The sequence below is a fragment of the Amborella trichopoda genome, chromosome 4, assembly GCF_054954075.1.
Source record: "Amborella trichopoda isolate Santa Cruz 75 chromosome 4, AtrichopodaSantaCruz75HAP2 v2.0, whole genome shotgun sequence".
Taxonomy (NCBI): domain Eukaryota; kingdom Viridiplantae; phylum Streptophyta; class Magnoliopsida; order Amborellales; family Amborellaceae; genus Amborella; species Amborella trichopoda.
Genome location: NC_142339.1, coordinates 46,127,106 through 46,199,194, shown reverse-complemented (window position 1 = coordinate 46,199,194; position 72,089 = coordinate 46,127,106). Strand labels below are relative to the sequence as shown.

Below are 72,089 nucleotides of genomic sequence, written 5' to 3'. Positions count from 1 at the left end.
TCTCTATCTCTCCCTCTCTCACAAACCCCCTCTCTATCCCTCTGAAACCCTCTATCTCTCTTAAACTCCCCCTCTCTCAATCAGAGATCCCCTCTCTCTGAAACCATCTTTGCTAATCAGAGAGCCCTTCTATATCTCTCTGAAACCCTCTCTCTCTCAAACCCCCCGCTCTCAATCAGAGACCCCCTCTCCCCCTAAAACCCCTCTCTGAAACCATCTTTGCTAATTGAAGAGCCCTTCGCTATCTCTCTGAAACCCTCTCTGCTAACCCCGCTCTCTCAATCAAAGATCCCTCTCTCCCTAAAACCTCTCTATCTCAAACCATTTTTGCTAATTGAAGAGGTCATGGTTGTGGTGTTTTGAAGAGTTGACGAAGGTGGGAGCCTCTGGTTTTTTGCCTTAAACTGGTCGTTTTGGGGAGAGAAAAATTTTTTCGGTTATTGAAGAACCAAAAATTTAAAATTTTCCATTATTTTGATGTTTTTAAAACCGAAATTGGCATGATTTGTGTTTTTGAAAAACCGAAAATAAGAAGTTTTATTTTTTTCAAAAAAATTTGTTATAAAGTCCTAAAACGGACATATCAGTAATTATGGAAAGTATTCCGTATGTTGGTACTAATGAAAACTAAAACGGATCTTTACGTAATTTTTCCTTTTTTTAATAGAAGGGTTCAAAGATTCAGATCATATGTATTGTCTTGGTAAATCATCACACAAACCTATCATACATGGGGAATAATGAAAGGAAATATTGCAAAATTTTTTATTTAAGGCATAGGTTTTATAAAAACACAGTAGAGCCTCACTTCGAATCTTATCTAGAAAGCGATTTTGGCATTGAAAATCTCCATGATGGATCCAACATCAAACTCCAATGCCGACTATTAAATTTGAAGCATAAAAAGTGGTACAGATCTTGTGGATCCATGAGCACTCTCTCTCTCTCTCTCTCTCTCTCTCTATATATATATATATATATATATATATATATATATCTTTTTGTTTATCTTTTACTTTGTTATTGATTGCACTTTTGTCATGTGCATTATATATCTCTCCTTATCTTGTCTCTTTTATATGTGGGTTCTTTACTTTGGCTAACATTTTGACATTAAATATACTATCATCACTTTTATTCACTTATATCATTTACTTTGTGCCCAAAAAATTATTAACGATTTGTTGCGCGCAAGCAATTATGAACGTTCTTGACCTTTTTATACAAGTCTATCTTCTACTAAGTTTAGGCAGAGAAGAAAAGGCATATAAAGAGAGTGGAATGGTGTGTGGGAGAGATAGAGAGATAGAAAGAGAGAGAGAGAGGCTTAGTGAGATAAGATTCAGACGTGACCAAGGAAGATGTATTGAAATTTGAGAGATGAGATTAATAAAGTAATATTCTTTTGTTGTGCAGTGTATCCCATATTGTAATATTATGGAACCAGATTAAGTCATTCAATATTTTGGAGGGGATAATACAAGTGTACAAGATGAAGAGATAGATGAACCATCTTGAATTCCTTTATGGTATTATGTCACTCTAGTAGGTGGTGATATGAAATTGGGAGTGGGGGGAGGAAATGGAAATGTAATTTTGACTGTCGAGATGTCCCTTTCACAAGATTGTACATACGTGTGCGTGCACATTTATTAGGCCTTTCACAAGGGAAGAAGACTAAAGGTATAATTCCTTGCCCAAAAATATCAAAAGACGAATGAGATGCGTTGAGGGTAGAAGAGTCTGAGGCTAAAGGTTTGTTTGGTTTCAGTCGAAAAGAAAGCATTAGGTCGCTTGATCAAACTGTATTCACTTCATTATCGCAGTGATCAAGTTGACACAAAATGCTTCGAGTTCAAATAAAAGGGTTAGGTGTAGTATAGCCCATATGTTTGATGCTCATGCGAGGGAGGATGTCGATGCTGCAATCGCTTGATGTTTTTATGGTCATGGGATCTCTTTTAATGTGGTAAAGGGTCCTCAGTTTCAAGAAATGATATATGCAATAAACAATGCTCCCGAGGGTTATGTGCCCCCTAAATATGAGAGATTGAGAACAAGTTTGCTAGATAAAGAGAGGAGCCGGATTGACAATGAGCTAGGTGCATTGAGGAATGAATTACCAACATATGGGGTTTCTATTATTTCTGATGGGTGGAGTAATGTGAAGAATCAATCCTTGATAAACATAATGGTTGTATCAGGGGGTAAGGCTATGTTTGTGATTGGCTATGATTGCTTCGAAATTGAGCATACTAGTCAGAATGTTGCGGATATACTCTTAAAGGCTATTGACCATATTGGACCTTATAATGTTGTTCAAGTCGTGACTGAGAGTGCATCGAATTGCAAGGGAGCTGGTTCAATAATTCGTAGACGTCATCCCGATATTTTTTGATCAGGCTGCTTAGCTCACACGTTGAGCCTTCCCATGAAGGATATTGTGGAAAAAAAGAAAAGGCACCGAAGATTTGCTTTTGTTAGGGATCATTGCAAAAAGGGAAAGAGGGTAGTGACATATATATGCAACCACACGAGGTGTTTGTACATATTTTGAACTATTTTGAAACTTGAGCTTCTAAAATCCAAGAAGACCAGATTCGGTTATCACTACATCATGTTAAGGCGCCATAAGGAAGTAAGGCTCGTCTTGACATCCCTAATCTTGAGCAACCATTGGGATGGACTCAGACATGGTTCGGGAGGCGAGGAGCATGGTGAAGTTCGCAGAATAGTGATGGATGATAATTTTTGGGCAACAAACAAAAAAATATTAGGGTTCACAAGGCCAATCTGGAAGATGATAAAGTTTACGGATAGTGATAAGGCTGTAATTGGAGATGCGTACGAGCGTATGGATACTATGTTGGGAGAAATATCGGCTTCTCTATATGATGATCTAGTGTTGCTTGAAAAGGTTAGGGACTTATTGGTAGCCATATGGAACAGAGCTAACCTTCCACTTCATTGTCTTTCTCTTATTCTTAGCCCTAAATATTATTCTCAAGAATGGTTGCCAGTACCGACACATGGTGGGGAGAAGCGGGTGAAGCCCCATCAGGATATTGAGGTATCTATGTCCTACCATTGTGCTCTTGATGCGATAGTTAGGGATCAGGCTGAGCGGAGGAAGGTACAACAACAAATAAGTGATTTTGTTAGCAGCAAGGGGAGTTTCTCACTACCAGCATCCATAGCTGATAGAGGTACAAGGTCATCAGTATCGTGGTGAGACTTGTATGGTGGTGGGGCCTCAGAGTTGTAATCAGTTGCAGTTAAGGTGTTGTCCCAAGTCATGCGCTGAGAGATGTTGGTGCACGTATAGTTACATTCACAGTGTTAAGCATAATCAACTGAATGCTGATCGATCTGAGTCATTGGTCTGTGTTCATTACATTGACAGGCTACTGAGCAGATTGAGGACTGATTACAAGACCAACTACAAGAACTGGGATGCTCATTCTGAAGATGACAACCTTGTTGATGACATAGATGCCTTAGCTGCGATGGATGAGAATATTAAAGTGGAAAATGATTTGGCTTCTCCCCCACCATGGACTAGACCGACCATTTTCCTGCCTATTGTAGAAGAGCATGATAGCCATTTAGATCTCCATCATGACCATGGTTTGCAACCCCATACTCCAGTGCAATCTTCGATTGCGACCCCACCCACTAGAGGTGAAGCTTCTCCTTTGATGACTGTTGAACAAAGATTGCAAACCATCAGGCGGGCTCCCAACCGATGAACCTATAGTTGTGTTTCTCTCTCTCTCTCTCTCTTTCTATGTAACATTTGAATGAATTCGTGCCTGAATAAGACTAAGTGACTGACACTTTTCTCTCTTACACTCTATGGCTTTTTTTATGGTTGTTTTTTCTTTAATGTAATGTCATTGTAAATTTCAAGGACATTTATTATTTACAGCCCGTGTAGTAAGTGGGAATGAAATGAGATTACTAAAAATTTTCCTACATGATTCTATTTTAATTCACGAAGGAGCAAAATGGTCATCAAGTAATAGCAAATATAACAAACATTGAACTATTCGCTTACTTGGCAATGGAAATTAGATTGCACGTTGGGTTGTTGAGTGTGCCCGTCCCATGATCCATCAGGGTCTACCCTATCATGCCACTGGCAATGGAAATTGGATTGTGCGTTGAGTTGTAAAGTGTGCCCGCACCCATGATCCATCAGGGTCTACCTAACATACCTACCTTGAAATTTATTATTGCCAATTTCATATATCCATGGGTGTGGTTCTATAAGGTTGCAACCTTAATAAATGCAATTAAGATACGCCACCAAATTTTATCATGTCATGCAGTTTTTGCGTAAAAGATTATTTGGATTTTCTGAAAATCAATTGTCATATCTAATTAAATACTTTTAAGCTCCAAAAATGGATCAAACCAAGTAGATCTATAAACATATGAAAATTCCTAAAATGGACAGTCTAGATAATATGTTGCAAGATGCACAATTTCTGGCACTCAAAATTTTAAACTTGTTTTCATACACTCATACATCTTGATGTTGATGATCAATTAAGGACTTTTTCAACATAAAAACAACTTTTTTCGATGGATCTTTGGGGTGCATCTTTAGTTCTACATTTTATCGTTGGAACTTTATATAACCTTTTCCTATATCTTTGGTTTCATAAAATACTATATAATTCTCAAATGAGTTCCCCAATTTGGATATATATATATATATATATATATATATATATATATATATATATATATATATATATATATATATATATATATATATATATATATATATATATATATATATGGAAAAGTCTTCCCAATGCCTATAGTCGATAGGGAACAGTGATCTCGCTCGACTACCATCGACCGTTCGTTTAATTTTGGGGAAACTCTCGGTTGTGATCTACTCGAAACCGAATCGCTCGGCAAAGCAAAAAGCTTCAAACAAATAAAAATTTCACCCCATACCCCTCTCCTCTAGCGTTCTCTGCTAACCTGCCCTATCTCAAATTTCAGGGGCTCACCTTCCTTTCCCCAAGCCACGCTATCCTTCTGTTTATCTAGACTCCAACATCTAAGCACTTTCCTGCTTTCTCTTTCGTCTACCCTGCACTCTCCATTGACCCCTCTTATCTCTCTCTACCGATGAAAAAAGAGAACTCTCTTTCTCTCTCTAAAATCTCCAGTCCTCTGTTCGTGTTGAGATGGTTCACTCGCTGGTGAAACTTTGAGCTCTTTCCTTAAAGACTGTGCAAACCCATCACGTTCAGGTTGAAGAATGAGGCCGGCTTGCATGCTCGATTTTGCGAACTCATCATCAACTTCACTCAGGCTGAAGAACGGGGTTGATTTTCTCTCTCTAACTGTCTTTTAAGCAGTGTTTAAGCTAGTCATAGAGAGCGATCCGTCATTTTTGATCGCACAATGCTTCGAATTAATTGGCTGTGTTTGTTGTGGGAATTTTTTTTTTCTTTCTTTCTTGTGCAATTATTAGGCCAATCATTGATAGTGATCCATTTGCAATTGGTTTCTTCAAATGTCATAGAAATTCATGTAGAGTTTGCATCTTTCTGTCTCAAATTTCTCGCATACTTCATTTGTCTTGAATCTCGATCGTTATGACTTTAAAACCCTGATATTGAGATGTTGATAGAATTGCCTATCCACTGGAAGGGATTTTGTAATCATTTTATAATCCATTATTTTCTTCTTGCTTTTGATTATGATGGTAAAAAGCATGATTGGTAATCTATGTTTGCTATCTAATTATGATGGTAAAAAGCATGATTGTTTATATGTATTTGCTATCTAAACAAAATTGCTTGGGAATTTTCGGAGTTTTTGTGATGCTCCCGCAATTGTTGACATATAACTAATGTGGTTACCCTTTAAATGATTGCCTTGTGTCAACTTGTAAGATTTTGACAAGAAAGTTATCATTATCTCTCTCTTCATTTTTTTTTTATGTGAGAATGTGTGTGCATCCTTGGTTTTGGGGAATGATTTTGTTGTGAGTAGTTTGTCAACGTTTCTTTAAAAGAAAGCTAGGATTGAACATATCTGTTAACTAGTTCGAAAATTGTTTTGTGAAGTCCAAACGCTTTCGAATAGTTCTTGCTATTGTTTCATCATTTAATTGAACATCTAAGTCACTTCTTTTGTGCCAATCCTTATGAAAGCTTCTAAAAAGTAACAACATGCCTCCAAAGTGGTTGGCATCCACATTTTCTAGCTCCTCTATGTTTGAAATTTTACTTTCAGAATTGTTTCATACTTATAAGTTGGAGTTACACCATGAAGAAAACAGATTTCTTTGATACTCTAGTGAAAGAATGCTTGTGTTAAGTACCTTTTTGTGTTCAAAATAACATATTCTCCATAGGGATCTCAAGTGCATTTTTCACATTATAGTGACTTCAATTTGTTGGTCATATATGGAAAAGTCTTTCCAATGCCTATAGGCAATTGGGAATAGTGCTCGCCCACAAAGTGATTTTTGAAATCCATTTTTTACTACTTATGCCCATTTAGATGTATTTAATTTTAGTATACTTTAGGCAATTGTTATAAATCAAATTTTCTTTACCTATATTTTTAATATTTTTTAAACCTCGTTTTGACCTTTTTAATGTTGTTTTCTATTTTATTTTACTTTTAGTACTTATCTTTAATTTTTTTTTTCTTTTTTTTCTAATTTATTTAGAGCTTTTCGGTCCTGTGGATGACTCGAATGTATCAAAGACTCGGTCAAATAACTCACCACAGCCAGAAGCAGCAAGTCCCATAACATTGGTCTCACGTGTGCACACACGTTCCATGACCGTTGAGTGGTAAGAGGATGGTTACGAAATAAGTTAGAAAAGAAACATTTGGTTTCTTAGAGTTTTCACATGGTTCCATAAAGAATACCATGCAGTGTGTAATGCACCCTTCATTTGGTCTTTTTAATCAGCTAAGAGTAGAACTAAGTATAACCATTGCCAAGGTCAAACACTAGTCCATCAAGCATAGGCCATACTCCTACCAGGTCTAGAATTAGTTGATAGTTTTGAATTAGTTGACAATTTTGAAGAACAATATAGTGCACACGTGTATTATTTTGTTTAGGGAAAATTACATCAATATTCATTTTAGCTTATGTTATTACCAAAATACTGAAACTTTCCGTTATTACTGATATGTCCGTTTTTTGGACTTCATAACAATTTTTTTAAAAAAAGACAAGACTACCCATTTTCGGTTTTTGAAAAACTGAAATCACGTCAATTTGAACTGTTTCTCTCTCTCTTATGGATCCTCTGCGTATTCTCTCTCTACCTATCTCTGTCTGTCTGAAGCCCCTCCTTTATCTCTTTGAAGCCTCTCTCTCTCAAACCCACCTTCTCTCTCTCAAACCTACCCTCTCTCAATCAACGACCGCTCTCTCTCTGAAACCTCTTTTTTTGAAACTATCTTTGCTAATCAGAGAGCTTTCTCTATCTCTCTGAAACCCTCTCTCTTTCAAACCCCCCTCTTTCTCTCTCTCTCTCTCTCTCTCTCTCTCTTCGAAACCATCTTTGCTAATCGGAGATCTTCTCTATCTCTCTCAAACCCTCCTCTCTTTCTCTGAAACTATCTTTGCTAATCGGAGAGCTTCTCTATCTCTCTCAATCAGACCCCTCTCTCCTAGAAACATCTCTCTCTGAAACCATCTTTTCTAATCGGAGAGCCTTTTCTAACTCTCTAAAACACTCTCTCTCAAACCACCTCTCTCAAACAGAGACCCCGTCTCTCCCTGAAACCTCTATCTGAAACCATCCTCGATTAGAGATCCCTGTCTCTGAAACCATCTTTCTTAATAAGAGAGGCACCATCATCAATCGGAGACCCCTCTTTCCCTGAAACTTCTCTCTCTAAAACCATCTTTCTTAATCGGAGAGGCCATGGTTGTGGGGTTTTGAAGAGCTGACTAACAAAGGTGGGCCTTCGGTTTTTGAAGAACCAATTTTTTTTTTTTCTCTTGTGGGTCATCTGCGTATTCTCTCTCTATCTCTCTCTCTCTCTCTCAAAAACCCCTTTTCTATCCCTCTGAAACCCTCTATCTCTCTCAAACTCTCCCTCTCTCAATCAGAGATCCCCTCTCTCTGAAACCATCTTTACTAATCAGCAAGCCCTTCTATATCTCTCTGAAACCCTCTCTCTCTCAAACCCCCCGCTCTCAATTAGAGACCCCCTCTCCCCCTAAAACCCCTCTCTGAAACCATCTTTGCTAATTGAAGAGCCCTTCGCTATCTCTCTGAAACCCTCTCTGTTAACCCCGCTCTCTCAATCAAAGACCCCTCTCTCCCTAAAACCTCTCTATCTCAAACCATCTTTCCTAATTGAAGAGGCCACGGTTGTGGGGTTTTGAAGAGTTGACGAAGGTGGGAGCCTCAGGTGTTTTGCCTGAAACTGGTTGTTTTTGGGAGAGAAAAAAATTTTCGGTTATTGAAAAACCAAAAATTTAAAATTTTCCATTATTTTGATGTTTTTAAAACCGAAATTGGCATGATTTGTGTTTTTGAAAAACCAAAAATAAGTAGTTTTATCTTTTTCAAAAAATTTTGTTATAAAGTCCAAAAACGGACATATCAGTAATTATGGAAAGTATTCGGTATTTTGGTAATAATGAAAACTAAAACGGATATTTACGTAATTTTCCCTTTTTTTAATTGAAGGGTTCAAAGATTCAGATCATATGTATTGTCTTGGTAAATCATCACACAAACCTATCATACATGGGGAATAATGAAAGGAAATATTGCCAAAATTTTTATTTAAGGCATAGGTTTTATGAAAACACAGTAGAGCCTCACTTCGAATCCTTATCTAGAAAGCGATTTTGGGATTGAAAATCTCCATGATGGATCCAATATCAAACTCCAATGCCAACTTTTAAATTTGAAGCATAAAAAGTGGTACAGATCTTGTGGATCCATGAGCACTTATTTTAGGGCAAAATGGATGATCTAGATAATGTGTTACAATATATACTATTTTTAGAGCTTGGAATCCGAATTTTTTCTCACAACAATAATTCAAGACTGAGATGATCGATTTGAAGGTTTTCTAATTCCAAAATTGCAACTTTCAATGGGGTTTGAGGTAAGGCGTTACGTATTTTGATAGGGCTGCAGCCCTATCAAACCATTTTCCTTTTTTTATTCCGAGAGAGAATCGGCCCAATGAACGTCATCTGGTTGGCGATTCCCATTCCACATCAAAAATTAGAGAATGTAAAGATTATAGATCCAAATTAACACAATTAAAAAAGAAGAAAAAAGAAAAGGTCTAAATGAAAACCACATGTAAGAAAAAAGAAAAGGTAAAAACTTGAATTTGTAACGGCCACATGTGCGAGTAAAAGTATTGCATATAATGGGATTATGCTTGTCCTTTATTAGAAATCGAAAATTGTAGCTGACATTAGATTTTTCATTCATGCAAAACATTAGTCTGTTTTTGAGCGAGGCTTTGAATTGTAAATTTTTTCTTTCAAGAAGTATAGGTATTACCAAATCTTCCTAATATTTTATAATATTTTAAGTATGAATTTCAAATGTCTCACCAAACCTTCCTTTTCAAGGGGATGTGGCTAAACTTCGTCGTTGATGGAATCAAGAGAGTCAAAATAATCAAATCTCATGTCCCATGGCTGATTTGTTTCTAAGCATGCAGTGTTACTGATATCATCCATCGCAGAAAGCTCCCTTGACAATGAGATTTTAACCCTGTCCTGCAATGGAACACGATCTACCTCATCTATATCAGGAGCACCATAATTTTTGCCATTCATATTCACTGCTTGCATAATGGCGCTCAAAGAGCCATCAGTCTCATTTTCCCCTTTCATCTTATCCACTGCTTGCACATTCGCCGCCTGACTCTTTGAAGGACTAGTTTGACTGTATTCAATATTCTCAGCCTTGATTTTGAAGGTCATACTTGGGAAAGAAGAGTTTGGCAGTTGATTACTTGCCATAACATCCATTTCTTTCTGTTTGGAAGAAGTACAGGGAGCTTCAGGTAGAGATGGCTAAGGTGCCTCTTTAAAACAAGATGCTCTAGCTATTTCATTGTCAATATCACTAAAGCTACCAGTGTTTGGAATGCAGGCATCAACAGTCCCTGAACATCCTGTAATTACATCTCTTGGAAGACTACAATTTGGACCTCCATGGCAATCATCAATAATTCCCACAGCAACTGTGCCACTCTGACTTCCTTTTGATAATCGAGAACCTAAATGCTGCTTTCTCTTAACAGGGCCTTTCTTACGAATTTTGGAAGTGCGAGCATAAGCAGATGATGCCTGCAAATAACACAACTTTCATCACTTGAAAATATACAGCAGATCAACTATTAGAAATTTTATCCAATTAATGTTGAACACAAAAACAGTTCATTCTTACAGAGTGCTCAAACTTATGAATACCTGAAGTGCAAGAACCGCATTCAATTGCCTAACGGGTTTTTTACTAGCATTCACGGAAGCACCATTATGGTTTAGAGATTCTTGGGCCAAGACATCTGATTTCATCTAAAAATAGCATTGGAGCTATAAAGTAAGAACATATATTCTTTTTTGTTGTATAAAGTAAGGAAATATATACATGCAAAGCAAGAAAATAATAGGTCGGCCACTTCAAGAACAAACCTCAGGAAAAATAGAGTTCATCTGCACTGATTTCTTCGTGGTCTGACTTCTATTGGCAACAAGATCAGACTCATGAAAAGCATCCTGCAAATTCCCATGAAATAAATAATGCCACAATCCATTCTGAAGCTAAAGAAAATGATGCACCTACAAGATTTTGTTGCTCAAGAAAAATGATAATATGTAGATCAGATATTGGTGGCACTAGCCTTGGAACTAGGATAGGGACACAGTCCAATAGCAATGGAGTTAGAGACACACGGATATTAAGCATAACAAAATAATAGGTAAGAACCTGCCTTAGGAAAATCAAAGTTCATCCGCAATGATTTCTTCGAACACAGAATGGGCTTTTATTGAAAATATATTCAGACTTATGTAAAATATCCTGCTATTTCCCGTGTTAACAATCATTTTCGTGTCCATTTCAAAGCTAAAAGGAAATTTGCATTTATCAAAGTGAAAAATAGGCACAAGACAAATTTTGGTTGCTCAAAAATAAAATGACAATATGTCATTATGGAGATCAGATGTTGGTTAGAGAAGCTGCACAACTAGGATAGGGCATCAATAAACTTGGAGTTGCAGCAGAAGTATGGGCATTCATAAAGGCAGCAGAAGAAAATGATATGTCAGCAACTTCAGAACAGACCTTAGGAAAAGTAGAGTTCTTCTGCATTTTTTTTCTTCCCAACACAAAACTGACTTTTATTAGCAAAGGACAATTAATTAAGCATTTAACTAAAGAAAAACAAATCAAGTATAGAGAGATAAGGACAATTTTGGTTGCTTAGGAAAAAATGACAATACACTACTATGGAGATCTGATGTTGGTTGCACAAGCAACAACTTGGAGGGGACAACCACTCCAACAGTTAGATATCAATATGAACACTGAAATTCTCATAGGAAATGTTACCATCATATCCCCTTCTCCTCAAATAGCAATTACATTTAGTGCATAAACACAATTCCTAAGTATCTAGAGTCGAAGAAAGCATACCATTCATCAAAAAAAAATTGCAATAGCTATCTCAAGAAACTCTTATAAGATTGCAACCTTATATAAACTTTTTCCTCATATAAATCATTATAATTAATTATTTTCATTATAATAATTATTAGTGTTATTAATTACTAAAAAAATGTGATTGATATAAATAATATTAATTATACTAACAACATAGCTGTAATATTCTAATGAATGTTATAACAATTGCGAAAATAAGAAGAATTCTAATTAAATATTATGAATATATTACAAGACTAAAATTTGTAATTATATAATGATGATGATGATGATGCATATATATTGATTATAACAATAACAATTATATTTGGAATCCTGAACCTATGATGATGATGACAACAATAACAATTGTATAAATTAACTAGTTTATTCTAAGATTACTAAATATAATTATAATTATAATCTCAATAATATTCTCTTCAGGTTATTTGATGTATCAAATTTTGTTTGTTATGTTTAAATAGCATGCAACATTTACTCATTTGGCTAAGAACATGTCTAATATGCTATAAAGAGAGACATAGTCATTTTCTCATTCACCATATTGTTTGCTATATTATTTACATAACCTTTTGACAGGACCCGCAAAACAGGTGCATCTTACTATTGTATATAGACACACACTTATGTGACAGATTTCCTGCAAAATTCAAGCTGTAACATGCAGATACAGTGCTTCTTAGATAAGAGATATATTTTTCCAACATGTTGCTTTCAAATTGCTATCCCCAAAGAGTAGGAACAAGCTCAGGATCCCACTTTCAGTGGGATCACGAACCCATGTAGGTGGTATTGCATCCCCTACAGCAGATGCACACCTGGAACATCGACAGCAGCTACGGAGCTGGGCGATTGTGGAAACTATGTAATTGGACATTGCAAAAACTGTAGATGCATTACATGGTCTTTCTTCATGCCGCTTTGCCATGAAGCCACTTAAATAGCTTGTTTTCAATGTGGGGCCCCAAACCATTGGGCACCTCATTAGAGATATTCCCATTTGACTGCAAGAAATTCACATATGCATTGTGTGGTGGACAATGCGCAACACATTCCTTACACCTAATGCCTACGAGAATTGCTAACAGAGAACATGAGAAATAAGTGAACAAAGGTGAGTCCTCAACAAAATTGGAGAACAACCATGCTCTTGTATGAGACAGTGTATAGAACCATGCAGAAAAGAACATATTGAACAATAACACACTTCAAGTTTCTCTATGTTAATCAAGAAACAAGAACAAATTTAGTGAGTTTGCAACATTTTATAGTACAAAAGATGGCCCAAGATCAGTGTTCTTGATTGTCTAAAAATAGAAATGGGATTATCGCAACTGAAACAGATCCCAGTTCCCAATTTCGACCATGCAACACATTCATAACTGGAAAGGCACCTCATCAAGGTATTCCATATGGAGGCCACGACAGTATTTCTTAACAAAGAAGAATTGAAACTTAATTTCTGAAAAGGCCTGAGGAGATCAAACAGGCAAGTAAATCAAATTCCACGAAGCATGACGTAGGTGTCAATGGGAATATTAATTTTGGCAGCAACAACACCACCTACGTGCAAGATACTGCCCTATTAGAGAATTTAAATCCACATGGTATTTTTGGAAACAATTGTTGTACCAAATTGCTCTTGATCAGGCTCTAATACATTTTCACAACAGAGAACACTCTGATATCATCGAAGCATATAGCAGAAACACATGATCCTACCCTCTTAGAATCATTAAGATGCAACTTGAAGCACAGATGCATGAGGAAATGGGTAAAACGTAAAAGAAAGAGAGCTCCCCCTTGCAACTTTTAGTTGATGTAGCATGCACATCAAGGAAGCATGCATCAATATGGTAGTTGAAAAAGAAACTTTCAATCTCAAGTGCTCCGTTTCTTTTTTGTTGTGGGTGTGTGCTGCCAATTGTGGATGTATTCTTGCTATGGAATTGAATAATGATGTCGCCAATGAGAAAATGGTGCTGCTAACTGGAAAATAGTGTCGTTAATGCGGAAATCAAAGTTCATGTAACTCTTGGGGCAGTGATGATCGGAATCAATCCACCTGAATAGATCTTCATTCTTGACTATTGTGCAACTCATCATCTTTCCAACTCCCTAAAGAAAACGCCTTTCACCATCCTAACTCCAAATAGATAAGCTCAGATCCTAATTGGAAAGTAGTGTGGATTTTTCAGAAATCAAAGTTCCTGTAACTCTTGGGGCTGTGATGTTCGGAAACAATCCACTAGAATAGATCTTCATTCTCGACTATTGTGCAACTCATCATCATTCCAACTCCCTAAAGAAAACGCTTTTTAGCATCCTAACTCCAAATTGATAAGCGCAGATCCTAATAGCCATGCAGGTAAAGTTTGTTTAGCTAGTTATTACCTTAAAAAGGTTATAGATGTTATGATTCCAAAGCCAAGAAATCACATACTATGCTCTTTCATATAAATATATTTTGCATACAAATGATTGCATTTTGTCATATAAATATGACAGCATGGTACGATAAGGAAATATAAGGATTTCTAAGAAGCCCATGGAATTCTTACAGTTTTAAGTACTCCTATGGGCATGGAACCAATAAGAACTCAAAAACATCATTGTGGCCATACATCTTTATCTGATGCACGTGTTTCCCACGAAATCAATAGACCAGAGATCAATTCAGCTTGCATGCACCATTAAAATACCACTAGCGTTCACCAATAACGAGTAACTTTGATTTTCAGTAAAAACAGCAAAGACGAGATAACATTCTTAAAGTACATTGAAGCCGATACCTTTCCATTAGACGGCTTCCCATCCAATTGATTTATCAATGAAAAATACTTCTCTTTGTAAAACGAAGCATCCCGCTTCAGCTCTTCGAGCTCAAGCAGGAAGGAATTCATAAACTGTTCCCGTTCCCAAACAGCACGTTCCCTTCTAGAAATATTTTCCTCTTCCGTCACGAGAAACCTGCATGCCCCGCAAAACAACTTCAATCTCCAAAAGTACAAAACCAGTTCAGAAAACCAAGAAATCAAAGAAAGCCTACCTTTCATGGGAAACGAGGGACTCATCTAACTGTTTAAATAGATAATGGAAACAATCACGATTTATCCTAAATTGTTTTACAGTTGAAGATTCTTCGAAAGCAGGTTGAAAGGTGGGAGACTTCCATTGATCGTTACGAGAAGCAGATGGTGCTGGAGGCATGGAAGCGGACTGAGGTGGAGCCAATAAAAAACTGTAACGTGAAGTGGATGGTGCTGGAGGCATGGAAGCGGACTGAGGTGAAGCAGATGAAAAACTGTAACGAGAAGCAGATGGTGCTGGAGGCATGGAAGTGGACTGAGGTGGAGCAGATGAAATATCGTAACGCACATTGGGGCGCTTTCTCCATCACGGTTCCTTTCTCAGGTCATCTTCCTCCATTTTTAGAAATACAAACCAGCCCTCACTCTCTCCCTCTGAACTCTGAACTCTCAATGCCCTAGTTCTCTCTCTCTCTCAATGCCCTAATTCTCTCTCTTATGCACTGTCTCTCTCTCAATGGAAATTGGCAAATCCCGCCATGCCTGCAAAATCTTCCATGTTAGGAAAGAAAGATTTTCTCTTCTTCCTTCTTGGGAAGATTAAGATTAAATAGGGAGTAAAAAGATTGTGAATATCCATTTATAGAATAGGCGTGGCTGTTAAAGCTGAGGAAGGTTTATTCCAGATGCAATGCATGTAAAGTGCAATGGACATTTGGACAAGAAGCCTGGATTCAAGGTCACTGGATGATATACAGATTGCCGCATTCGAATCAGGTTAACACAGTTTTAAGCAGATTTAAAAACAGGCGATCTATGCGACCGTTTGGATAGGAGGAAATTAGGAACCTTAGATATTTGAAATCGTATTTGAAATCCTAAAAAAATCTATGGACTTTCAATACCAAGGATTTTTGTCATGGATTCCTCAAATCTCTTGTTTAGATAAACAATACAAAATTAATGGATTCCTTGCCATCATTTCTTTGTCCATTGTTTGGTAATTAAACTTAATATAATTTCTCTCTCTATAATTTTTATATGCTTTATCTTCCTAAAACTCAAAATTTGGGACAGTGTATCTATAAAATTTTTGAGATAGTTTCTTTTTTTAAAATTTGACATGGTTTCTCTCTCTAAACTTTAATACACTTTCTATCTAAAATTTAAAATTTGAAATTATCTATCTAAAAATTTTGACATAATTTCTCTCTCTAAAATTTTTAGGTGCTTTACTCTCTATAAAATTTAATATAGTTTCTCTTTCTAATATTTTAAGATACTCTCTCTTTAAAACTTAAAACTTGAGATAGTTGCCCTCTATAAAATTTTGAAATAGTATCTCTTTAAAATTTGATAGTCTCTTTAAACTTTGATATACTTTCTCTCTCTAAAGTTTAAAATTTAAGATACTTTCTCTCTCTAAAAATTAAATTTTGAGATAGTTTCTTCCTAAAATTTTTTGAGATAGTTTCTCTCTCCAAAAATTTCATGTACTTTCTCTATCTAAAATTTGATATAGTTCATCTTTCTAAAATATTAAAATACTTTCTCTCTATAAAACATAAATTTTACAATAGTTTCCCTCTCCAAAAATTTTGAGTTAGTTTCTACTTCCAATTTTTTTTTGAAAGTTTCTCCCTCTAAAATTTGATATAATTTTTATCTTTAAAATTTTCATATATTTTCTCTCTCTAAAATTTCAAATTCGAGATAGTTTCTCTCTAAAACTCAAATTTCAAGATGGTTTCTCTTTCTAAAAAACGAGATACTTCTCTCTCCAAATTTTTTTTTGCAGTTTCTCTTTCTAGAATTTATAATAATCTCTCTAAATGTTTAAGGATACTTTTTTTCTCTACAATTTTAAGAATACTTTATCTATCAAAAACTTAAGATTTGATATTACCTCTCGCTAAAAGTTTTAAAATAGTTTCTCTCTAAAAAATTGAGATAGATTCTGTATCTAAAAATTTTCATGTTCTTTCGGTCTTCTCTCTTTAAAATTTTGAGATAGTTTATTTCTCTAAAAAAATTTGGTACTTTCTTTCTCTAAAATTTTAACCTACTTTCTCTCTCTAAAATTTTAACAGGCTTTCTCTCTCTAAAAGTTAAAATTTGAGATAGTTTCTCTCTCTAAAATTTTGAGATAATTCATCTCTCTAAAAAAATTTGGTACTTTCTCTAAAATTTTAATATATTTTCTCTCTTTAAAATTTTAATATGCCTTCTCTCTCTAAAATTTTAACACATTTTCTCTCTCTAAAAATTAAAATTTGATATAATTTCTCTCTCTAAAATTTTGCGATGGTTCATCTTTATAAAAAAAATTGCTACTTTCTCTAAAATTTTAACATACTTTCTCTCTCTAAAATTTTAACATACTTTTTCTCTCTAAAATTTTTTAAAGGTTTTATCTCTTTAAAAAATTTAGGTTCTTTCTCTCTCTCTAAAATTTTCATACCTACCAAATGCTCTTTATGTTTCGGGTCGAGGGAGCCAATGAGTGAAATCCATGGGCTTTGGAAATACAGAAAAAACGGTTTTGGTGTGGAAATGAATCATGAAAAAGTAGGTCTTATTTCCATGATTTTGATTTTCCTGATCCGAAGTATCCTAGTCATTAAGCAGTCCAAACAATGTATCAAGATGATCGATTAGAAAGCTTTCCAACTTCAAAACACCTTTGTCTAGTGAATTTTTTAAGTACACCTTACTTCTATAGTATAAAGTTGGAATCTTGTATCAATTTTTTCTTTTTTATTTTGGTTATAAATTGTTACGAGAGGGTGTATTTGGATTTAAAAAAAAAAAGTGCACTGCTATTACTATGTAAGTACATAAAAATCCTTTCTTTTTTCCCTAAAAACTTATTCGAGCTGGAAGATGGGTTTAAACAAATTATACGACTTGGATATGCATGAAACCTATGTATGTGCTTCGACTTAAAATTCTGTAAAAGAATTCTCAAAATTTCAAGACAACAAAATCCTATTTAAGTCGGTCATTTGCCTAAGCATCCTTCACTAACCTAAGAAAAAAAATTGTATAGTGTGCACCCTGAATTAGCTCGAAATCTATATAGGTTTTCAGGTGCTCAAATTCTTTCTTGTTTGTGTTTTGTTTACCTAGTTATCCAAGTGACAAATCGGGTTTAAAGAAAAAAAAATTCAGAATACACACTCTGGAATATGTCGGTGTTTAGATACTCATGACACAAGCTTTTCTATAGAAACTTAACCAAATGAGTAAATAGTTTTATAGTTAATTAAATTACCATAAATCTTTCTGTAAGAACAAATAATTTTCTCATTACTTACAATTTATCAAGTGGACTCAAAATGGCAGCCTATATTAAAGTTTAACAGGCAATGGTGCCTACAATGCATCAGCTAGAGAAATTTCATATAATCAAAAAACTATCATGGGCATATTACTATGGTTGCATGATATCGTATTCAACCATTTGTTGAATGAGGAAATTGTATAATCATTTTTGGCAAAAATTGCCGGACATGTATGAACTGGAGACTGCAGTTAATAGTAGTTGGTTACTTTTGCTAGTGTCTTGCCAGATAGTTGGGAAAATTGGTTTTTTCACTGTATAATTCAACATCAGAAGGAAGAGTGACTGTAGGCCAAGTGACCAATAACTTATTTAGTAAAGAAACAAGGCTAAAAATGTACATGTATATTTCCTGTATCTTAGATATCATAGGATAATTTGCTTTTATCATACAGTTGTATAATATATGATGATCTTTCCTTTATCGTACCAGTTGCATATATTATGATATTTTCTTTCTTTTTTTGTATATTGCATGGACTGTGTAATGCATCAACCTCTGCATACATATACAAGACCTTTTCCACAAGATGAAGGCAGAAAAATCCATCTTCTTCCACATGGTACTTTGATCTCTCAAATCTCTGTTGCTTCTATCGTTCTATCATTAAAACATTTTACCACTGCTGAGATCTCGTATTAAACTTGTAGCGGGCACCAGAAGTCCACCATTGTTGAACCTTTTCTTGCTAGACAGTGATATTTGGTAACTTGTCCTCATTGCCGAAACTCCTCCAAATCTAAAGTTTTGGTCATTCTATCATCGTTTAACTTGCTGGAACTCATTCATGCACTACTTTTCACCTTACTAACGGATAAATTAGAGTCTTTTCAATTGATTTCTATAAAACCAAACGATTGATATATGTTTATTGGGCTTCTTTTATGAAAAATGCAATTCGCAAGGGGTCCTTGAGCTATATCAATGCATTTATGCTCCATTTTGAGGCGAACAATTCACCCACTCGACCTAACCTCAAGCTTAAACAGTGTCACTCGGAGGTAGTTTATATGGGGTTCCAATGAATTATAATTAGTGAAAGGGCTGATCTGGGAAATGCCCTTCTTTACCGATAGCCAGCTAAGCCGGCTTGCAAGTTACTGAAACTAGAAATCTGATAAAAGCTCACACTTCGAAAAGCTTTGGGAGTAAGAGGGGAAGAGATTTATAAGAGATTTTAGAAAAAGAAAATTAAGTTAAGTTAAAACTAAACTACCATGCAAGTGAAATAATAGAGTTAAAAAAAAGAAATTAGGTAAGAGGTTATAGAAAAAGAAAATTAAGATAAGTTAAACTGAACTAAGAATACAAGTGAAATAATATAGAGTAAAAAAAAAGGAATTAGATACCTAATTGAAGATTAGGCCTGCAAACCCAACACCTAGAACCATGGCCTGATCAAAGTAGGGACTTCAAATGCCAACTTCTACCGATCTTTGAGGATTTGCCTACTATGTCTAAGTAGACTTAAGTTGAGTCTTGGTTGTTTAAGCTTGAGATAGTTAGGAACCTAGATTTGGGATAAGTGGTCTAGGGTTTGCCGATAGGTTATGGTATAATTTGATGTTTCTTAAGTTAGGATTGGGTCTAGGTGTGGTCTACTGGATCTTATGGTATTATAAGGTTTGCTAGAATAGGGATTAGGGTTAGGTTTATATATTTATATATATATATATATATATAAAAGAAAGCTTATGGACCATTAGTTTCAATTGTTTTTAGTTAAGGAAAAGTGTTTCATGTAGGCTGGACCGTATTTTTACATATGTGGGAAAGTGTAACCATCTTAATATTGGATGCAAGTCGGTGTTCCATCTAAAAACAATAGAAACTAAAGTTCCAAATGTTTTCTTACTAGAATTATTTTTTTAAATTTTTTAAATTTATTTATTTATTCACATTCATGATCAAAGATTACATGTACTTAAAAATTAAGTATTAAAATCTATCTCAAAGAAAAGATTTATTAAGAGACCCGCATTTCTACATCTATGGGGCATAGAAACTACGTCTTGCATCCATCTTAAAGGCGTAGAAATGCGGGAATTGATGCATGAAACAATTTTCCATTGGTTTTACACATAGTTAGCAAGCCAGGCAATATCAATATATCGACTCACCATAAAATAAAAAATAAATCAATTTATTTTAAAAAGTTAGATGCAAAAAGTCTGGTTAAAATACAGATCGGCAAAAAAAATTTATATAAAAATGTCGCGAATATATCGGGTTAGGCACAAAAACATGGAGTGAACAAAAAATGGATAAGTTTAAAAATTTTGAAAATTTAAATTTCTAAAAAATAAAAAATTTGCCAAGGCCATCAATAAACAATCTGTCCATAAAATTTTTACTAAACTAATATAATTAACTCAATTAATTTAGTTATCCCATGAATCTCATCCCATCATCCAAAATTAACTACAAAAATTAGTAGAATGATTCAAAATTAAACATACAACATGGTAGAGTTATTAGAATTAATAGAAACGAGTCATGTAATTATGCATCATCATCATCACCATGATCATCATCATCTGTAGAGGTGTCATCATTTCTCATCTCTTTAAAAACCTCTTCTAGCAATGAACCAAACTTTTCAAGATTAATTGCATTACAATCAATTTTTTTATTTTCACAAGATGTAGTCATCATCTTCAAGTTCATTTTTACGTAAACTAAGTTAACTAAGTTGTATAACATAGTTGGTGTCAATTTATTGATTATTTTGTTTTGTGTTGCCTCAAAAGCACTCCAATGTCATTCGCACGCTGAAGAGCTACATGGTTGGCTCAAAATCCAAATAGCAACCATTTGACCAGTGTAATGCTTTCTCCACAGACTTCCTACCAAACTCCTATATAATGAGAAATTTTTGAGCGCCATATTTAATATATAATTAAAATTGAAATGAAATTTTCATTAAAATAATAAAAAACTAATAATACAGAAAAATACAAAAAAACTAATAATACAAGAAGATACTTACGAAGATGAATTGTTAACAATAATCTTATTGCAACACCATGAAATACATTTAGATATGACATATGGTACTTCGACAACTCTGAGAAGAATATATTTGTGTACTCTTTCTGCATTATTGTATCTAAAGTCATGATAATGTCAGCCTTCACATCAGGATTATCAAGTTTAACAAACCCGCCACATATTAAATATGGATAAAGAAGTGCAATAACAACATAGATGAGGTGAATTATATTTTTCTTTTGCCTCTTTTTAAAATTCTTCAAACAATTCAAAATATCTAGATTCATGATTACTAATTCCTCTTTAGTACCTCCCTTGCCCTTTATATTGCTTTATTTAAATATCTTATGGTTGACCCATTACTATCAACCAAACCAAGCATGTTGATAAGAGGCTCTAATGTTGTGAATGTATCTATCACACCATTTTAAAATTTGGAGTTTTCAATTATTTTTGTGATTATTTTCTCATTTTTACTCTTGTTATAACTCAAAGCTCTACATTCAGATGATGGAATTAATCTAAAACCCTCTTCTACTTGCAATATGGATTGAACCATCAAAACGTTAGTAGCAAATCTAGTTTTACCATACATTTTCCAATTATCTTCCATTTGAGTGTTTTCTCATCAAATATAAAACAATGGTATGCCGATACTAAAATCCCTTTATCAACTTTCTATCCTTAATGACATCTTTTACCTAAGTGATGTCCTTATCAATGTTTTCTAAAAGCAAATCTTACCGATGGGTAGCATATTGTGTTTTATGAATATGAAAGAATTTTGATTCTATTAGATCACTAGCGTGAACATAACTTAATCTATTGTTAGTCACTAGTTGAGCAATATTTATTGGGCCTAACCCCTCAATGACTTTAAGAATCATCTTTTCAAGAAATAATTTAGTTCTTCTATGCTCAGATACCTCAAATGTATTTATAAAAACGTACCCCTTTTGTGTCAAGAAGAAACATTATTGAGGAATGACCGATTTTTTATATATAACCAGAGTTCTGACATCAAAGTGCACATTGATTGAACTCATGACTCCTTGGTTGAAGCTACATATGCATCAACTTTTGTCTTAAGTTCTTATATTAATTTAGTACGAAAAGATGAGTAACTTTACAATGTGTAGCCAACATCAAAATTGATACATGCATTTATCATATTAACAAATGATTGTATGTTGATAACATTAAATGTAATATTATTTACGATAAATGCACAATAAACTTATTTGTCAACAAAGTCTTTATCTTTCTTATTAAAAATGATGGTAAAGAACCTTGTTGCGGACATACAAACAAAGCTTGTAAATCATCAGGTACTTGAGGGCAATATTTTATATCATTCTCTTGATCTCTTGACAAATGATATTTGAATCGTGTTATCCCTGCAGACAAGCCTTCACCACAAAATTTGCAATACAATTTATGTCATATTTAATCACAATAGTCCCAAAAATGATCTTTTGACATAACCATTATTTTTTTTCCTTTTTTTTAATAACATAAAATATACTGATAAACAAAAAATATTCCAAGAATTATCAACTATCTTACATTATTAAAAATATTTAAAACATATTGTATATGGCCACTACATACACAATAATACAACTTTGCTCTCTCTCTCTCTCGCTCTCTCCATATATATATATATATATATATATATATATATATATATATATATATATATATATATATATATATATATGTATGTGTGTGTGTGTGTGTGTGTGTGTGTGTGTGTGTGTGTGTGTGTGTGTGTGTGTGTAAGGTTTGTATAGAGCCAAGGCTCTAAACAATCAAGTAAAGCATACCTTCAAATAGTGTCGAGAAATGTGGTTTTAATACTGACGTTTTTTGTTAAAGTCTTAAAATATATTTTGATCTTTAATTATACAATTTAATGCTTCAAAAATAGTGTAGATCGAGAAATCTTTGAAAATTTGAAAATCTTTAAAATTGACGGTCAAAAAATGCATTACAAGATGCATTATTTTCAAAACTTGAAATCCATTTTTTTCTTATATCCCTGCAACTTGATGTCAAGATGATCAATTTGAGAATATTTGGGCATCAAAACAACATCTTCTAGTGAAATTTTAGAGGTAGGCTCTAATTTAAATGTTTAGAGCCTCGACTCTATATAAACTTCTACCTATATATATTATTGAAGTTCAAATTTTTTCTCTCCTTTTCAATGTCACAATCATTATGGCTTAGATTATGAATGTCCAAAAATTTGGGTCCTAAATCCATCATTAAGATAGAATTTAGAGGGGGGATGCACATGCACACATGAGTTGTTGGAAATATAAGGGTGAAACGGGGAAAGAGATAAGAAATATAAAAATAAATGAAGATGCAATCTCTTTGATCCAAGACACGATATGTTGCTTTCTCAAGACAATATTTATCCCTTACTAATATGAAGTAATGTGCATTTAAGTTTCTCCTAGGCAAATTTGTCATTGAGGTACATAAGAGTAGGAGATTGAGGAAATTATCTTGCCAACACAAAGACACAAGTATTATAATATCTAGAGCTCTAAAGTTGCCTATTGGGTGTGCATAGCCATTAAAGGCCTTATGAGGGCTTGTAATTACACATTTGATATAATGGAACTTGAACTCAGTGGGAGTGTTACCATGTATGGACCATGCCAAGTAAATAATGTTTGCTGATACCGAACCGAGGATCTGTGTGTCCCTTGTGTGTGGTGGTGGCCCTCAGAAACGGGGGGAGAAAGCCTCATTTGCATACCATCACACAATGTGTACATATGATAGTCCTATCGAGAAAGTAAACCACCTTTCAGGATAAAGCATGTGTATGTGGAAGAGATTACCTCTATGAACTATAGATATATTGATTTTACACTATTTTAATTATTCAACTAGAAATTATAAATTTCTAAAAGTCATGAAATTAATTTTGAAATATATGTTGGTTGCATGGGGGCCCATTAGTATACGTGGGCACACCATGGCAACTTGGTGGGGCCCATGGATGCCCCCCTTGGGTGGCACGCGTCACCCCTTGGGCACTTTCTATTTTATCATTCAAGCTTGATAGCGTGAGGGTTAAGATTTGTATTTTTGAAATTTTTATTTTATAGAGTGTTTAAATCAAATAATGGAAAGTGCGAGGAGACTTTCACATGAAATTAGTAAGTGCGATATTGTTATTGATTAATTTCATATTTATTTTATTTGATGGGAAATTGGTTTAGAAAATGGGGGATAAAGGTTCTAGTGCCTTCCATAAAATCTTGATGGCTACTCTATGGAATGGATGACTCACATCCCTCATCCTATAAGTCACCCAAGATCAATGGTACACAATCAATCTCACTAAAGAGGCAAACCATAAAAAAACCCTGACCCAATTGAAGCCTTATATAAAAGGGTGTCCTCTACCCATTTTACTACACATCTCTCTCCCACATCTCTACTAGGAGGGCACACCCCACATAGAAGCTCTCTCTCTTCCCATAGGGGACTTGCCCCAAGTAGTTAAGCTCTCTCTCTCTCTCATATCATCAGAAGCCCCCCCCCCCCCCCCCCCCCCCCACACATTAGATGTTCCCTCTCTCTTCCATCTTCTATCTTTCATGGCCTATGGGTTAAGGGTTTAATATTGAAAAGATATCTCTCTCATCTAGGTGATCCAAGGGTAAACCTTAGTTTGAGACCTAAAGCCTTGTAAAGAGTTCTTGTTCTATTGGAGGTTTTGCCCCTATGCTTTACCATCTTGGAGATTAAGGTAGACCATAGGTCCTACGCCATTAGAAGTGGTGACTCGGTGTGGGATGTAATAAGCACGGGTGAGATAATCTTCAGCATCTTACTTCTTGTCATACTTATTTTCTTTATCTTTTGTTATTCCCAAGCTTAGTGTTGTGGTTTTAGTGACATCAAGTATATGATCTAGCCATGTTCTTCTTTCCTTTTATTTTCAAGTCAATATTATTGCAATGGATTGGTTGTAAGTGATCTAGCCAAAAAGAAAGAGAAGAAAAAGAATAACATATATAAGAGAAAGTGAACAGTGATTTCGCCTACCCTCATCACCATCCAAACCTCATCGTATGGTCATAGTTATCTGGTATTTTTTTTATTTTTTTATTTTTACATATCCAAATTACTTGAAATTTGGAGTGTGTGTACATCTTAGTAAGATGCACCTAATAAAAATATGAAAACAATAATTCATAAAATATAAATTGAGCAAAATACCCCTATAAATTTTGGGGTATTTTGGTCAATTTATATTTTAAGAATTATTTGTTTCTTATTTTTATTAGGTGTATCTCACTAAGATATATACACAATCCAAATTTCAAGTATTTTAGATATGTAAAAAAAAAATGAAAATTAAAACACTATAGGACAACTGTGATTGTGTGATAAGGTTTGGATGGTGATGAGGGTAGATAAAATCATTGTTCATTTTAGCCTATGGTGATGAGGGCGAAATCACTGTTCATTTTTGCCTATGGTGATGAGTGTAAGCAGAATCACTTTTTATTTTCGCCTACAGGCGTTGGAAAGAGTTATATATATATATATATATATATATATATATATATATATATATACTCCATGCTAGATCACATAAGTCCAACTTTCCTTGTCTACGTTTTGGAGAGAGAAAGTGGTAACATAAAATATCCAAGAATTTATATAACTTTTATGTATCAATACAGCAGGAAACAAGTCCCTATAGAGATAAAGTGCCTTTTTATTTTCACTTATGATCATAAAAGTCGAGAGTTACATCAGTGCAACACGAGGATTCTTTGAGTTCCAAAAAGTAACCACTGCACTCTGCTTATTCGATTTCTAGAATATCAATCGTTTTGTGTTATATACGCGTCATCACTGGCAGACCAGAAGTATTGGAGGGCACCAAACTATCGGAGCAGTGCATTTTTACCGGAGGGGACAATCACCGGAATGCAACATCCATCAGAACCATGCAGTGGGACGAAACTCATCGAAGTGCACCGTCTGCCAGAACGGCACGCGTTGGTAGTTTGTTTCACGCGTTGGTCGTTTGTTTCACGTGAAATAGTTTGACAAAAACATTTGCAGGTAATATATTTACTTATGCAAACAATCTACATGGAAAGAATTAAGCAAGCATGTTTTTTTCCATGTTTGGTAAACACCCTTAGAAATAGGCAGAGTAAGAGAGAACGCAACAAATTTGAAATTTTGAGATGGTTTCTTTCTCTAAAAGTTTTTGAAATAATTTATCTCTCTGGAACCCAAAATTTAATAATTTCTTATTTTTAAAATTTCAGACTGTTTCGCTCTAAAAAATTTGAAATAGTTTCACTCTCCAAAAATTGGAAATTCAATATAGCTCATTTTTCTAGTTACCATTATTAAGAAAAAGCTATAGCTTATATCTTGAAGAATATTGAGATAGTTTTTCTATCTAAAAATTTGAGATAGTTTCCCCTCTAAAACTTAAAATTTAAGATAGTTTATCTTTTAAAATTTTGAGATAGTTTATCTCTCTAAAAGTTTGACATTTGAGATAGTTTCTCTCTCTAAAATTTTTGAGATAATATTTCTCTCTAAAACTTGAAATTTAATATAGTATATCTCTCTAAAAATTTTGAGATACTTTCTCTCTTTAAAAGTTTTTAAAGCAGAGATAGCTTCTCTCTCTTAAAACTTTGAAGAAGTCTCTCTCTCTCTCTCTAATACTTTAAGATAGCTTCTCTCCCTAAAATTTTTTATTGTTTCTGTTTCTGAAACTTAAAATTTGATTTTGTTTCTCTCTTTAAAAAGATTGAGATGTTTTCTCTCTCTAAAACTTAATATTTGAGATAATTTCTCTTTTAAAAATTTTGAGATTGTTTTATACTAAAGACAAATTTAAATGGTTTTTTCCTCAAAATTTGCAATTTGAGATGGCTTCCCTTTCTAAAAACTTTAAGATAGTCACTCTCTAAGAAAATAAGAGTCTATCCTTAAAGATTTTGAGATAGTTTCTCTCTCTAAAAGTTAAAATTTGATATAATCTCTCTGTCTAAAAATCTTGAGATAATTTCTCTCCCTATAGCTTAAAATTTTATATAATTTTTCTCTCTAAAAATTTTGAGATAGTTTATCTATCTAAATAGTTTACAATTGTTTCTCTCGAAGAATTTTGAGATAATTTTGAAAGAAAGACCTATGTGATCTTTCCCACGGGAATACAATTGTTTTTTTTTTTAATGATAATAATCACCCCTTTTTATTTTGCCAAAAAAACACTTACAGATGATCTTTTACAAAAAATAACTATTTCAAAATAAAACAGGACAACAATAAAAATAAAAATCAACAACTTAATGTCATTTTTATAACTTAATACTATGCTTGAGAATATAAAATAAAAGAGCAAAGTAAGTAAAAGAGAAGATGCTAAAGATTACCTCAATCGGACTTATTACACTCCACACCGAGTCACCACATCCAATGGCGTGGGATCAGCGGTCTAGCTTCAATCTCGAACCAGTAAAACTAATTTCGGCCAAACTAGGTAACCACTCTTAAATCTCTACAAAACCCTAACTCCAAAATAATAGGCTTAAACCCTAATTTTCCCAATCCTTAGTATCTTTAGGTAAAGAGAAAGAGAGAAGGAGACCTAGGGTTGGGGCGTGCCCCTTATGGGTCTTAGGAGAGAGAGAGGGTTAGAGCTTTATAGATCTTAGGAGAGAGAGGGTTAGAGAGAGAAAGCCTGAGAGGAGAGAGAGGGGCATGGCCCCTAAGGAGGAGAGAGAGAGAGTTTATGAGTGAGAGAGAGAGGTGTGTTGAGATGGGGAAGAGCACTCCTATTTATAGTGAAATTTAGGTTTTTTTAGGGTTTATCAAAGTTTGCATCTTTCTTGAGATTGAATATGAACCTTTGATCAAGGTGACTTATGGGGTGAGAGATCTGAGTCATCCATTTCATAGATGGGTCATCAACATTATGGAAGGTGTATGAACCATTATCCCCCTTTCCTTAAACCATTTTCCTATCAATATATTTAAATAAATTAAATCGATTAAATATATCATACATTCCATAAAATTGTATTATCCATCTCATATAGTCCATAAGAATATATCAAGAAATATCAAGTCAAGATATTCTATCCACAATCAATATAATATATGGTCAATATTTCCCAAACAATATTTGACCATATGCTTATAAGATGGACTTTCCAAAAATTACAAAAGTTTATATCACAGTAATAACAAAGGAAGCAATGGGTGGGCGTGCCACCCATATGTGGCATATGTGGGCCCCCACCCATTTGCCACATGGTGGGCCCATGTGCACTATGGGCCCCCATGAAAATTTTATAAATATATTAAAAAAAATTTAAACGTTATTTGAATTTTATATAATTTGTAAAATCAATAACTTTATTTTTACAATTTCAAAAATTATAAATAAAATATTAAAAGATTCATAAAAATTCAAATAATAAATCTAAAATAATTTCTATAATAAAATGAATATAATTAAATTAATATGATGGGAAGTGGATCCATATGGTTCAGGAATTCTATCAACGATCACGAGGTACTCTACCTTCAACTGTGGACTACAGACCACACTTGCTTTATCAAACCGACTTAGTGTTTCCCGTGACCCACAGTCCAAGCAGGGGCTCATTAGTGGGTCACCAAAGTCTGGCCGATGAGCCAAGGGGTCGCAATCCCAGTCTGTTGATTACAGGTCCTCCTTTAGAGATGAGTCAAGGTCACCACAACCTGATGCGACCACAGCTCTATGGTATATAGGGGTATCTCTCTCGCACATGCATATGCTTCACACAAAGGTGGATAACTGGCTTTCCCGAACAATCCATCGATATGCATGTCGTGTGATGCAACATGGATGAGGATTTGGCCCCCGTCTCTGTAGGCCTACCATCACACACAAAGGTCACACAGTCCCTCGGCTCACTCATTCAGGCATAAGCACCAACCTCATCAAGGGGTAACCCAAAACCCTTCTCGGTTTATTCTTTATGCCTAGGTACCTTGGGTTTTCCAACCGACTGGCCTAGACCGTCAAGCACAGTCCGGTATCAACAAACATCATTTGCTTAGCATGATCCACGAGGGACCACACTCCCATTGAGTTTATGTTCCACTATAATAAATGTTTTTCATTACACACTCATAAGGACTTTAAGGACCACATAAACCCAACAAATTTCTCTAAAACTTGAAATTTGATATAGTTTTTCTCTAAACGTGTAATATTTCTCTCTCTAAAACTCAAACATTTGAGATAGTTTGTCTTTTTAAAATTTTTGGGACATTGAGATAGTGTACTTCAGATCCAATGGGAAAAATAAGCCCACATAATTTTCACCCCACCTTATGAGGTAGGAGAGTTCTTTTCATATAGAAATGGTCATTTTTCGCTTCGAATTAATTTTCGCAAGATTAAAAGTACAAACCAAATACATATAACCTCACTTCTCATAAAAAAAAAAAAAAATTCCTCATATTATTTTTTGGAAAAAAATATAAACAGAACATTTATTTTTAATACAAGGAGATCACAATCACTCTCGTCCATTAGATTTAAAATCGTATGCTTGTGAGTGTATCATTGACTATACTCAAACTTCAGAACAAATTTTCTTCAACTTTGTCACAAAACCTATGCCATCCGATTTGACATCTAATGTGCTAGCAACAATTGTGACCTCTTTGTAACAATGACGAATGGTCTCATAACATACAATCCTTTATTTTTAGGGTACGGTTTGTATAGAGCCTAGGCTCTAAACGATCAAAATTGAGTCTGCCTTCAAATAGTGTCGAGAAATGTGGTTTCAATATTGGAAATTTTTGTGATGGCCTTAGAATATAATTTTACATTTATTTATAAAATTTAAAGCTTCAAATAAAGTGTAGATCGACGTATCTATGAAAATATTGAAAATTACTAGCCAAAAAATGCGTTTCAAAATACACTATTTCCAAAACTTGCAATCCTTTTTCTTCTCTTGTCCATGCATCTTGATGTCGAGACGATTAGTTTGAAGATATTTGGGCATCAAAATAACCTCTTCTAGTGAAATTTTTAAGCTAGGCTCAAATTTTATTGTTTAGAGCCTCGGCTCTATATAAACTTTTCCCTATAAGGGTGCGATTTGTATAGAGATGAGGCTCTAAACAATCAAATTAGAGCCCACCTTCAAATAGTGTCTAGAAATGTGGTTTCAATATTAGAAATCACTGTGATAGCCTTAAAATATATTTTCATCTATAAAATTTAAAGTTTAAAAAATAGTGTAGTTCGAGCAGATTGTTGAAAACTTGACAATCTTGAGAATTAACGACCCAAAAATGTGTTATAAGAATCACTATTTTCAAAACTTGAAATCCATTTTTTTCTTATGTCCATGCATATTAATATCGAGATGATCGATTTAAGGATATTTGGGCATCAAAACAACCTCTTCTAGTGAAATTATTGAGGTAGGCTCTAATTTGATCGTTTAGAGCCTCAGCTCCATACAAACTTTTTCCTTTTTATAAACCAAACTATCCTTCATTTTCTTTAATTTTCACCCCACACCATTTGTTTGAAATCATTTCTTTTTTAAACAAAGTGAATACTTTTACGGAAAGAAAATCTCCCCACAATTTTGACTTTGAAAAGCAAGAAAAACAATGGATGAAACCAACATCCCTCTCCATTGTATTTGGAGAATGTGGCGTCACAATATTTATTTTTTACCTTAATGCGTACGGAACGCTAACCTAAAGGGGAAATATTACCCCGTCCTGAATACTGAATTCCTTCAAATGCTTTATTTTTCAATGTAAATGATATCAAGCCTTACGTTGGCAGGCCACCCATCCCTGCACTGTAGCCTACCGCATATGAACTATTTGGTCCTTCGAGGCTTCTAGAAAATAAATGTTAACACTAGGTTTTCACATTCAACTACCACATTGTATCAAACAAATTTATTTAATTATATAATAGTAGTAGGAGATGCAAGCTACCCACTTCTAGTACAAATAGTGCACAAAAAACAGTAGATGAGTGCGTTTCCTACCCTCAAAAGTCCATTAGTATACTGTTTGAAATAAAATAGGTAGTTGAGTATGGGGAGTCGTATACTGTTTTAAATCCTCCTTGACGAAATGATCCCTTTTTCTTTGGGAAAGGAGTTGGGGTGGTGGGGGTAGCACCCTCACACCCTAGCCACAATATTGTGGTTTCCACTTTCACCACTAACACCGTAAAAAAAAAATCACTCTTAACCTACTTGAAAAAACGAGTAGGGCCTGTCTCTTCATTGAATTACACAAAAAAAAAGATTATTTACTGTTTCAGTTAACATTTGAGCCGCTGGCTCGAGGAGATTACCCCTCAGATTAGCTTTCTTATTATTTTTAAGAAAAGCTTTCTATGTGACCCCAAATTCCGAATCATTTCCAAAGGCTCCTATATCTCCAAACAATAAATGGTTGAAATTTGTTGTAACATTTCATTTGAAAAATTTTACTAGCTAGCTTTGGATCGAGTCTCATACTTCCTCACTTTACATTGAATGAGTAAACAAATTCTCCAATACCATTAATTGTCAAATTATTGCCGATTGCAAGTATGTTTTTATCGTCGAAGAGCGAAACCGTGTGTGGAGAAGTTTAGAGAAAATAATTTCCCAAGTTTTCACTCCAAAAATACTATGCGAGGATAGGTTTCTTCCAATGTAGGCCCTAATTGGATCTTTTTGATACGACAAGCGACGAAATGTGAACGGCTCAATTACGTGGCTAAGCTCATGGTGCCGTTCATCCCTTCAAATCAAAACGTTCTCTCATGCAACCATGTGTGCGTGCGTGTGGGGAGTTATAAAAACTTTTGAATTGAATTTCAATTCAAGAATCTTAATATTAGAGTATTAATCACACTTCATTAAGGGAAAATTATGGATACCCCTTAACTCACATTTTTACACCCAAAATGTATCGGTCTGGCTCAAAAGTGCCTCGGCCTGGTATCTTGTGTTTAAAATGTGCCAGTTTGACACATTTTATGCTGGAATGGCTTCAAGCAAAATGTTCCTGTCGAACTGATGTCTAATATAAAATTTTGCTGGTCTTTTGGAAAATGCGTCTGACTGAATTGTATCGGTCCGGCACAAAATGTGTCAGATTAGTTTCTATATGACACATTTTGTCCAAGATCGGTTTAGAAAGTGGGAGTTGAAAATGTGGCCTAAAATGAGAGTATTTTGGTAAAAAAAAAAAGTTACCTTTTTTACATGACAGGGTGGTTACAAAAAAAAGGGTAGTGATTAATGCAACGGTTGCATAGTAATATGACGAAACAACTTTAAAAAATCATGTTAAGGCCATTTGTTTGATCCAAAATTTAAAATATAAACTCTTTTCATTTTAATGAACAACCACAAAAAAGAAAAATTTTGAAAATGCAACTTAAAAAATATTATTTTAGCCCAATTAACATAGGCCGTTCATTTTGGTGGAGATGCTTAGATCTAGGCCTTAGAATGATCTTCTTTCTTGCCAATTATTTTTAGATAATTTTACTATCATTAGATTATCAATATTAAAAAAAAAAAAAAATGATTTTGAATCATAAAGGTCTAAATCTTGAAATTCATCAAATGGACGCCCTTAATTCATTGTTGGAGGGGACTCATTTTGACCATATATATAGTGCGAATTAGTTTTTTTTTTTTTTTTTTTTTTAAAAAAAATGATTATTTAGATAAAGAGAGTGTGGGTCCAAAATTTTCGGTCATAAAAATACAACAAACATGATTTTTTAGAAGAGTGATTGCAATATACTATGATACAACTGTTACATAAAATCACTGCCTTTAAAAAACAAAAAATATGGTTGGAGCTAATAGTGTAGTATCAAAAGTGTTGAAAATTGGGATGGTAGAAAGTTCAAATTGGGGGTAATCTATAATTTTCCCTTGATCACTGTTACCGCATAAAAAAAAAATATCACATTCCCGTAAAACCAATCACTCTTTACTTACTACACTAGCTGCTTATTTATTACATGACCTAAAATCGCTTTACTTACCACACAAGCTACCTATTGACCCAAATCCAAAATGGAAAATTTCGTAGTTAGTGGCAATATTTTAAAACCTGGCAATTTCTGAACTTGATCAACAATCTGTATAAGAGTTGGTTGGGGCCGAAATGGTTATGAGATACTATGAGTTCCACCCTGATTCTCCCTTGAAACCGTGTTATATACTTTTTGCTTTTTCTTTAAGCTTATTTAATATATATTTTTTGAGTTTTTTTTAAATTCCACTACATAAACCACGATATAAATTTTTTATTTTATTTTATTTATTTATAGTATTTGTTGAATTTCTGATTATCCAGACCCAATCTAGATTACCGCTCCAGCGACGCAACACAAATTTGTGGGCGAACGATCCTCCCCACTTATCCGGGTTTGAAAACAATGGTAGGTGGATATAATTAGACCGAGTTAGGGCATTAGTGTGCCATTTTATTACACAAGTTTATACAAGGTGCACCTCAAAACTCCTATAAAAAAGAGTGTTTCGAAGTTCGAAATCCTTGATCATCTCTATCTCGATATGTATAGATACAAATTATTGTAACTTATAATAAAGTATCTCGACCGTCTATTTTTATTATTTTTAAATATTTATATATCTAATCTGCATTATTTTAAAATTTTCAAATTTTATAACTAGAGTGAAATATAGATTTTCAAACCATTGCAAAATTTAGTCTCGCCTGTTACTTGTATAGCATAAGGTGGTGGGCAAGTCCTACTACCTGACCTTTTGTTTTTTATATTATTATCTTTAGATTTAGAGGCACTCCAATGAATTCGGGTAAATTCGATGGCATACTTGAACAGTAGGTGATTATCATCTTTGAAACTGGTACCTTCTCACTCGAAGAAAAGGAAGAAGAAAAAAAAAAAAAAAATTAACATGTTGAACTAAATGCCGACTTCTTATGAACAACAATAAATAATTACGAATTAAAAATTCATTGCAGTCATCACAGCTGATACGGACTTTAAAAACCCTTTGAGTGATTATAATTTTATCGATATTAATTCATCTTCCCGGAAAGGGGAAACCCACAATCAAATCTTTGTGCCTATGTACATTAGAGGCCCAAAGGGGAGGGGGGGCTATAAATACATAGACATTCGTTTGAGTTATTCGCTTTCGTTAGAGCGAGAGAGAATGAGTTACATATTTTGTAGAGAGAGGATCGCCATGGATCGATGCAGGTCTAGCCTTTGGTTCACGTCCTCTTTCATTCTTTTTCTCATCATAACACAATCCGATTTTTCGGCTTCTCAAGAAGTTGGTAATCTCTGCCACCCAATTTTTGTATACTGCAATTTTTGTCTTTCCCCTCTCTCTCTCCTATCCCCATAATATTTTCTGATCTCCTCTTCCTTGTTCAGCAACATTATGTCTGGTTTTTGTTTTTTGTCCTCTCTCTCAATTGATGTTTTCCTCCCTCTTTCATATGATGTTTTTGTTTAGAGCCTCGGCTCCATATAAACTTTTTCCTGTTTGTTTAATGAGGGGCAGAGGATGAGAGCGATTTTGATTATTTAGAAGGCAGTGAGAAGGGTCCGAAGCACTGGGGCGAGATCCATCCGGAATGGACGGCTTGCAACAATGGGGATATGCAGTCTCCCATTGACCTGCTTCACCAAAGGGTGGAGGTTCTACCAAATTTGGGGCGCTTAAAAAGAAAATATAAGCCCGCTAAAGCAATCCTAAAGAACAGAGGCCATGATATAATGGTATATCTCTCGCTCTCTCTCTCTCACTCTATATGTGTTGATTGAACGTAATTAAACATTGTTCTCTCTGTACTTTTTTGTGTGTGTATAAATTGTTGTGGCAGCTTAAGTGGGGGGAAAATGGAGCTGGAACACTGGAAATAAACCAAACAGAGTACGTTCTGAAGCAATGTCATTGGCATTCACCCTCCGAGCACAGTTTCAATGGTTCAAGGTAAATTAATTAATTGATTATACAATATGTTGGTCTCTGTCTTGTTGCACTTTTGATTAATTAATTTGAATTATTTCATTCTTTCTATGACCTTTTTATCCTGTCGCGCATTTAATGCGCAAGTGTAACGCTTTCACATTTGGAAAACGTTTGTAACTCCTTCACATTTACTTCCCAAATTGACTAAAAAACATTGGGTTTGTTTGATTCAGATACTCTTTAGAGGTGCACTTGGTTCACAAGAGCAAAGATGGGAAGGAAGCGGTGGTTGGGATTACCTACAAAATTGGCAGACCTGATACCTTTCTTAATGGGGTAATGATGCTATTTTTCTTTTATATATATATATATATATATATATATATATATATATATATATATATATATATATATATATATATATATATATATATATATATATATATATATATAAATAATATATCCGAAAAATTGTTTCATGTGGGCTGCACTGCAGGACTATATATGTAGTCTAAAAAGTGTCATACATCCAAAGATGGATGCAAGTAGGTGATCCATATAAAATAATGAAAACTAACTATCCAAATATTTTTTTACAAGAATTATTATTTTTTGGTTTTTAAAATTTAATTATTTTTTCATATTTTTGATCTCCATGTTAGAGATTACATGTCTTTAAAATTAAGTCAAAAAATCCATCTCAAAAATAGATTTATTAATAGTCCCGCATTTTTACTAAGGCTTGACCGTATAGAAATCGTGTATATATATATATATATATATATATATATATATATATAAAACAATAGCTGACCACTACAATGAATAGTAGTATAGGTGTAATAAGAGCCGTCAAATCTTCATCATGCGATTCAGAATGCATATCACTATTTTAATTTTAACTATTTTTCTATAAATTGGATTATAATGAAATTTTAGATGAATGTACTAAAAAATAGGGTGCACAAATAAAAAATATTTAAAATATATTTTCCAAAAGATACAATGATCGAAATGCTCTTGAAAAATGACAAGGGCATTTTGATCATTTTAAATTACTGAAAATATTTTTTATGTATTTTTATATGCTGCGCAATAGTGTTAGGTATATACATCCAAAATTTCATATAAATCAGATTTATATTAAAAAACATAAAATTCAAATAGTGATGTGTATTCTGAATCACCCGAAGACTCCCATTCCACCTATCTACTATTCATTATAGCTGGGCAGCTATTGTAAGGTTTACCCATATATATATATATATATATATATATATATATTCCCTTGAAGAGGATTGCATCTCCAATCATCATAAGAAAGTAATTTTTTGATTTGAAATTTGGAATAAGCCTATACTTTAGTTGTTCCTTGATAAAAATGAACAATTGAAACCGAACCGGTTTCCATAAGAATAGCTTCATACCATTCACAGGTTTTGACTCCGTATGATGCCCGTGTGTGCAGGGCCTCAATGGATCACCATTAAATTTGGCACAGATCTCTAATAAAAGTTAAGTCCCACACCTATGTGATAACTTTTCTATAGATCAATTTCAAATTTTATGGTGATCATTTGGGGTCCTCTATACATAGGTGTGGGAGGGTCTCATATGATCATTACTATATATATATATATATATATATATATATATATATATATATATATATATATATATATATATATATATATATATATATATATATATATATATATATATATATATATATATATATATATATATATATATATATATATATATATATATATATATATATATATATATATATATATATATATATATATGAAAAGTCTTAAACACGCCTATAGGCGTGTTGCTACAGTATTCGCCCTCATCAGGGATATGCTATGTCTGTTATGGTTTTGTCTAAAAACCGGCACGGACCTACAAGAGCCTTGGCGGTCCCCGTATATTTTTTTTTGCCAATTTTGTGTGAAAAAAAGCCCGTTACAAACATGCTATATCCGTGATGGTCTTTAATCCATGCCATTCGAAAATATCAAACGGCATTGAGCCTATGAGTGAAAGCACTGTTCACTTTTCCCAAAGGCGTTTTGTAGTCTCCTCCATATATATATGGAAAAATCTTAAAAATGCCTATAGGTGAAGTGCTACAATGTTTTTCCCCTGTCACGGACATATCCGTGACGGTTTTTCCTAAAAACTACTAGGGACCTACGGGAGCCATGGCGGTCCCCCTGTATGTTTTGCTTTAAATTTGCGTGAAAAAATACCCGTCACAGACTTGTTATGTTCGTGATGCATCGCCACGGACACGCTAAGTCCGTGACGGTCTTTAATCCCTACCACCTAAAAAAATTGGACGGCACCAAGCCTATGGGTGAAAATACTGTTCATTTTCACCCATAGGCATTTTGTAGTCTCTTCATATATACATATATATATATATATATATATATATATATATTGAAAAATATATGGTGCGCAGCCTAGTGTAGATAAGCTAAATGTGCCAATGGCCCCGATTGAATCTGGGCCGATTTGACGATCACAAATGCTTGGTAGTAGTTGAATTTTTTTATTATTTTATAAATTGAAATGATCTGAAATTGAAGCATTTGTTGATCAGATAAGGCGAATCTACGAAAAATATTAAAAAAACATTTTACATGAAAATCATTGACCAAAATACCCCAAAAACATTATGCGGGTATTTTGGTCAATTGTTTTCATGTAAAATATTTTTTTAATATTTTTCGGAGATTCACCTATTTTTTATGAATACACACTCTAAATTTTAGGTCATTCTAATATGTAAAAAAAAAAGTTAAAATTCAAACACTATTAGACACTATCGAGCATCCGTGATCGTCAGGTCGGTCGAAATTCAATCTGAGTCGTTAACGCATTTAGCTTATCTACACTAGGCTATATACCATATCTTTTTCCTATATATATATATATATATATATATATATATATAAAGTCGGGAAGGTTTCTATACTTCCTCTACAGCATAAGACAATTCCCCTTATGCAGCTTTCCAATTTAGATCAAGTGAGCTGATGGCCGTTTGATTTAGATTTGACATCTTAGAGTATTTTATTTTTAGTTTTTTGTTTATAAATTATATGTATATGAAATTTGGTACGTGTCATCTTCTCAACGGGACGCACCTCAAACAATCTTAAAAGTAATATTTTGATAAAATATAATAATTAAAATTCTTTTTGAAACTTTGAAAGGTGTTTTGGTTATTTTATTTTAATGTGGATATTTTTTTTTATATTTTTTATAAGTTCGAGTTTAAGAGAGGGGTAAACGCTCAAAATTTGGTATCAAAATATTTTTTAAAAAATAAAAATAAAATAATGTAGGTAAAAGACATTCCAATTAGGACTATCTCGGTATAAACATAAAAAGCTTGCCCCCTAAAGTCTGCCTAATACTCTCTAAAACCCTCTACCTCTAGAGGTTATGATGGTCTCCCGTCCATATGTGCCAAAGTCGTTCGTAGAACTTCTGCGACTTTCCGAAAAATAAATACTTAATGTGACACAAATATACACTTCTCTCCTACTTATTCATTCTTTTGAAAATAGGGTCTCTCTTTTTCTCTCCCTTAATGATTCTTCTCCGTTCTAACGACGAAATTCATTCTCCTCTTTCTATTGGGGAAGTCCCTCTCTCTTCCGATGCTTCCTCTTACCGTTTTCAATGGGAACAAAAAAATAATTAAAAGAATTTAAGAAAAGACAGAAAATTCCATTGTTTAAATAGAGATGGGGATGTATATAAATAAGGGAAATTTTTATATGAAATGTCAACAGTACAAGGTACATCTCAAAATTTGGTAGAAGACATGCCTTTTGGCACTAGAAAACCGTTAAATTGGACATCTCGACCTCATATGCATGGATATGAGAAAATAAAAATAAAAAATTTTTCAAGTAAATAGTGCTTTTTATGACACATTGTTAAACCGTCTATTTTTGAGATTATTGTGAATCCTTAAAATTCTGCTTGATCTCTTCTATATTTAAACCTTGGAATTTTAAGGAAAAGTAAATGAATAAACTATTTATTTAGGAGATCATAATCGGGTTATTTATTTAGGAGATCATAATCATTCTTATCTGTCAGATTTTGAATTGCATGGCTGTAACTGTATTATTGACTAGACTTGACGTTCAAATTTTTTTTTCTTAAACTTTATGTTCCATTTCAAGCTATCCAATTTAATATCTTAAATATAACCTCTTTTTAACAATGGTAAATAGTATCAATCACTCCTTCCCAGATTTTTTTATCTTTGTTGGTCGGGAAGCTTTTGGTTTCTCTCTCTCCTCAATGCTTTACTAACAGTTCGTATGGATTTTGTCTACCATTGAAGAAATTACAAAAAGAAAAAGTTTTATAGAAGGTTGCAAGTTTAAAATGTTGAATTTAAAGATGCACCTCAAAAATCTACTAAAAAAAGTTGTTTTAATATTGAAAAACCCTTTAATTGATCATCTCGACATCAAGATATATGAACACTAAAAAAAAAAAAAAAGATTTTGAGTCCTTAAAATAGTGCATCTTTGACCTTCCATTTTCTAGATTTTCATTTGTTTATAGATCTACTTAATTGTAATGATTTTTGAAGTTTAAAATTTTATAATTACGTATAAAATTAAATTTTGAGATAATATTTAAAATCATTTATACTAAAATTACATGTTATGATAAATTTTGGAGGTGCTCATTGTTTAAGATTGCAACCTTATAAAAACCACACCCAATAAAAAAGTCATTCTTATCATTTCAGCTCATGAATACGATATCATATATTGCGGATTCCAAAGAAGCGGAAGTGGAAGTAGGGGAGGTGGATCCAAGGCACATAAAGATAGGTAGTAGAAAGTATTACAGATATACTGGCTCTCTCACCACTCCACCTTGTACACAAGGTGTTGCATGGACAATTGTAAAAAAGGTTTGCAACTTTCTCTCTCTAAATCTGCATCCTCAACATACTTTATTACAACTTCCTCTCTCTAAATCTACATCCTAAATATGCTTCACCATGCTTGAATTTCTCTTTTGAAGCCCCTATTAATGAATAGGATTACCTATAAAAAGACTTTTGTAAATGGACAGCTCAATCATTTTTGTCTCGTAAATTTTAAAATGAGACTTTGTAAGAGTGTTACTGATTATACCCAAAATTTCAAAAAGAAGTTTTCGGAATATGTGACACACCTCAAGCTATCAAATTTGACATCTAATTTGTGGGAAGAATTGTGATATCTATGTACAAAAGATAAGTGATCTCTTTATAAACAATCATTTGAAAAATACTTAGTTGCATGCTCCAATCTTCGAATTGCTTAGCTCATACGTAAGCCAAACTCGAACTTTTGTCAAGGGGTTTAGAGAAGTACATGCAGGCTTGCCTACCAGTCCACATAAAATCTCCCTTGTCAACCATAGTTAGATGGTGGAGATTCTTGGCTAGCCTTCATAAAACCTTCATCATCCAACTTGGTTGGACTGTTGAGATTGTAAAGATATCCTGTAATCTTCACCGTTCATTACATTAGCAGGCTGACCCACATGCATCAATTTACCTTTAGAGCCCATTTGATTCCCTGGAAATGGGAATCCTGGAATAACATTTCCATGGAAACAACACAGACGGACTTGTTTGGTTTCTTCTAAAGACGGAATTAACATTTTTGTAGGGAGTTCTGTATCCTCATTTTAAGTCAAATTTCAAGAAATGTCAATTCAATCCAAATAAATAAAATATATATTTCTTGAAAATCAAAAGTTAAACGTCATACCCTAATGTTATTATGAATATTAATACTACAATTATTATTGTTATTAGTATATTCTTATCTAAAATATAAAAAGAGTGATTATTTAAATATATTTTTATTATAATATAATGTTATTATCTTAATATAATAATTTTATATTATATTACGATTGAAATATTTATATTTTATTATGATATTTTAAATATTATAATATTATATTAATAGTAATCAAAGATATTATATTATTATATAATTGGCCAACTTTAATTAATTAAGATAAGACTTGGATGATGATGCTTGGAATTACGATATGATGTCATAATAATACTTATAAAATAATATTATATTCTATTTAATAATATAACAATAATAATAATATTTATTATTATAATTATTACAATATAATAACTATAATATATTAAATAACTATAATGATATAATGATAATTATTATTATTATAATGCTGCTATTATATGATAAAAATATTATTATAATATAATAATACTATAATGCATATTATTACTACTAAAATAATATTATATTATTATCTAAATACTGTTATTATAATATAATAATAATATAATATTATAAACTTGACAATTTTGAAATCTCGCTATTTATTCATCACTTGGACAAACACTTACAAAAAAGAACTTCAATGATTCTTAAGTCAAATATTAATAACATTGAGAATGGATATTTTTTAAAAAATAATGATATAATGAAAATTGTTAAATTTCCTAAAGATACATCTTCTAGGCAATCAAAACTGTGAAGATGCATCTTCAAGGCCAAATATTATTCAAGCAACATACACCATCTTCCAGAAAGTGCTGATTCTAGGAGATACCAATTCCAGAATTGATGTATAAAGAGATATGAAAAATTCAAAATTTTAGCGTTATTATTATTATTTTTTGTCTATTTTTTTTACAAATAGAAATTGCGCTAGGATAAGTTAAGTAGGAGGATTTTTTGTGCATGAGTTTTAGTAAGGGCTTGAATTGTCGAATGCCTATGGCTTGAATTGTCGAATGCCTACCTTTTGATTTAGGAATAGCTTATTTTAAGTATAAATTATTTTTTAGAAAGAGAAGATAACATGATATTTAGAGAGAGAGATGGAGATAATGATTAACGTGGGAGTTAGAGAAAAAGAAATATGAAAGAGTTAATTTTTTGTGGGTTATTTTATTTTTTATTTATTCTCTTCATAGTGTATTTAAAGAGAAGAAGTTCTTCATTGAAGAAGATAATTTAATTTGAGTAAAGAGTTCTTATGAAAAGATCTTTTGGAGACTCCCTTGTAAACTTAGAGAGATTAAATTATCTCACCCTTTATTATTATATTTATTTTATTTTATTTTTAGATAAGAATACTGAATATTATTAAATCATTGGAACTATTACAATGATAGAGTTAAATATTTTAATTATGTCTTCCCTCCATCACGGATACACAATCCCCAAGAGTCCCATTTTTCGGAACCAAACGGGGCCTCTTTGCAACCGACGTGAGCCGATTACGAATATTCGCTCAGAATAGAGGGAGTAACTTTATGGGTAGGCAGAGTAGCTGCATAAATCTAAAATAATCTCCTACTAAAGTTTGTTTCATCACTTTTCATTGTCTCTTTTTCAAATTGTTAATCTTTATTTCAGGTGAGGACGGTCTCCCGAGAGCAGGTGAGGCTCTTGAGGGCTGCAGTTCATGATGTAAGCCTTTCAACTTTCATTTCATGTATATTGGCATCATTAATAAAGTGTAAAAAAATTTCTTTTAAACTTTGAGTTTGGTCAATGAAATAAATGTAACCACCCAATTTCACATCCAATAGTCAAGAGTAATTATGAGTACATTGTGCCAAAAGCAAATAGTAATAATTGTGGCTCATGTCATAGGAAGCTGAGGCGAACGCGAGGCCAATGCAGCCGATCAACCGACGAGCTGTTCACCTCTACTCCCCAAGGCGTCTTTCAACTGATCTCCACACTTGACTTCAACATATACTAATATTGAAGAACTATATTTGAATTTCGTGTGTTTATTCTTTTGGGGCATATAATTTATATGTTACTTAGGTAATATATATTATACTAGTTCATATTAATTTATATACAAAAATAAAGAGGTTCCCTTCAATTCTTCTTTATTTTATGTAACCAGTGATTTAAAAAACTACTAGTTCATATTAAATTATATACAAATATAAAGAGGTTTCCTTCAATATTCTATAGTTGTTGTAACCAATGAATTAAAAAACTGATCGGTGACTAGGATGGATCAGTGAATTGCGGCTTGCATCACCGTTTTACTGATAGTGAAGTGGCGAAAAAATACATATAAAAACAGTGAACTAGCCATGAACCAATCTGAATCGGTGTTTTTATTGTAGAAAAATGGCGTTTTTATTGTAGCAAAACATCATTACACTCTAGCAAATCGCCGGTTTTGTTCTAGACCTGGACGATTTCCTATATATTCATAGAATTGGCATGGGGTGACCGATTCCCGAGTTGGACTGGGCAATTCCGTGCCGACCCGATCTTTTTAAAATCATTGGCTGTAACCATAGGTAGAAATCTTTCAATCTATTCATGGTGTTTATTGATTCGCCAAGTTGCGTTAAAAGTCGTCACAACTTGATGGGTTCGTGATCTTATGGCAACCTTGTGGCATTTGATTTCCACAAGGATTAGGCCTTATGAAAAAAAGTAAAACCCTACCTTAAAACCTAATCTGGGAAACACTTCCGGTATGGGACATCCTATGATGGCTATAAAATCTATTTCCACCACTGATTGTGAAATTGGTAGATAAAAAATCAATACCGATCTCACAGATTTGTGAACACTTGAAAATAAAAGGTCCATATAATTTGTTGGGAAAAGGTTATGCTAGCCTATGGGGAGATGGAAGAATGTAAGCCGAACGACCCAGATTGAATCTGGGCTGATCTAAAGGTCACAATTGAATTTTGTATTTAAATTTTAATATTTTTCTACAAATCAAAATGACATAAAATTTCGGGGCATCCACTATTCTCATCAATGCGCACCTAATAAAAATACGAAATGAATAATTCAAAAAATTAAATAGATCAAAATACCCCTAAAAGATTCAAGAGTATTTTAGCCCATTCAACTTTTTGTTAATTATTGTTTTGATATTTTGATTAGATTTGCCTAGTTCTTAAGAATAGATCTTCCAAATTTCAAATGATTTGAATTTCATGATAAAAAATGTAAAATTCAAATATAAAATTAAATCATAATCATAGATCGGTCCAGATTCAATTTGGGCCATTGAGCATTTGTTGTATCTATCTACCATCGAGCAATATGTGTATTTTTGGACTTTAAAATCCTACTTCTTTTTCATATCCATAATGATCGTGTTTGAAATGATCAATATGATGGCTTTCCAACACCATGACTGCAGTGCTCCAAGAGCTCTGAGATGGAGCTTTACTTTTTCTCATTAAGCGTAAGCCTTATTTTCACCCTTTCCTTATATTTATTGGCATGTAATTTAAGAGAACTAGTGACGCATTGTCTACTTGATATGTCCATGTTGCATCTTCGGATTGGTCGAGATTAGTAATATTCGATAATCTGTCCATATCATTGGGTGTAAACATCAACTGTCATAGTTCTCGAAGTTCACAGTTGAAAGACTTATGGAAGTTTGATGGTGTGGCTGAAAATATACTTGTACAGGGCAATACTCTTATGGGATATATTTGATAAGATAAACCTAAACCTACTACTCAAGAGAGACATATGATATGGAGAAAGCAGTATGGATCCAATTTTGTACAGATCAAACATGTTCTCTCATGTGAGAAATGTAAAAATAGCGATATTAGCTCGGATTGGTTGGCCGTTGTTGGCACGCAACTCAAGAAAGGCATTCTTGGAAGCAGAGACCTAAGGGCATATATATATATATATATATATATATATATATATATATATATATATATATATATATATATATGGGCAATAATCTAATGCAACGGTTGTTTCATATTATAATGCAACTACATTTCTTTTAGAAAATTATGTTTGTGGTATTTTTATGACCCATAATTTTATGCACATTCTCTCTCTTTATCTCAATAATCAATCTTAAAAAAGAAAAATTTCGATTTGAACCCTAGATATGGTCAAAATGAGTCCTCCTCCAACAACGAATCTTGGCCATTTATTTGGTGAATTTTAAGATCATCGCCTTTACAAACTCAAAATCATTTTTTATTTTTTTAACATTCTTCATCCAATGATAATAAATGTATCTTAAAAATTTGGAAAAGAAAAAATCATTCTAAGGTCTAGATCTAAGCATCTTATCAAAATGGACGGCCTATGTTACTTGGGCTAAAAAAATACATTTGAGGTTGCGTTTTTAAATTTTTATTTCTTATGATTGTTCATTAGAATGAAAAGAGTGCATATTTTAAAATTTTGATCAAACAAATGGTCCTAATATGATTTTTGAAAATTGATGCATTATACAATGATACAACCGTTGCATGAAATCACTGCCCTATATATATATATATATATATATATATATATATATATATATATATATATATATATATATATATATATATATATATATATATATATATATATATATATATATATATATATATAAAATAATGACTTCATTTTTTAATTCTCGGAACGGCCCCAAAATAATAATGGATCCCAACTGAACCATCACAATAATAAGCAAGGCTAGCCTCATAGAGCCCATAGATTAAAGAAAGGTTTTTGGATATTATGCCAAAGATTGTTTGCATAATCAAGCAGATTAGATCACCAATAAACATGTATTTAATTTTTTACATTTTAGATTAGACCTATTTTTGTTTTAGATTTTAGATTAGACCTATTTTGAGGTGAAAGTATGATATTGGCTGAATATCCTACTCCTAAATGATCAAGTGACGGAGGACTAGTAAAAATAATGTGGGAAGTTGAAGGAACTAGTTCAGTGGGAGTTTAATTAAGGATATACCCCCACCGCTTCTCACTATAAGTCAAACGCGAGATTAGAGTGCCCTGTCATGCTCCTCACCATCTCTACCCAAATCTTATTCATCTCTTAGCCACTCCATTTCGGTTATGTAGGGCATGACATATTAGTGTGATACATCCTCCAACAAAAAAATCAAAAAAGGTTGATGACTACTCACCTTCCAATCGGTTTTAAAGAACCTTAACCTTCTTGTCTATAAGTATTTCTAAGCATCAATGGATTAAGTCCACTTGTAAGAAGACTATAAACAGTATAAAGTTGTCAATGAAAAAAATAACACCCATGCAACTATTTGCATTGAGCAAGTATTTGCATTAAGTGTTTTTTATTTTTGAGTAAAACATTCTCAGGGCACCCGCTGACAATCTGTAAATTACGTACACTCTCGAAAAGGAGCTCTGAAAAACGTCTGTTTTGAGTGGTTACAACTTACTGGGGCCCCAAGTTTTTAAGAGAAGAGGAGCAATCAATACAATATGGATAATGCCATGCTCAGGAATGGACCCAAGTATGAGAAGGATCTTTCTGTTCTCCTAAAAGGCTGGATCTCTTGTATCTCTTGCTTCACTTTTTGCTTATGTATTCCCACCTTTCGAATAATGTATTTACTTTACCTTGTAAATAATCATATCTCAAATTTTACTGGTTATCCTATCGGCCGCTCCCTCTTTTCGGGCTCCTCTTTTGTCTCCTCCCTTGCTCTCTATTTCATGACTATTTATAGTGATATTCATCTACTGCAAGGAGATTGTCAGTCGTGCTTATAGTCATGGAAAAGTAAGGCAATTATTCAACGAACCAGTAAACGAGTGTTGTTTCATTACCAATAGTTGCTTAGGATTCATCCCTTAGTAACCATCCAAGAGTGGATGCAAGATATGTGCCTATATCCCAATTGTGTGCTCCATCTCCTGGTGTATGTAGTTGAATCCAAGCCTGATCCGATACGAGATCTGGTGCAAATGTTCTTTTACACTGAGTTACTTAAAATATTCGGTCAAACTTTGACCCAAAAGTATCAGATCTCACTGAAGAGATAGAACCCAAAAGAATAGTCACATAAAAGTTGAGAAACAAAACCTAAACAAAAGCAAGAAGCAAATAAAACACTGAGGCCCAAAGAAAAATAAACGAAACATAAAAAACTGAAAATAAATGAGTAATAAAGGACTTCCGAACGGTTGTGGCTCTCCAGCCCGGCACCCGGAGCATGAACCTTGATCAGAGCTTTATTCGATGATGGAATCTGCTTTTCATATGAAATGACTAATTTATGTTTGATTTTGAATGACCTAAACTAAAGAGGCTCCTAAAAATCGAAGGTCCAAGGCATTAGGGATTGATAAATGAATGGTTTCTCTCAATGAAATGGGTAATAATGGTGTCTTGAAAAACTTTGGTTTCTGGTTTTAAGCGTAGGGTTTCTAAGGAACTTGGTTAAAGCTTAAGATTTAGGTTAACTTAGGGTTTTGGGGTCTAAAATAGGGTTTTTATAAACAAATATGCATGAGAAATTAGAAGACGTTGATCTACAACCAATCAGAACTGACAGTTGTCCATGCTCCACCGTGCACATTTCACATCTTTTGCCTCACAACTTTTGGCACACTTTACTAACTTATTCTAACTAACATGGATTTATCAGGATTTTGATTTTAAAGGTATTTCCTTGCTATTTTTTTTATCAAAATTACCAAACTAATATAGTTTTTGAGATCCTCATTGCTTTTCAATTGCAAAACTTGTCTGTTTTTTTTTTTATTAGGTTTAGGTTTCTTAAGGTTAATTTCTATGGGATTTAGGTTTAGGTTTCTTAAGGTTAGTTTTTATGGGATTTAGGATTGTTTTGGATTATTTCTAGGTTGGATTATTGATTAGGTAATGACTATTTCTAGGTTGGAGTATGGATTAGGTAATGATTATTTCTAGGCTGGATTATGGTTTAAGTAATGACTATGGTTTGCTGTGGACTTTATTAGGCTAATGTAGCCGCTAGGTATTAAATATCATGGATATTTCTATGCCTTACCATCAAGAAATTCAAAGAAAAATGTCAATGGTGTTTGGACGTGTCAAAATAGCCTTTGAGGGAATGGATGCGTCCCAATAAACATATTTTACAATCTTACCCCACCAACTCGTACAGTTAAGTATAGATATATCCCAAAAAAAATTATAGATAAATCGGTATATCCTTTGGCAGCTTGTGCTAAGGTCAAAATGCATATTTCAACCTTCATTTCTCTATGAACTTAAGGTTCCTATCTTACTACATAAAAATTCACTCTATTATATCTCTTAACCCCCTAAACATATTTTATTCATTCTTTACTAATTTTTTTGACCTAACCAAATTTAAAAAAGACATTGTTTTATAAACCCCTCTCTCTTTTGACATGATTCTCTTTCTTTTTCCCCCGATCAACCTCCTAAACCCCTCTCTCTCTATCTCCCCCAACTCTTTAGAGTCAGGGAACCTAAAGCAGGGAGCTCACCTGAAAAGTTGTTTCCTGAAAGGTCAAAGAACTCTAAATTTGGGCAATCAGAAAAATTGCGGACACCACCAAGGTCTTGATTGATGGCGTCCAAATCACCCACAAGACATTGTGCATGAATATAGAAGAAGCAGTGATCGAGATAGAAGAAGCAGTGATCGAGATCTTATGATCTCCATTACCAGATGGCAATGCTGAAACTACTACCATACAAAGTTCGTCCAACCCTGAAACTAATTCTTTAGGTCTCAATGGGGAAGATTTCAATCATGGGGTAGCGGATGCTCAATCTCCATTACCAGATACCAAGGCTGAACCCTTAATGTTAACACCTTTACCTGACAAATCCCTTGAGTCGAGTTTAGAGAAAGGCAGCTTTCCATGTTCTATTGGTGCACCTTTCCAGAAACACTACAATATGAATCTTTCCCAAACCCTGAAACTATGTTTTTAGGTATCAATGGAGAAGCTTTCATGGATGTTTCGTTAGGCTTTGAAGGAGAGGAGTTGCAAATCAACAAATCAACAATCTCCTGGTGATCCATACCTTTGAAGGAGAGGAGTTGCAAAGCATCTTTAGATGAACCAGAAGAAGGTGACGGAGAAGCCACAGATGCCTCTGGTACTACAATGGCGGATAAGATGGCGACGAAGAAGTAGAGCTCCATCATGAAGATTGACAACATGAGGTGGTCCATTTTCTATACAATATCTCAGCTTACACCACTGTTGAGCTGGAAAGAAATGGGTTGCAGAAAGAGAGAGGAAGAACACGTGAGGAGAGAGAGAGTTAGAAAAATGATATCTTTATTAATTTGTTTGGTTCAAAAGTTAGAATAAAAATAGATAAAGTTATTTGGGAGATTAGAAGATAGGTTTAGAAATTTTGGGTTTAGGAAGAAATGAAAGTTGAAAATGATGTTTATAGAGATATTTTCCCTATTTTGTATCATCCTCATTTATTATCGAGGAGTACGAGCAAGGTTTTTAAAACGGATAGGTGACCTGGATCGGTCATCCCGAAAACTGAGTCGGATCAGTGGATTGGTAATCTGGTTCAATGAATCGATCGAATCAGGTTGTTTCGGGCTCAAATTAATTTTAAAAAATCACTTAAAATCCCTAAAAATTGTGTTTTTGAGTTTTCAATTAAAAAAAAAAGGGGCTTGTGTATTATATACTTTTAATATTTTGTAAAAATAAGTGAATATTTAATCTTTGTGTTGCCTATATGGATGTTTGTTGAGGACACAATCATCACGGATATGAATACTTCGTCTAATGTAGAGAAAACAACCTAATGCTAAAATAAAAGTGCCATTCTTCCTCTTCATCATGATGGTGCCAATCATTGAATTGTCTCAATAATTATTTGACAATGTACACCTCATAATTGTCGGAGCCAAACTAATTATGCCTTACCATGTAACCTTCATTTAGAAACTTAATTTCAAATATAATTTATTTTACATTCATACATTCACATTATTTCTTAATATGGAATATTTCAAATCTTGTTTTCATATATACCATAATATTATAATAAATTGGGATTCTTAGGATGTAATTATTTACTATACAAAAGTAATTACATTTAAACTTTGTTTTATATAACTTCTAATATAAAAAAAAATTCACATTTTCATATGTAATAAAAAAATCATACATGACGTATTTTATAATATACAAATAATTATGAAATTTCAGAATTTGTGCTATTAATGTATAATTACGATATGTTAATCTCCAAATGATCCATTATTAATAAAAAACATGATATATACATATGGTAGATTGTAAATTTGATAAATAAAAAATGATATATTAATATTAGAATGTATTAATATATTCTAGTATTTTTAAGAAATTTTCTTAGTATAAATATATATCTATATATAATTAATGATGATATCAATAAATATTCGAAAATTCAGCACAAATATAAACCCCATAAATACCACATTTTTTTTGCTCTCGATTTGTATTGAAATTAGTTTGCATCAACAAAATTTACATAACAAATTTGTGCACAGGTGAATAAACATCATTTTGAACCAAATTTGCACAAATCTGTTTCAAAGTTGTTTCCAATATCCTCAAAATGGCGAACTATGCCACACACACACACAAAAAAAAATAAATCAAGAACAACAGTCAAACCTAGACAAAAGAATTCTGGGAAGATAAAGAATGGGACAACAAAAATTCAGACATGAAGCTTAGATGCTAGAGAAGTCATTCTTGAACAAAAACCCTAAATTAATTTCAATACAAAGTTTGTATTACAATCACATCCCATTCAATTATTTTTCATTTTCTGTGGAGAAAAAAGAAAACAGTAGGAACTCTGAACGTTTTCATCCAAAGCTGCATAATAATTGGTCCATTTTTGTAAATAGGAGTCAACAATAATGCGGAGTGATGAGTTGAGAAATTTTTGAAACAAATTTCATCGAAAGCGGTTCAAATATAGGAAGATCTTGGAAGTTTGGCTGATTTGCGTAGAACGAAACAAAGAAAAAAATAGTGCAGTTGTTGTTATAAAGAGCTTAAAAAAAAAATGACATCTGAAAATTCATAGTGCCTTATTCAATTGATACATGACTCCTCCTAGACCAGAATCGATGTTTAAAGAGATTTTTAAAAACTATGACATTGAATTTTCAGATGATTTTATAGCTCAGAGAAAAAAGATAAAAGGCTTCATTGAAACCCGAAATTCAAAGCCCATGTTCCAAATTGAAACCCGTGGGTGTGACGCATTTCAATAAACTATAACATCGAATTTTCAGATGATTTTATAGCACAAAGGAAAAAGGAAAAAGGCTTCATTGAAACCCGAAATTCAAAGCCCTTGTTCCAAATTGAAACCGTGGGTGTGACCCATTTTAGGGGCCTGGTACGGGATGGCTAGCAAAATCTACTGGATAAGTATTCCCTCAGTACTTGGTATGGTCTAATAAATGAGTAACAAAAAGTTCACATTGGATTCACCCAAAACAAAAAAAAAGGAAAAATATCTCTATACCCCATATTTTTTAGTTTCATTTAACAATAGACCCAAGACATTAAAATATATCTTGGGGAATAAAAATTGTCGATTTTATTTCTTCTAACCCCCTGAGCTAATTTAAACTAGTTTTTTTGAGTCAAACAAATCTAAAAATACATGGATTTTCTAAAAGTCATCCTCCCAAACTTAGAGAGAGAGAGAGAGAGAGAGAGAGAGAGAGAGAGAGAGAGAGAGAGAGAGAAGGGTTTCTTGGAAGTGAGAGGTTACCGGGAGGAGAGAAAGAGGTGTTTGGAGAAACACGGGAGGAGAGAGAGATGCAGGAAGAGCGAGAAAGAGAGAAATTTGGGGTATATAAGTGAAGAGAGAGAAATAATTGAGTTTAAAAAGAGTATATCTTTCTCACATTTGTTTAGGTCAAAAAATAGGTTTAAAGTGGCCAGAGGGTTAGAAGATATTTTTTGAAACTTTGGGTTCATCAAGAAATAAAACCTAAAAGTAGAGGGTATGAAGATACTGTCCCAAAAAACAAAAAATTTTAACATTGTATATATTGTGCTCCCAGAACGCAAAAAAGCAATTTAATCCATGTTATGTATTAGATTTGTAGGCCTTAGAATGTGCTTTGGCACTATAGCCTATTTGCAAAAGGAGATTTTTTTTATGATAAAATTATTTAAAATATATAGGAAAATTTATCAATATCCACTCAGAAATGAACTACTGAACAATTTCCTATTTTTATATTCAACATCAAAAAACTCATCAAAATACAAATAATCATAAGTTGGAACAATAAAATGTAGCTAGGTGAATTTCTAAATTTTCAAATATATATAAAAATAAAAAAGTTAAGATAAATATTAGATGAGTCTCCAAAAAATTTAAAAATTTTGTTACATTGTCTGATGTAGTGATATATGTGGTAGAAACCTGCACTGATGTTTAAGAACAATATTTTCAACAATATTGAGCATTCTTTTTATATTTTTTTGTGGATATTTGTGTTAAAGAATTATATTTCTTGTTTGTAATAGTTGAAGGCATTTTCCTCAATTTGGATAGTTTCTAAGGTGGATATTTTCTTCAATTTGAGAAATAACATATATTACAGAGTGTTAAAAGTGACACCAAATTCCAAATGGCAGCCTCCGATGGGGGGATCTCTAAAGCTTAAGTTTGATGGCTCATCTTATGGCAACTCAAAGAATGTAGGTGTAGGATGGGTATGTAGAATTTCTGAGGGTTCTATTGTCTTTAGCTATGTTGGGCCATGTGGAGTTGTCTTCACCAATCATGCTAAACTGGCTGATGTGTTGCAAGGATTGTTGATATGGAGGGAGAGAGGGCGGGGGATTCTTTAATCATCAAAGTAGATTTGATGAATGACATCAATTGGTGTTCGAAGTTCTTTAAGCCTCCATGGCAGCTTAGATCCATTTGATTAAGGCTAATGGAGTTAGTTTCTGCCACGGAGGTTAGCTTTCATCATGTTTATCGCGAAGCTAATGATATTGCTAATGATTAGGCTATGAAAGGAGTTCATGTTGGATTCCTTAATTGTTTCTTCTATTTGGTTTTGAGTTATGTATCTTTACATTTTCACATTGAATAAAAAATAAGTCCTCTTAGTAAAAAAAAGCAATAATTAGTCGAAGGCATTTTCATTTGTCCATTAAACTGAATTAATAATGTATAAGAGTGAGAATGATCGTTCCAGACAATTGACTAGAAATGAAGCTTTAATACAGCCAATAATCAAATAATCACAAAAATGCCGTCGATCAATATTTTAAAATATAGTTTACCAATATTAACGAAATTCTATATATTAATACTTTAAGGATTTGACAATATAATGTTTATTAATATTGTCATAATGCAATTTCTATAAGGTTTTAGCTTAATGAAAACAAAGTAAAGGCTCACTTTGAATACTTGGTCAGAAAGCACTTTGGGCATTAGAAATCTCGATGGCTCTAAAATCCATTTCCAACACCAACTATAAAACAAGCTCAAAACAGAAAAAGACCTTGTGAGTTGGTGAACACTTATTTTTATGGCAAAATCGACGGTCTAGATAATGACTTACGATATATACTATTTTTAAGGCTTAAAATCAAATCTTTTTTTGCAAATATATTGGTCGAGACCGAGATGATAAATTTGAAAGTTATCGGATGGCAGCACTGCAATTTCCAATGATGTTTGAGATGAGGCTTTACTTATTTTGATAGGGATGTAGCCTTATCAAATCATTTTTAATGTTGTAAATATGAGTCAACATCTATCTGGTTCCAATTAACCCAAGAATACCATGATCCAATAAGATGTTGTATGCCTCAAAAAGTGCTTCCAATGTATTATATTATGCATTCAAATCCTCAGCTAAAAGATTTATATAGGAGAATTTTTTCTATTTAAAATTTTGGCATCCACTCTTGAATGATCAAATGAGTACTTTCATTAAAGCCCGGATCTTAAAATTTATCAAATGGATGGTCTACATTCATTGTTGAAGGAGACCCATTTATTTTGGTGGAGATTGATCACTAGGATGAGGATAGTATGTGCGGAAAATTTAGGATCATAAAAATGCTACAAACATGGTTTATAGAAGTGTGGTTTCATTGTATTACAATGTCACTGTGACATGAGATCATTCCTTATATATATAAATAGTAAAGTGATTTCATACAACAGTTCTATAATGAACTCTTTTCATTCAATGAACAATCACACAAAGGTAAAGTTTGAAAACACACCTAGAAAATCCTTTTTTAGCTAATTAATATAGGTCGTCATTTTTAGTGAGATGCTTAGATTTAGGTCGTAGAAGAAATGTTATTCTTTCTAAATTTTTTAGATAGTGTTACTATTATTAGTTTAAAAATGTTAAAAAGAAAAAAAAAAAATTGAATTCATAAATACCTAAATCTTGAAAATTCACCAAATGGATGGTTTAGATTCATTGTTGGAGGGGGTTCATTTTTAGAATTTCTATGGCGCAAAGTGATTTTATTTCTTTCGAATTGATTACCGGGGTGAAAGGATTGTGTGTGAAATATATATATATATATATATATATAAATATATATATATATATATATATATATATATCTAGAAAATACTAAAAAACACCTATAGGTGGAAATGAATTGTGATTTCACCTACCGTCATTCACCATCCAAACTTCATCGCATGCTCACACTTGTCCGGTGGTGTTCCAATTTTTATGTTGTTTTTTTTTTACTGATCAAAATGATCTGAAATTTGGCGCGTGTGTACATCTTAGTGAGACGCACCTAATAAAAATATGAAAAATAATAGTTCGTAAAACATAAATTGATCAAAATACCCCAATAAAGTTTTGGAGTATTTTGGTCAATTTATATTTGTGAATTATTTTTTTTCATATTTTTATTAGGTGCACCTCAAGAAGATGTATATATGCTGCAAATTTCAAGTAATTTTGATTTGTAGAGAAAAAATAAAAATTTAAATACTACCAGACAGCTGTGACTGTGCGATGAAGTTTGGATGGTGATGGTCATTTCGCCTATAGGCCAAATAAGTATTCCTTTCGCCTATAGGAATTGGAAAGAGTTTATATATATATATATATATATATATATATATATATATATATATATATGAGACTCTAAACAATTAAATTCGAGTGCACTTCAAAAATTTCATTAGAATGGATTGTCTTGATGCCGAAATATCCTCAAATTGATCATCTCGACATCAAGATGCGGTGATATGAGAAAACAAAGGATTTCAAGTATTGAAAATAGTGCATCTTTATAATGCCATTCTAGACAATCAATTCTATTAATTTTCAAGTTTTCATAGATCGGGTCGATCAACCAAATTTTAAAGCTTGAAATTTTATAACTACAGATGAAAATATAATTTAAGACTATCACAAAACATTCCAGTATTGAAACCATATTTCTCGATACTATTTGAAGGTGCACTCTAATTTGATTGTTTATATATATATATATATATATATATATATATATATATATATATATATATATATATATAGAAAAATGCTTTCGTGAGCCAATCGGCTCACATGAAAAAATGAGCCCAATGGCTCAACTTGAATTTACGCTGATCTAACGATCACAAATGCCTGATAGTGCTTGAATTTATTTTTTTTTTCTACAAATCCTAATTACTTGAAATTTTATATTTATGTTGATAACAACAAATAGGTGAATATTCAAAAAAATATTAAAAAATATTTTACATGAAAATAAATGACCAAAATAACCCTGTAAATTTTCGGGGGCATTTATATCATTTTAATTAGGTGTGGCTTGATGATAAAAATAGTTATCTAAATTTCAAGTGATTTGAATTTGTAAAAAAATAATTAAAATTCAAATACTCTTGGTTGTCAGATCGGCTTAGATTCAATCTGGGCCAATGGGCTTATACTATTCTGTGAGCAAGTGGGCTCACCCTAGCATCTTCTCTCTCTCTCTATATATATATATATATAGATATATATATTTGGGAAAATTCTATTAGCCGATGGGCTGATAAGTATAGTGTCAACCAATGGCCCAGATTGAATCTGGGCTGATCTGACGGTAACAACCTCATTTAGTATTTGAAGTTTCATTTTTTTTTTACAAATCTAAATCACTTAAAATTTGAGGCGTCTATTCTTAAAAAATAGAAGAATCTAAGAAAAATATTAAAAAAAGAATTCAGAAATAATAAATTGACAAATATACCCCGAAATATTTATGAGGTATTTTGGTCACTTTATATTTTGTGAATTATTTTTTTTTTATTTTTAGTAGGTGAACCTTGATGAGAAGAATGACCATCTAAAATTTCAAGTGATTTAGAATTCTTAGAAATAAAATAAAAATTGAAATATGAAATGAGATTGTAACCGTCAGATCAGCCCATATTGAATCTGGGCCATTGGTTGACACTATAGCAGTCAGCCCGTGGGCTGGCAGAATCGACTCCCTAGATATATATATATATATATATATATATATATATATATATATATATATATATATATATATATATATATATATATATATATATATATATATATATATATATATATATATATATATATATATATATATATATATATATATATATATATATATATATATATATATATATATATATATAGGAAGATACTACAAAACGCCTATAGGCAAAAATGAACAGTAATTTCGCCTACCCATATTACGGTCCAAAGTTCATCGCACGGTCACGACTGTCTGGTAGTATTTCAATTTTTATTTTTTTTCAACAACTTGGAATAACCTGAAATTTGGAACGTGTGTCCATCAAAAATAAATGATTCTACAAAAAAAATCAAAAACATAATTCGTGAAACATAAATTGACCAAATTCCCCCGAAATGTTTCGATGGTATTTTGGTCAATGCCGAAAATGAACAATGATTTTGCCTACCATCATCACCGTCAAAAGTTCATCGCACGGTCACGATTGTCAGGTAGTATTTCATTTTTCATATCTTTTTCTACATTTCAGATTGATCTAAAATTTGGAGCTTGTATATATCTTAATGAGGTGCACCTAATTAAAGTGTAAAAAAAATAGTTCGTGTCAAAATGACCAAAATACCCCTATAATATTTCGGGGGTAGTTTTTTCAATTTATTTCATGTAAAATATTTTTTTGATATTTTTCATTGATCCAGCTAATTTTTATGAACACATGTTCCAAATTCCAGGTAATTCCAATTTGTAGAAAAAAATGAAAAATAAAATACTACCGAACAATCGTGACTGTGCGATCAACTTTTGACGGTGATAAGGGTAGGCGAAATCACTATTCATTTTCGCCTATAAGCGTTTTTTAGATTGCCCTTGTCTTTTAGAAAAAATTTCAACTTTACCCTTCTTGGAGATGACAAAAGTACCCCTTGTCCTGTAGTAATATTTACGAAATTGCTTTACTTAATAATGAAGATATCACAAAAAGTAATTTTTTTAAAAAAATAGACTACAAAATTAGTAAGTCCAGTCTACCCTTCACAATTCTTTCTCTCTCTCTTTCTCTGTCTCGCTATATATATATATATATATATATATATATATATATATATGAGTAATGATGCTATGAGACCTCCCACACCTATGTGTGTATGACCCCAATGTTCACCATTAAATTTGGCACGGATCTTCAGGAAAGTTATCACATGGGTGTTGGACTTGACTTTTCTAGAGATCTGTAACAAATTTAATGGTGATTCTTTGGGGTCCTACACACATGGATGTGGGAGGGTCTAATTAGATCTTTTTTTTTTTTGAGAGAAATTTAACAATGTTATTAGAAATTCAGAGACAATACAACAAAACAACGAAATTACATCCTCAGAGATAAGCATCTCGACAACAAAAATACCAGACTTCGCAAGATTATTAGTCAGTGCATTTGCCTCCCGAAAAACATGAACAACAGATAAGGAAAAGGGCTGCAAGATATCCAAAATCTGAAGCAAAAATGAATGCAGCTCCCAAGGAACCTTCTTCTTCTTGTTACACCAGTTGATGACGTTCAAGTAATCCCCTTCAATAATACAATTAGACCCTAATTTTTGCACAGAAAAGCTTAAGACTTTGAAGAAGTGCGAAGATTTTAGCATAATTTGCACTTTTCTCACCCAAAGGGCCAGCATAAGAAAATAAACCATTACCATCCCAATCCCTCACGACAACACCAAAGCCCGCAGGGCCAAGATTCCGTAAAGAACTCCCATCAAAATTGAATTTCAATACCTTCTAGACGCTGGAGACCAACTACCCTTAAGCCTTCATTTTCGTAAACCTAGTTGGAAAAGGTTAAATAAATTATTCCTAACATCCACTTCCACAATATCTTTCCTCACTTTAGAAAATCTATACTCCCTTTACAAATAAATTGTGCATGAAATGCCAGGTGATTGAAATATTCATCGAAATGATATCACTTGATTACAATTCATTTGGTCATACAAAATTTTTGTTACGTGCCTAAAATGGTCCTCTACGTTATATAAATTTGTTTTATATTTGCCCACCCAAAGGATTTGTATGCCATTGTGCTGTAAGAATGTTTTCAATCCAATTTTTAGTATTAATTATATTTTCTTCATAAATAATTAAAAAAAAAAGTATTTTTATAATACTATTCTTTTTATATATCGACAAAGAAACATCGTTTTCCCTCATAATTTTTATAATGCATTGTTCTCCTTTAGGCTTGTTTTTCCATCAGGATTTCAAAATCATGCATATCCTAATTTTCCATTAATATATTCCATTAAATTAGTTTTATATTTTCCATCCCAAACGATTTGTATGCGATTGTGCTGGAACCACAGTTTGAATGTCTAAATGTATTGACATTTTGTCTTAAAACAAATCTGTACTGTAATGTGACATTTTGTCTTAAAACAAATCTGTACTGTTCTTCCCAAAAAACTGTGCATTAAATGTGGGCTATTCGTCAAACAATAAACTTTGATTACAACTCATCGCTTATACAAAATTCTTATAATATGCCTAAAATGGCCCTGCAGGTTATATGTAAGAGAAAAGATCTGATGATGTTATTTGGCATCATTTTATATTTGCCCACCCGAAGGCATTGTAGGACATTGTGCCGGAAATACTGTGTGAATTTCTTCGTGCAATCCACGTGGCACTGACACAATACAAGTCCATATGTAATGTGAGATTTGGCCTTCAAAAAATCTATACTCTCCTTATCTAAAAATAGTGCATTAAATGTCGGTGAATTAAATATTCATAGAAATGATGACAATTGATTGATTATATTTCAAGGGCTGTAAACAATTTTGTGACATACCAAAAATGGCCCTGCAGATTATATGTATATTTTTCCAACCAAGGCATTGTAAGATGGAACAACAATTTGAATGTCTTTTAATGTATTCCAAGTGGCGCTAACATAATGCAAGTACATATTTGCAAACATTGGATTTAGATGAACGTACATACATTACTATTAAAAAATGGATACAAAATTAGTTGAAAGTACATATGATTTTGCATTATTGCATTACGTACGTCCACGAAATGACACGTGGTAGCATGGAATTCAGTGAGCGTGTATACTAAGAGGGAAAATGGATAGGAGAGAGAAAAAATAGAGAGGACTGGTAAAAGGTTCAAGATAGTAAAAATAGAGGGATGGTAGCGATGTGGTGACAGAGAGAGGGTGAGCCCCTTTAATTATAGTAAAATAGAGATGGATGTGGGCACTGAGAATTGGGACTCTAGATTTAGGTATTTTATTGTTTTTGAGAAATATCCTCTAATTGATCATCTCGAAATCTATTCTCATGGACACAAGGAAACTATTAGATTGCAAGTAGTCGAATATGTGCATCTTGTAACTTTTATTTAGCCCAATTAACATAGGCCGTCAATTTTGATAAGATGTTTACATCAAGGACGTCGAAAGATTTTATGGATTCCAATTTTTTTATATTGGCTTACTAATAATTAGATGAACAATGTTAAAAATGAAATAAATGATTTTCAATTCGTAAAGGCTAACATCTTGAAATTCCCCATATGAATGATGTAGATTGGTTGTTGGAGGAGTCTCGTTTTGACCATATCTATGGCCATTTGTTTGAGCCAAATTATAAAATATACTCTCTTTTCATTCTAATGAACAACCACAAAAAGGATAAATTTGAAAATTCAACCTATAAAGTATTCTTTCAGCCCAATTAACATAGGCCGTTCATTTTAGCGCGACAAGACGCTTAGATGTTGGGCTTACAACGAATTTTTCATTTCCAATAACTTTGGATGCTTTATTATCATTAGATGAACAATGTTAAAACATAAAATATTGATTTTGAGTTTATAACTGCGGTGATATTGAAATTCACCAAATGAATGGGTCTACATACGTTTTTTGAGGGGAATCATTTTGACCATATCTATGATGCAATCGTTGCATTAGATCATAGTCTTACATAAATGCCCTATACCTATAGTAATATAATGCGATAATCATCAAAATCCATGTTTGGACTTAGGACCAATAATTTGATCCAAAATTTAAAATATATACTCTTAAAAATTAGTAATGCTCCTATGAGACCCTCCCACAGCTATGTGTGTAGGACCTCAAAGTTATCACATGGGTGTGGGAGTTGACTTTTTTGGAGATCTATGCCAAATTTAATTGTGATCCTTTTGGGGTCCTACACACATGAGTGTGAGAGGGTCTCACAGGATCATTACTCGTTGAAAAAAGATGTGGGCAGTCTACTTTCATCTTGAGCCTAACCAGCTTGAATCCAGATTTCAAGTTCGGGCAATGCATTCATGCAACGGTTGTATGTTGGTATGTTGCAACAACCTTCAAAAACCATGTTAGAGCTAATTACCAATCACAAAAAAGATAAATTCTAAAACACAACTGAAAAAGTATATTTTTAGTCCAATTACCCTCACGCCCTCATTCACCACCACAACCGCAAGGTGTTTTCCATGGCTTTTTTTTTGGTTTTTGTATACGGTATTACTGCTCTAGTTCACAGTCACTTCTTCTTCTTCCTCTCGTCTAATGGCGACTTAAGCTTTCGATTTTCATCTGTGGAGTATAAGCCCTAAGGGTTTATACTTTGTACTCTATAGTTGTTCTTTATAGTGTTTCTTTATTGGTAAGCTCAATGCCTCAAGTAATTGTTTAATCTTTTGCAAAACAATCTTTATAAACTTCATGGAATTTCTTGCGGGAGTAGAGTCAATTGACATTATTCCACGATCTTGTTCTTGTGATATTAAAACAAGCCCTATTCCTATTTCCTGTTGCTCAATCTTTTTCTTTGCATAAATGTTTTTTAATCTCCTTTTGGCAAAGTAAAGTTGTAAATTCAGAAGTTTACAATACATTATTCTTCGATCTTATTACTGTTGTTCAATTCCTTGCAAAGTTGGTTTTCTGCTTTTTTAGCATTTACCTGAATCCAGATATACTTTTTGTACCATTTCTCTTTCTTGGTTTGTGCATTTCAAGAAATGGCTTCTAAAATCGCATGTTATTTCAAGGATTAGTGTGACAATAGGGATTTGTTACAGGGGTTTGTGTCTTTTGTACTCTTTTGCTTTCTATCTAGATCTCTCTCTCTCTATCTCTTTGTGATCGGGGGAGTAAAAGTAAACTCAAACATATTGAGAGAGCATCGTATGCTTGTTCTTTGATTGAGGAAACTCGTTTAATAGTAAACACCCAAAACTTGTTTTATGCTGTAGATGAGCCACTGCCAAAGCAGCCAAACATGATATTTGTTTTTAACTAGGTTTATCTGGATGCCACCAAAGACCTGAATTTGTATACCCAGGATTTAATACATAAATAGATTTTGGGTACGGCAGCTTAACATTTCATTATTATGATCTTGTTGAAACTTTGGTGCTGCTTGTTTGCTATGTAAGTGTGAGATTTTTAAGGTCATATCTCAATCTGAAATCTTGTATTCCTTCTCTACTTGTTTTCGTGGTGTGTTAAGCGTCAAATTACTCTAAATCATACCTGTCATCCCCACAGGTCATTGACCCATCTAGAAGAAGAAACACAGTTATTAATATTATCATCTACATATTAGCATGTAACATATTACATATTACATGTTGTGGCATAATTTGTTTTGCTCTATTATTTCATTTATGTGCATAGAAATTGTCTTCTTCCTTCCTTCCACTAGTCACTTCGCTTGCTGCACTAGTCACTTCGCTTGCAGTTTGATAATTGATACATGAAGTGTGTTATGGCTTATGTGTAACCATTCAAATGCTATTGATAAAGAATGAGTTTTTATTTGCTATGCATGTCAGAAAGTTAGAAGTCTACTGTCACTTCTCTAAGAGGTTATCAATTATCTAAGAATGAGATATCCACGGTCAGTGTGGGATAAGTATCTCTCTCTAAAAGCATATATCTAGGTGCAAATGTGTCCTCAATAATATCATACCTCATTGTGTGTTGTCAAACAGTAATAGCAGTGTAGTCCTTCATTTCTTTTTATTTTTTAATTGGTTATTCCTTTGCATGTTCTTTGTAAAATTTCACAGATTCATTTTTCTATATGCATCTATTCTTGAATTAAACTAATTTTGGACTCATGTCTGATTAATCATTAGGGATTTTATCTTGTGAACACACTTGGACTGTACCATTGCATAGTTGTGCTCTTAATTATACCAGCATATTGTGTGACGAATCATAATCCAAAGAAAGAGAGCCCCATGTATAGTCCAAGGTCCTATATATAGGTTGACTAAGTCCTATCTAGTATTCCCTAGAGGATGGCTTCAAAGTGTATATTCTATTGACTTAACCAATATCCCTATTGTTCCCCACTACCTTGGGGGCTTGCCCATTGTCTCCAAAGTCGCTCCAAAGCATATGTTTTCTGTGTGAGGTTTGCTCACAAAACAATTTATCCTACACATGGTATAATCACACTAGACGATGGGGGACTAATATGGTTAATTGGTAAATTTTGTTACATAGGTTACAGTGAGAAATATCAAGTATTCTGGTTCGTAGTGTCTATTCTTTGTAGGGAAAGGTTTGTATACTTCCCCTACAACATGGAACTTCTATCCTTCCTCTACCATCTAGCCGTCCAATTTTGATAAAGTAACTCACTCTCCGTTTGACCCTTGATCAGACATCTCCAAGTATATTATTTTTATTTTTAATATAAATTGTATGAATATGAAATTTGGCTCGTGCCATCTTCTCATTGGGGCGCACCTATATAAAATATTAAAAACATTTATTCAATAACCCTTGAAATAGTTTATAAAACAAAATTTAAAAATAAAACATTGTGGAGACATGGCATTGTCATTGGGGCAATCTTAGTAATTCTTTTCTTCTAGGTAGAAAATGCTATATGATTCTACGAATTTTTTCAATGTTTATTGTGCATGAGGTTCATTTATCCTTAGTGCCAGTTTGGATGTACCCAAATTTTGTAATTTTTTTGGACTACAATCCATAAGGCTTGTGTAACATATTTGTATGGTTTGGAGTTGGAAAATTAAAGAAGCTCCAACCCCATTTTCATTAAAAAAACTAAAGCTTAGAAACTCCATATGTACTCTCTCTCTATTTGAAAACATAGAGTGTTTTCATTTTCTCTCTCTAATAAATCCAAAGAAGCTCAAGCTGTTAGATAATAAGGATGAAGAAGGTTTACTTATAGAATTTGTACTATTACCACAAAAAGACCATATGAACTCAATTTCATTACTCTACTTGTAGTTGTACTAAAACATAGTACATGTATATATAAAGTTAGAAACTACTTGAGAGCTTTCTAGAATCTAAGACTCTTTCTACACCATTCTACTGAGGTTTTCCCTCTCATATCATACGACCTATATCTTAGGACTAAAATACAATATTATTCACTTTTATGCTTGGAGGAGATTACAAGATTATTACAGATAATTCTAGACTTCACTCATTTCCAAGTCAAAATTGCATGCATCGCATCCTTTGGAGTTTGGATTTGGACTCCTCCCTCCCAATTTAGCAATTGTTACATTGGAACTCTGTATGATTTTTTTGCAACATTCACAAATTCATTAATTAAAGTGTCGGGTTAAAAATAAAAATTGAAGAGTACCATATATATTCGGAGTTCCGACATATGGCTTGACTTATAACACTTCTCTCAAAGGATATAGAAGAAGGCTTCAAACTCTTATGGGGAAATGCCTTTCATTTCCAAGGCTGAGGAAGTTTTTTCGAAGATGGAGGTCTTCCATTTGAGGTTTGATCATCTTATGAAAGATATATTGCAGGTTTGGTTTGATGATGAGCCCCTTCAGGTTCCTCTTGACCTAGTCTCCTCCACTCTTGAAGTTGTAAATGCCAAGCTTACGAAAAATTGAAGATACTATCCAGCGTATTGTTCGTGACTTTGAAGCGGTTGAAGATGGCCTTGAGGAGCTTCGCTCCTCGGTATACAGGTACTTGTTTAGTCTATGGTCATTGGCCATAGTCCTGCACTAGGTATTATTGTTGGGTTATTTCTTTAGTGTTTGTTTTATGATGAGCTCTTCAGTTTACGAACACGTAATTGTCAGCCTAGATTTATGTGAGACAATAAATGGGTGCTCACTGCTCTCTCCTACTCTATGCAATTTGAGGCCTGTACCATACATTATCCACTCTCTTATTCTCTTTGCTACCTTTGGTATTAAGTTTTATTAATGTTCTTAATTTCCTTTCCTTAGATCTATGATTTTTTTGCATAAATGTAACACTTTTCATTGGAATTGTGGTATATTTAATTGCAAAGGTGGTGTGTTTCATTACAATTTTTAAAATTTACTTGCTGATTCCACTTATATCTTGGTATGTCGAAAACATGAAAATTGCTACATGGTGCTTCTTTTCTATATGTTTTCTATATATTAGAAGCTCCATTATTAGTGTTTTGTAGTAAGTAACTCTGCTGTATGTTTGCCAAATTATTCATGATGCTATAATTTCATTTGTTTTATATGTTCTTTACGTATTGATTATATTGTATCTTTTTTTAATATCAATAATTAATTGCTACTTCCTGCTATTTTTTATAATTGGCAAATGAATCATGGTGCTTCTTTTCTATATTTATGTTATATATTAGAAGCTCCAACCCCATCATTAGAATTAGTTATTTTGTAGGTACAAAATGGATAGAGAAATGAGTGATGCTTCTTCTCATGTTTCCAATCCACCGCTCTATAATCTTGAAGCATATGACCCTGATATGGCTGAATATATGGCAACCCTCCCTCCACCTCCAACTCCCGAACATCATGGCATCCCCCCCCTGAACATGAAATATTTTACAATGCACCTAATTTAGACTTCTCGCCTATATCTTTCAAAAATAGGCCTCGGGAGATTTTAATGCCAGGTGGTGAACCCCTCCGCCAATATATAGTTCGTAGTTACGGTCCTCCTCGTGCTATGGTATTCCAGGCGATGGTAACTGTGCATGGCCGTACATTCCAGGGTGAGGCCTCACGCACTAAAAAGGTTGTAGAGAAATCTGCAACCCGTGAGGCCCTAATTTTTATTGACCTCCTCCCTACTTTTGCTGATATGTTATCTGATACCCTTAGAGAGAATGAGGGTCTCCGACAATGCCAGGCCAAATTGTTAATCGCCCTAGATACCTCACGTTCTATTTTTGGGAGAGCAGAGAGAGGGCTACTGAACGTTCGGAATGCCATGCAAGCTCACGAGAGTATGAACTGGTAGTGGATGCAAACATCCAACTAAGTACCCTGCTCGCAACATACCAAAATGAACCTCTCCCACCTCTTGATTTCAATTTGAGGATGTCAAGCCCATTTAGATGCTGGCAGCCTCGTCCCTATTTCTTTTTTAAGCGTCTTTCTTTTTTGAGTGGCATATGGTGGCCTTTGGGTCTACCATAATCGGTTTTATTAAGTATCTTGGTGGTGCTCATCTAGTTTTTTGAGATCCTTGGTGGAGGGTGGCAGGCGGGGAGGGATTGGCCAGTGCGTGTAGCTTTGGATCGAGGCGCTTGGAGCTTTCATGATTGTGGTCGTTGGTGGAGGGTGTCGTTGTCATAGTTGTTTTTTATGTGCCCAAGGGGCGAACACTTCTACTCTTATCTTTTATATTCCTCTGAGTTTAATTATTTGCACATTATTGTGCATTTAATTTATCCTCTCTCTCCTCTATTTTTTTGGTTGATAATCTCTATGGTTTAATGCATCTGTACATCCTCCCTCTCTCTCTCTCTTTCTCTCTCTCTCTCTCTCTCTCTATATATATATATATATATATATATATATCTTTTTGTATATCTTTTACTTTGTTATTGATTGCACTTTTGTCATGTGCATTATATATCTCTCCTTATCTTGTCTCTTTTATATGTGGGTTTCTTTACTTTGGCTAACATTTTGACATTAAATATACTATCATCACTTTTATTCACTTATATCATTTACTTTGTGCGCAAAAAATTATTAACGATTTGTTGCGTGCAAGCAATTATGAACGTTCTTGACCTTTTTATACAAGTCTATCTTCTACTAAGTTTAGGGAGAGAAGGAAAGGCATATAAAGAGAGTGGAATGGTGTGTGGGGGAGATAGAGAGATAGAAAGAGAGAGAGAGAGGCCTAGTGAGATAATATTCAGACGTGAGCAAGGAAGATGTATTGACAATTGAGAGATGAGATTAATAAAGTAATATTCTCTTGTTGTGCAGTGTATCCCATTGTGTAATATTATAGAACCAGATGAAGTCATTCAATACTTTGGAGGAGATAATACAGGTGTAGAAGATGAATCATCTTGAATGCCTTTGTGGTATTATGTTACTCTAGTAGGTGGTGATATGAAATTGGGAGTCGAGGGAGGAAATAGAAATGTAATTTTGACTATTGAGATGTCCCTTTCACAGGATTGTACATACGTGTGCGTGCACATTTATTAGGTCTTTCACAGGGGAAGAAGACTAAAGGTATAATTCTTTGCCCAAAAATATCAAAAGACGAATGAGATGCGTTGAGGGTAGAAGAGTCTGAGGCTAAAGGTTTGTTTAGTTCGAGTCGAAAAGAAAGCATTAGGTCGCTTGATCAAACTGTATTCACTTCATTATCGCAATGATTAGGTTGACACAAAATGCTTCGAGTTCAAATAAAAGGGTTAGGTGTAGTATAGCCCATATGTTTGATGCTCATGCGAGGGAGGATGTCGATGCTGCAATCGCTTGATGTTTTTATGCTCATGGGATCTCTTTTAATGTGGTAAAGGGTTCTCAGTTTCAAGAAATGATATATGCAATAACAATGCTCCCAAGGGTTATGTGCTCCCTAAATATGAGAGATTGAGGACAAGTTTGCTAGATAAAGAGAGGAGCCGGATTGACAGTGGGCTAGGTGCATTGAGAAATGAATTACCAACATATGGGGTTTCTATTATTTCTGATGGATGGATTAATGTGAAGAATCAATCCTTGATAAACATAGTGGTTGTATCAGGGGGTAAGGCTATGTTTGTGATTGGCTATGATTGCTTCGAAATTGAGCATACTAGTCAGAATGTTGCGGATATACTCGTAAAGGCTATTGACCATATTGGACCTTATAATGTTGTTCAAGTCGTGACTGAGAGTGCATCGAATTGCAAGGGAGCTGATTCAATAACTCGCAGATGTCATCCCCATATTTTTTGGTCAGGCTGCTTAGCTCACACGTGGAGCCTTCCCATGAAGGATATTGTGGACAATAAGAAAAGGCACCGAAGATTTGCTTTTGTTAGGGATCATTGCAAAGAGGGAAAGAGGGTAGTGACATATATACGCAACCACACGAGGTGTTTGTACATATTTTGAACTATTTTGAAACTCGAGCTTTTAAAATCCAAGAAGACCAGATTCGGTTATCACTACATCATTTTAAGGCGCCTTAAAGAAGTAAGGCTCGTCTTGACATCCCTAATCTTGAGCAACCATTGGGATGGACTCAGACATGGTTCGAGAGGCGAGGAGCATGGTGAAGTTCGCAGAATAGTGATGGATGATAATTTCGGGGCAACAAACGAAAAAATATTAGGGTTCACAAGGCCAATCTGGAAGATGATAAAGTTTACAGATAGTGATAAGGCTGTAATTGGAGATGCGTACGAGCGTATGGATACCATGTTGGGAGAAATATCGTCTTCTCTATATGTTGATCTAGTGTTGCTTCAAAAGGTTAGGGACTTAATGGTAGCCATATGGAATAGGGCTAACCTTCCATTTCATTGTCTTTCTTTTATTCTTAGCCCTAAATATTATTCTCGTGAATGGTTGCCAGTAGCGACACCTGGTGGGGAGAAGCGGGTGAAGCCCCATCAGGATATTGAGGTATCTATGTCCTACCATGGTGCTCTTGATGCGATAGTTAGGTATCAGGCTGAGCGGAGCAAGGTACAACAACAAATAAGTGATTTTGTTAGCAGCAAGGGGAGTTTCTCACTAACAGCATCCATAGCTGATAGAGGTACAATGTCATCAGTATCGTGGTGGGACTTGTATGGTGGTGGGGCCTCAGAGTTGTATTAAGTTGCAGTTAAGGTGTTGTCCCAAGTCATGCGCTGAGAGATGTTGGAGCACGTATCGTTACATTCACAGTGTTAAGCACAATCAACTGAATGCTGATCGATCTGAGTCATTGGTCTATGTTCATTACATTGACAGGCTACTGAGCAGATTGAGGACTGATTACAAGACCAACTACAAGAACTGGGATGCTCATTCTGAAGAGGACAACCTTGTTGATGACATAGATGCCTTAGCTGCGATGGATGAGAATATTGAAGTAGAAGATGATTTGGCTTCTCCCCCACCACGGACTAGACCGACCATTCTCCCGCCTATTATAGAAGAGCATGATAGCCCTTTAGATCTCCATCATGACCATGGTTTGCATCCCCATACTCCAGTGCAATCTTTGATTGCGACCCCACCCACTAGAGGTGAAGCTTCTCCTTCGATGACTGTTGAACAAAGATTGCAAACCATCAGGCGGGCTCCCAACCGGATGAACCTATAGTTGTGTTTCTCTCTCTCTCTCTCTCTCTCTATGTAACATTTGAATGAATTCGTGCTTGAATAAGACTAAGTGACTGACACTTTTCTCTCTTACACTCTATGACATTTTTTATGGTTGTTTTTTCTTTAATGTATTGTCATTGTAAATTTCAAGGACATTTATTATTTACAGCCCGTGTAGTAAGTGGGAATGAAATGAGATTACTAAAAATTTCCCTACATGATTCTATTTTAATTCACGATGGAGCAAAATGGTCATTAAGTAATAGCAAATAAAACAAACATTGAACTATTCCCTTACTTGGCAATGGAAATTAGATTGCACGTTAGGTTGTCGAGTGTGCCCGTCCCATGATCCATCAGGGTCTACCCTATCATGCCACTGGCAATGGAAATTGGATTGTGCGTTGAGTTGTAAAGTGTGGCCGCACCCATGATCCATCAGGGTCTACCCTAACATACCTACCTTGAAATTTATTATTTCCAATTTCATATATCCATGGGTGTGGTTCTATAAGGTTGCAACCTTAATAAATGCAATTAAGACACGCCACCAAATTTTATCATGTCATGCAGTTTTTGCGTAAAAGATTATTTGGATTTTCTGTAAATCTATTGTCATATCTAATTAAATACTTTTAATCTCCAAAAATGGTTAAAATCATGTAGATCTATAAACATATAACCTTTTTCGATGGATCTTTCGGGTGCATCTTTAGTTCTACGTTTTATCGTTGGAACTTTATATAAACCTTTTCCTATATCTTTGATTTCATAAAATACTATATAATTCTCAAATGAGTTCCCCAATTTGGATATATATATATATATATGGAAAAGTCTTCCCAATGCTTATAGTCCATAGGGAACAGTGATCTCGCCCGACTACCATCGATCGTTCATTTAATTTTGGGGAAACTCTTGGTTGTGATCGGCTCGAAACCAAATCGCTCGGCAAAGCAAAAAGCTTCAAACAAATAAAAATTTCACCCCATACCCCTCTCCTCTAGCGTTCTCTGCTAACCTGCCCTGTCTCAAATTTCAAGGGCTCACCTTCCTCTCCCCAAGCCACGCTCTCCTTCTCTCTATCTAAACTCCAACATCTAAGCACTTTCCTGCTTTCTCTTTCGTCTACCCTGCACTCTCCATTGACCCCTCTTATCTCTCTCTACCGATGAAAAAAGAGAACTCTCTTTCTCTCTCTAAAACCGCCAGTCCACTGTTCGTGTTGAGATGGTTCTCCCGCTGGTGAAACTTTGAGCTCTTGCCTTAAAGACTGTGCAAACCCATCACATTTAGGTTGAAGAATGAGGCCGGCTTGCATCCTCGATTTTGCCAACTCTTCATCAACTTCACTCAGGCTGAAGAACGGGGTTGATTTTCTCGTTCTAACTGTCTTTTAAGCAGTGTTTAAGCTAGTCATAGAGAGCGATCCGTCACTTTTGATCGTACAATGCTTCGAATTAATTGGCTGTGTTTGTTGTGGGAATTTTTTCTTTCTATCGTTCTTGTGCAATTACTAGGCCGATCATTGATAGTGATTCATTTGCAATTTGTTTCTTCAAATGTCATAGAAATTCATGTAGAGTTTGCATCTTTCGGTCTCAAATTTCTCGCATACTGCATTTGTCTTGAATCTTGATCGTTATGACCTTAAAACCCTGATATTGAGATGTTGATAGAATTGCCTAACCACTGGAAGGGATTTTGTAATCTGTTGATAATCCATTATTTTCCTCTTGCTTTTGATTATAATGGTAAAAAGCATGATTGGTAATCTATGTTTGCTATCTAATTATGATGGTAAAAAGTATGATTGTTTATATGTATTTGCTATCTAAACAAAATTGCTTGGGAATTTTCGGAGTTTTTGTGATGCTCTCGAAATTGTTGACATATAACTAATGTGGTTACCCTTTAAATGATTGCCTTGTGTCAACCTGTAAGATTTTGACAAGAAACTTATCATTCTCTCTCTCTTCATTTTTTTTTTTATGTGAGAATGTGTGTGCATCCATGGTTTTGGGGAATGATTTTGTTGTGAGTAGTTTGTCAACGTTTCTTTAAAAGCAAGCTAGGATTGAACATATCTGTTAACTAGTTCGAAAATTGTTTTGTGAAGTCTAAAAGCTTTCGAATAGTTGTTGCTATTTTTTCATCATTTAATTGAACATCTAAGTCACTACTTTTGTGCCAATCCTTATGAAGGCTTCTAACAAGTAACAACATGCCTCCAAAATGGTTGGCATCCACATTTTCTAGCTCCTCTATGTTTGAAATTTTACTTTCAGAATTGTTTCATACTTATAAGTTGGAGTTACACCATGAAGAAAACAGATTTCTTTGATACTCTAGTGAAAGAATGCTTATGTTAAGTACCTTTTTATGTTCAAAATAACATATTCTCCATAGGGATCTCAAGTGCATTCTTCACAGTATAGTGACTTCAGTTTGTTGGTCATATATGGAAAAGTCTTTCCAATGCCTATGGGCAATTGGGAATAGTGATCTCACCACACTACTATCGATAGTCCGTTTAATTTTGGTGAAGCTCGTAGTTGTGATTGGCTTGAAATCAAATCGCGTTAATAGAAATATACTTTCCAATGCTACAGTTGCATGATCACAAGCATTCTTAGTTGTGACTTTTAATGGTATTATTGTTCATTAGGGGTTGTCAATTAAGCCCATATGTATAATTAGACATGTTACTCTGACATTTGCTACTAATAGAAATGTACTACATGAAACTAATGGTATATGGGAAAGTTCTTGTTTGGCGTCATCATCTCTTGTTGAACTCTTGGTTATTTGTGTTGCATTAGACTCAACATTCTATATCGAGAAGTACCAGAAACATCATAGCATTGCATGATTGAGCTAATATTCAGCAAATTGAATTTATAGTTTCTAAAGCATCTAAATTATTCTTTTATGCAGATACACAACACCAATTTAATGCCCGAGAAAGTGATTGGGGCTTCACATCATTTATGCCTCGTAGTGC

The 72,089-nt window shown here is 33.6% G+C and overlaps 2 protein-coding genes across 4 annotated transcripts; one reads left to right on the top strand and one right to left on the bottom strand.

Annotated features, from left to right (window-relative positions):
* Positions 1-9,424: 9,424 nt before the first annotated feature.
* Positions 9,425-15,044, bottom strand: LOC148782522 (uncharacterized). The gene is made up of 5 exons (XM_088864647.1): positions 14,758-15,044; positions 14,501-14,678; positions 10,679-10,807; positions 10,457-10,561; positions 9,425-10,333 (listed from the first exon to the last, which is right to left on the bottom strand). The coding sequence occupies exons 1-5, from the start codon at positions 15,042-15,044 to the stop codon at positions 10,058-10,060; spliced, it is 975 nt and encodes a 324-aa protein (XP_088720773.1). The 3' UTR covers positions 9,425-10,057.
* Positions 15,045-34,263: 19,219 nt separating this feature from the next.
* Positions 34,264-43,053, top strand: LOC148782521 (alpha carbonic anhydrase 7-like). 3 transcript variants are annotated; one of them, XM_088864138.1, is made up of 7 exons: positions 34,264-34,467; positions 34,692-34,915; positions 35,020-35,129; positions 35,342-35,444; positions 39,904-40,071; positions 42,563-42,586; positions 42,803-43,053. In XM_088864138.1, the coding sequence occupies exons 1-7, from the start codon at positions 34,341-34,343 to the stop codon at positions 42,896-42,898; spliced, it is 852 nt and encodes a 283-aa protein (XP_088720264.1). In that variant the 5' UTR covers positions 34,264-34,340; the 3' UTR covers positions 42,899-43,053. The 3 variants fall into 3 exon arrangements, with proteins under 3 accessions (XP_088720264.1, XP_088720262.1, XP_088720263.1); XM_088864136.1 differs by having other exon boundaries at positions 34,267-34,467; positions 42,563-42,616; XM_088864137.1 differs by having other exon boundaries at positions 34,274-34,467; positions 34,698-34,915; positions 42,563-42,616.
* The last annotated feature ends 29,036 nt before the right edge of the window (positions 43,054-72,089 follow it).

What these genes read in the sequence shown, in the direction of transcription:
- LOC148782521 (XM_088864136.1), top strand. Translation starts at nt 34,341, where the DNA reads ATGAGTTACATATTTTGTAGAGAGAGGATCGCCATGGATCGATGCAGG. An exon ending in CTGATACCTTTCTTAATGGG is followed by an intron (nt 35,445 to 39,903) that starts GTAATGATGCTA and finishes TTATCATTTCAG; the next exon opens with CTCATGAATACGATATCATA. An exon ending in TGAGGGCTGCAGTTCATGAT is followed by an intron (nt 42,617 to 42,802) that starts GTAAGCCTTTCA and finishes CTCATGTCATAG; the next exon opens with GAAGCTGAGGCGAACGCGAG.
- LOC148782522 (XM_088864647.1), bottom strand. Translation starts at nt 15,044, where the DNA reads ATGCCTCCAGCACCATCTGCTTCTCGTTACAGTTTTTCATCTGCTTCA. An exon ending in TGAACTCTATTTTTCCTGAG is followed by an intron (nt 10,562 to 10,678) that starts GTTTGTTCTTGA and finishes TGCTATTTTTAG; the next exon opens with ATGAAATCAGATGTCTTGGC. An exon ending in ATGCGGTTCTTGCACTTCAG is followed by an intron (nt 10,334 to 10,456) that starts GTATTCATAAGT and finishes TGTTATTTGCAG; the next exon opens with GCATCATCTGCTTATGCTCG.